Genomic DNA, 72,089 nt, shown 5'->3' on the forward strand with positions numbered 1-72,089 from the left:
TATACTTGGCTGCATCAACAGAAGTATAGTATCCAGAATGCAAGAAGTAATGATAACTCTGTTCTGCTTTCTGCAAGAAGTAACAATAACTCTATATTGCATTGGCAGACATTGGACTAGATGACTTTTGAGATACCTTCCAACTCTAGAAGTAGAAATCCAGAGTCATAACTAGCAGTAGAGAATGCCTGTGGTTGAACTTCTCTCACAGTCTCTTAAGGTACTTACCTGAGAAAAAGCAATTCATATCATCATCATCATCGATTACTTCTCAAACTAAACTTTCTATAGTCTTCTACTGTCAGTGCCATCCTCGTCAGTATGTCTTCTCCTAGAACTAAGTATTTATTTACAAAATTTATATACTGCTTCATTGTAGAAAACCTCCAAGCAGTTTACAAAAAAAATTATCAATAAAAAACAAGTAATTAAAACATTTTAACACAATTAAAACAAATACTGTAAAAAGATTAAAACACATCAATATCTGTGTGTCTGGATAGGCTTGCCTAAACAAAAACATTTTTCCCTTTGTTCAGTGCGGCTTACTCATTCATGAATATGTTTAGGCCTGCAGCTTGTATTATTTTCATTTCTTGCCTCAGTCTTACAATACTTGAAAGCTACTCACAGAAGAATTACAAATTTTCCACTTAACCATGTGCGTGCGCACTCACATACACACACCAGCAGATGGCATCCCTTTTTTTAAAAAAGTAATTGCTCAATATATATTGAAAGGACAAGGGAACCATAATATCTGAATAAATAATATTTTGTTATATTTATTCTCCTTAATTGTTTTCATAAGATCATTTCTTTGTGGAAGTGGAAGAAACAAAAATACTCTCAACTAGCCCCAGGCCATTATATTTTCAGATACAAACTGTATTGTTTTGTAAGCCACTGCAAAATTCTTAAGAGGTATTAAGCAAGCTGGAATTTAATACCTTTCTGCTCTTGCTTTATCCATTTTTTGTTGCTGTTTTTATGTGAGCTAAGTTTGAAGGAGCTTAAACTTGTATTTTCCACTTACATTCAACTGTGATCCTGTTCTCCAAATGTCTTCTATAATTTAGGCACAATTTTTTTCATTTCATTTGCATTACAGCCTTACATAGATGGGCATTCTCAATGTTTAAACAAACATTTAAACACACAAAAGTATACCCAGTGAAGACAACTGGAAGGAATGCAAGGAAAGATATGTTCATACGTGGAGAAAGTAGTATAGTGGTTAAGAATATGAGTCTTGGAAAACCCATCCTGTCATGACCTCATGATGGAACGGGAAGAGCACTTGTCATCATCCCTCAGCCTCCTATCTCTAATTTTGAAATAACTTTGGCCTGCTTTCCAATTTCAGGAATAGTGTGAAGTGCTTTCAGCACGTGAGAAAAGCACTTTAGAAATCCTGTTAGTATCTTTCACACTTCATAACACTGAACAGACCAAAATGAGAACCAAGGTTGCAATCATAACTGCACTTACCTGTTGGCCGTACTTCTGGATAAACAAGGTTAGTATTGCAGCCCAAGGATAACTAATGATCAGTTAACTAATACAGCTACAATAAATGTGATGAAAGCATTTTCTGGGGCATTAGAGCATGATGTGGGATGAAATGGTTCTATACTCCAAAATAATCTCGAGAAATAATAGCCCATATTCTCATTTTCACAAAAACGATTTCAGGCATTTCCACAAGGAACTGCCTTCTTTCTACTCTTAAACCCCTCCCCCCCGCAAAAAAAAACCTGTCAGAGAGATGGCAATTGCTATGGTTCTCTGCTATCACAACTGAAAAGAATTGATAATTACCATCTTACCCTCCATCTCCCAAGAGATAACTAATACATACAGTACCTTTTTCCCTTTGTTGGGTCAAAGATAAAATGGAAATTATCAGTGGAGAACTGTTTTGTGTCATAATTCTTTTATTATAAGTATCTATGATAAAATAATATACAATTTCCCCTTGAAAACAGCGGCACGTTAATAAAGTTTCATCAGTTGACAGTACAATCTATGGCAACTTTTAAAAATGCCTTTAAATTGCATTTCATAGGGCAATCTATGACCCAGTTAAGGAAAAACAGTTGAATTGACATTCCATTGGCTTAACTCCGAAAACATTGTTGAACTGGGCTATAGGATATTTAAGTCATTGAAAGCAGCTAAATACTGAATCCATAGGGGGTGTCAAGGGAACATTTACAAATAAAGCAATAGTAAATGTCTCACACTCTGTAATATTTGAAGTGAACACATACACATTTGTGGTTTTTTTAAAAAAAAACAAACCACAATAAATAATGATTAAGGTCAAGCTCTTTCAAACTATTCCTTCAGAAATACTTAAGGTCTTACAATATAAAATAAATCAAGACCATAGATAAGGTTTTATAGTATTTTCATTCTGAGGTTGTACTTTACCAACCAAAGCCAAAGTGTAACTTACTTCCAAGTCAGCACAGGCTAGCCTGTGGCACTCCAGATGATGATGGACTCCAGCTGCCATCAGCCCTCCCGCCCCAGTTTGGCCAACAACCAAGGATGATGGGAGCTGTAGTTCAATAACATATGGAGGACCAAGGGTTAGCCACTCCTGTTCTAAATCAATGTTTTGACTAAGGCTGCAACACACCAAAAGTAAAGACTCAGTGAACTGAGCGGAACTTGTTTATGAGCATACACATGCTTGGGAAAGGAGTTTCACAGCCCGATTCCTATCTGACTACATTTTGCAAGAAATGTGTAAGACTTCAGCAGATAATCTGGCTTTGTGAGCACTAATTCAGACTGAAATAGAACAGAAATTTCCAGTTGAAGATCAGTAGGTTACATCTTCTGTTAGCAGCTACTCTTCCCTCAGGAAGCCAACAGAACCATTCCAACAGCAGAAACTCCAATCAGTTCTTCAGTGTATTCTAAACTTTGACAATGACAGTATTCCTTTTTTCTTTTCCACAATGAGAAGTCTATTATGTGTCACTGATGGTAAGGCTTTTGGAAAATAACTTAAGAAATTGTCAGGGTATGTAGAAGAGGAAGAAAGAGAAGTCTGAAACAGGCAGTTTGCTTTACCTCTGGACAAAATCATTAGTGCCACAAAATCATTGTTAGCGCCTCAGCAGTATTCTAGAACAATTACTTTGTAAAGTGCAATTCAAAAAATTCACATCTCTGCAAAACAAGAAACAAGGCACTAGTGATTCACAAGGGCCATTCCCAAACTGGTTGCAAATCTTGGTTAAGTAGGAATTAGGTTAACCTTATCTGTGCTTAAATATTGTTGTTGGCACAATGCTTAACTATGGTTAACACAGGTAGAGAGAATTCACTTGAGAAGGAAACGAGTAGGGAGCGCATTCCTAATAGTTTGACCCCAGTCAAGAGAGCTTCTCCGTTATGTCTGCACCAGCTGTTAACACAACGAAAGATATATTTGCTAACTGTTATATCTGTAAAATAACAGTTCATTTTCAAGTTTACAGTGTTGGGTGCCTTTCCCCCCTAGCATTAAAAGGTACCAAATTAGTGGCTTTGGTTATTAAAAATAATACTTCCAAAGCTGCCAAAGTGAAGCAATCTGCAGCATTAGTTTGGTGCAAGCTTCAAACAAGAACAGAGCTAAAATTGCTAACTTCATCTCTAAGTGACTATTCACTGGCAAGTCTGTTAATTGTTGTGCTTCAGTCTACAACAGGAAATAGGCACTGTTAACATTTAAAGAACTGAATACATCCACCTATCCACCCTTGAGGGCTAAAGTGCTGATTACACTGGGATCAGACTCTGTATGTGCAGTACTCTTTGATGTATGGGAAATACAATGTAATCAGGTCACAAAAGGATAAAAAATGAAATCTGTGTGATGGCCATAATCTGAGGCTGTTCACTCAAGACAAGAGCCATTGTTAATATTCTTCTATTACATCCCAATCTATCAATTTCATTTGAACTTCACAGTTAACAAGACACAAAACCCGTCTTCACTCAAGAAATTGATAATTACGCCAGAGGGTTGCACAGCATTTTTATATTTGAAAAGAACAAGCAACTGACAAGGCTTTTTGTCAAGTTGCTTTAAAGTAAATATTATGTAAAATTGAGAAAGAATCAAAAGAGGAAGAATAGCATTTGGAGGTTACAAAGCTACTATCTGAAGTCCTGCTCACACCTGTATAATGTGAAAAGAACCACAGCCAGGGCATCTGACACGAAAAGCTGTAGCTTTTTGCCAGCCACCTCCCACAAAAGGTTAATTGGCTCTCTCCTGAGATCAAGTTTATCCCCAACAATCCAGAAAACAATTTGCAACACAGAAGAAATCAAGGATGATCATGGTTGTGTGTATTATATATAAAACCATCACACTGATTTTCTAACAGTTACACTCTCACATCTACACCATTAGTCACATTTAAAGAGCAAGCAATGTACTTGAAATATTAACTTACATTTCATTTTATAAACAATAGCCAAATGCAAAACACTTAATTCAAGAAGAAGAACATATGATGTAGTGGTTTATATTAACATTTGATAATAATTTCAAGTTACAATTATCCCGTACAATAAAAATTAAATTATTGGGTACTTTATCTTAGTGCATGTAATGAGACAGTGGAATGTTGTAACACCTGCCCCCCCAATACTGTTCATAATACAATTCAACCATTTAAAATATACTTTCAACACAAATACCTAACTCAGGATGTCATAAAAAAGTTTGACACGAGTGCAAAACATTTCATTTAGTATACCACTTGTTTCAAAATACAGAACAATGTATTTAGAACATCTGTCAAACAGCACTCAACATATGTGCAAACCTGCCTTGAAAAATAGACGAAAAAATGAGTAGCTTTGGCACAGCTACTAGCTTATATTGTTATTTTTAAAAAATAGAAATGAAGTAGATAAAAATAGGAATCTTTATGGCTTATCAGCCAGCTTTTCCTTTAAATAAACTTACATATGCCATTGGGTTTTACAATACTATATTATTAAACAAGTTATGCTATGAAGTTGTTCTAGAATTTGTGGCCCGAAGTGCTAGACTTGCAATTGATCTGACTGCACAGGTAGAAACTTTGTGACACACCCCAGCATTAGAAATATAGTTGGAGGCCAAACGATACAGCTGTTCAGCTCCAAATGTGTTAAAATGCCCTGGAAGGACTTTCTCCACAAGACCTCTGTTCACTAACTCTATCAGTCGCTGGCAGGACGCAACGTAGTCATTTATCCTGCTGTAGGGTAGCCAGTCAATCATTGAGCCGTCATATACAACATCCCCACTGAACAATATCTTCCGTTCTCTGTCATGTAAACAAATGCTTCCTCTTGAATGGCCAGGCATATGCATGACAGTGAGCTGTCTATCACCAAGGTTGATCACATCCCCTACAAACAAAGAACATATTAATGTGGAGAAAAATGGATTTTGAAGCATGATCTCCAGAAACATAGCACCAAATTTGCCTCATTACATAGGTTGAACCCTCCAACAAAGCTCAGCATTAGAAGTGTAGGGAAGCCAAACAGTGCATGCAGGAACGCCTCTTCTATTGGTCAAGCGCCTTTCCCTATATTAGTCAGGCCATACACAAAAACATTAAGTTTTTACTGACCCCTCCTGCATCCCCCAAGGTTTTTTTCTAAGGTTGGTTGGGGCACCCTTGGAATGATATGGGATCTAGCACAGAGGGATGCATATGTGGGGGATGGGACTAGCAAAAACCAGATGCCCTGCCCTGCACAAGCATAAGCATTTTCTGTTAGTGCAATGCCAACATTAATTACATTAATTACATTTATTTCCATTAAACTTTAATTAATTACATATGTCAAATACAGGTGACAAGAGATGAAGCTTTAAAAGCAACTGATAGATTTAGCAGAAACACATTGACAAGCCAAATGGTACCATTGCTAGGGACGGGTGAGAATTTCAATTCAGTTTGCCTTTCAAGCAGAATTTATCAACAATATGAGAACCAAAATGCAGCCATCCTTTGAAATTTGCATTTATTAGAATTTTGGGATGCAGTTCGCCAATTAAACAACATTTACAAAAATGCATATATTAGGGGAAAATGTGCATAAAAATGAATACATGAGTGAAAATAGCATGCAAAAAGGCAAGAAATGATGAGAAATGGCTTGCTAAAATGTGTACCTCTGTCAAAACTTCCTACAACAATGTGTTTATCTGGAGAAATTCGCACAAAAATGGTGGAGAATTTTCATGAGGATTTTTTTTACAAAAATTCGCAGATCGTTGTAGAAATGTAGAGAACTGAATTTAACATTGGAAAAATGAGAAACTGACAGGACTGAAACAGACAGATCTTTCCATCCCTAATTATTACTCTGGGAGTTCATAAAGAATTGCTATGTGAAACTGCAGGCCTGTTGAGCATGCATATTTATTTATTTCATTTATACCCCACTTTCTTTCATCACAGAACCCAAGGCAGCATTATGTGGTTCCCAGGCAATCGCCAACCAGACCTACATCTGCTTAGCTTCAGCAAGGTGGTGGCCTCATGTGCCTTCAGAACATACCCTGGGACTTGGGACTTAAAGCAGTCTCCTCAGCAGAAGACTTAACTGATATAACCCTTTTCTAAAAAACGGACAACTAATTGGCCAGAAGTCAGGAAGTAGAGGGTGAGATTACAGTGACAATTTTGAAAGTGGAGGTATATAAACTGCAAGGTATCCAAGTAACTGCATTAAAATTAATGTCTGAAATAATAAACTATCTGAAGTGAGGGGCAAATAGTACGCTAGGTTTGCAGAGGACACAAAATTATTCAGTTTGACAAAGTTGACTGAAGCACTCCAAATGAACCTCTCCAAACTGGGTGATTAGGCAGTATAATGTGTTTGTTAACTGGGACTCCAGAGCTGAAAAGAGACCCACTCTAACCCCTGACCAGACCATGGAGAAGTTGCATCCCTTGTTGCTCAGGAAATACATCATGGCAAGGGGGAAATCAATGTAGCCCATTCATTGTTCATTGAAAGAGCAGCTATTCCAATGCTGGCTTTCCTCTTTCCTCTCCATTCCTTTTTCCTTTTGTATCATGTCTACTGGATTGTGAGGATTCAGACAGAGACTGTTTTGTCTTTTAATTTATATACAATGCTTAAAAAATATTAGGTGCTTTACAAATGTTAAATAAACAACTGATGAAATTCAATGCAAGTAAGTTCAAAGTGATGTGCAAAGAGATTTTTTTAAAAAAAACTAACCTTATTTATGTGGATAGAGCCTGAATCGGCTGCAATTACCCAAAAAAGTGATCTTGGGTTCATGGAAGAAATGTCACTGAAAATGTCAGCTCAGTGTACTGCAGCAGTACAAAAGGCAAATTCAACTTTAGGAAAGAGACTGAAAAAATAAAACAACTAGTAGCATAATGTCATAACAGGATTGCCCATATCTAAAAAAAACAGCATAAAGATCTGGATGTTGCATCTTGGAAAGGTTATTGCAGAGCTAGAAGTACAAAAAACTCATCTAAAATGATTGCAGGGTGGGTGGTAAAGGCCTTCTTTTTACAGAAAGAAGGTGGGAAGATGACAAAGAGGGAGGATAGAGATTTATAAAAGTGTGAAAAGAGTGGTTAGAGATGCTAATTTTGTCAAAATACTATAATCTGTGATTATTTACCTAAATTTATTGGAAGTCGTAACACTACTTCAGACAGTGTGCAATCATCTTAAAAACTTCACCCAACATGCCATGATGGCCAGGAGTGAAGATGGCATTAAAGCAGGTCTATCAGTGGCTTTTAGCCATTATAGCAGAGGGTCAAACTCCCATCTCCAGGTGTTACATTTACTTAAAAGCCTCTGCAGGAGCCCCATTTTTTATGAGAATACTGACACTGGGGGAGGACAAACCTGCCCTCCCAATCCTGCCCCTCCCGCAGCTGTTATTAGCCCAGGAAAGGGGGGGAGTTGTATGTATGACCAAGAAGAAGAAAAATACAAGGGAGAGAGCATTCCTGTTTCCTTTACATGTCAATGACTACTGCAGCTTGCTTCATTGACTAGAACAGCAGAAGGCAAAGGAAGAATAGTGCCTGAATATTTGGCTATCAACAGATCTATTGTGGGGAGCGGGAGAGAGAGAGTACACTGGGAATCTGGGCCAACTAATGGCCCAGACATTGGGTAGCATGCCCAGAATCTGGGCAAATCCCAAATAACCAGGCCATATGGCAACCCTGTTTTTACCAGTGATTAAATTAACCAATTTATTTAGATTATTCTGAAATGCTTACCACTATAGCTAATCTTTACCGAGCGGTATCTCAGGCTAGATTTTCACAGGATAACAAATACATTAGAATTCCTTCTCTCTCTTTTCACAGTATCAGCGATAATTGATATGGGATGAACCAAAGGACAGGGAGTTAAAGGATAAAGAACATAAAGCAGGATAATGTGCCATATTTCACAAACCCCATTAGATTTCAGAACTACTTAATTTTGCAAATCTAGGCAATCAAGAAAATTGCTAACAGGAAATCTCACAGTAACCATGTACTTGTTTTTATAAACAAATGCTTTGACTTTCAATGAAGTAACATCATTAGCTGCTTGAAATTAATATTTCTGGCAGCTATTGGTTCTTAAATCTTCTCAGAAAGCATCTTATCTTACTGAAGGCTGCAAACCCGTAAGTCTTCTCTAGGGGTTTGGCTGATATGAAGTTAAATAAAAATGTATTCTGTGCAACTCATACTATGAACTTCACTGTCTTCATTTTAAATTCTTCAGTAATTTACTTTATGATTTAAAGCAGGGATAGGGAACCTTTTTGGCCTGACAAGTCAAAGCCTTATCTGTTCCCACACCCATATGCCAACTTTGACATATGCTTTGTCCCATTTACCTGTCAAAGTCCCTTGTGCAGTGCTTCCCAAGCACATGACAGCTTTTCGTGTAATCTCCGGGCCCACTAAAATAAAACCATCTTCGCTGCTTCGCTAAAAGGATACTATTCTAGATTTTGATCAGCACAACCAAAAAGGACCTCTCTCTACTGCCCACTCAGTATACATCTAATGGCAGGGGGCCTTGGAGAAGGACAGCAGAGATGGAGCACAGTTCTTAGATGGGCTCTTATCGGTGGAGGTGATTCATGAGATCTTAGCTTCTGCCATTATTATTGTTTTCTATGCAGTGCTATCAGTGTGCATGACACTTTCCCAAGTAGTACAAAAAGGGAAAAAGAATACAGAGAATTCAGAGTTCTTGACTGGTCTCCAATTCTAATCATTATGTTAGAAATTAAGCTTTCAGTACAGGCTATTTCTCAAAGTTCATAAGAAAAAGCAGAAGTATTTGTTTAGAAATTATTGCAGGCCTGGTGCTACTGGGGGTGGGAGACGGAATCCCAGGACCAATATTTGTCTGAGTACTAGACAGAGATACAAGATTGTGCCATGTTGCATTAACAATTTCTTTCTCAACAAGCAACATCACAATTGGAAGTTCTTGCTGTTAAAATATGAGGACCTATTAAACAGGCTTCCAACTTCAGCGAGGAGACAAGCAAAACTCCTTCTTCTCACACTGTCTGAACCCAGGGCTTGAATTACAGGAGAGGGGAGGGGCGGGACAGAGGGACCCCAACACTCCTGCTGGGACGAAGGGCGGGATATAGATTAAATAATAAATAAATAAATAAAATAAACGCATACCTTTCATATCTTTATTCAAGCCAAAGCACTGCCCCTTGGCTTCTGATTTGGTTTTAAGTATAGTTTATTAGGTTTTTCACATTATTACAATAAAACTGTACAATCCCTTATTCCCTTCCCACCCACCCCTCTCAGCACCCCTACTTCCCTCTGCCCTCCTGCTCTCCCCCTTTTCTGATGTTCAGTTGCTTGGCATGTTATTCAGTGTTCACATTCATATGCTCAGATAAGGTAAACGATTGTCAGTGTTCTGCTGGAGTCCCAGATTAACTGCTGTTGGATTGGAGAAGCGTCCTTCAAAAAAAGGAAACGGACACTCTGGATGGGGAACCTTTTTCAACAGTGTGAGGGCTGCATTCCCTCATGGGCAACCTTGGGGAAGGGGGGGTGGCATATGGCAATGGTAGTTGGGGCAAAAGGCGATGGGACTGGAGGCAAAAGTAGGCAGAGCAACAGAGGCGGCGTTTACTTTTGTACAGAAGCCTGCATCCCTGCCACGCAAAAACCAGAGGTTTCCACACCCGCTCAAAAATCTCTAGATCCTCCATCCATCCAAGAAAAAAAGCATTAGCACAGATCAAGGATGCATTCCAGCCAGGCAAAAGTACTCGAGGTAGCCTAGGGAGAGGCCTGGAGAGCTGCATTTGGCCCTTGGGCCTGAGGTTGCCCACCCTAAAAGCTAGGCCAGTCTATAATAATGGGAATGGGGTTTGAAAATAAAAACCACCTGATCACCCAATTTGTCTCGTGTCACACAGGTTATCCATCCCCATTACATAGCTTAGATGCTACTGGAAATTTGAAAGAACAACCTAATGAAGAGACCATTTGGAAACAATCATGTAATTAGAACTGTGAAATGGAAATGGACTGCCTTCAAGTCGATCCCGACTTATGGCGACCCTATGAATAGGGTTTTCCTGGTAAGCGGTATTCAGAGGGGGTTTACCATTGTCTTCCTCTGAGGCTGAGAGGCAATGACTAGCCCAAAGTCACCCAGTGAGCTTCATGGCTATGTGGGGATTTGCACCCCAGTCTCCCAGGTCATAGTCCCAACACCCTCACCACTACGCCACACTGGCTATCAATTAGAACTGTAACTAGATATAATATTGTGTATTGAAATGACTTGGGTTGCAATCCTAAACACGCTTAGTGAGTAGGCCCTAGAGAGCACAGCAGGCTTTACAACTGAGAATCAGCCTGCCATAAAGCTAAGGTTGTGGTTTGCTCTCCAACATCATTGCTACACATCTCCCCACCGTAATATCTTCCAGTACAGACAACTATTACTACGTATGATATTTGGTGGCTAAAGTTGCATTTGCTGTCAGGGGTTTGGTTTTCAAAAGTCATTATGCATAGCAAAAATATTTATGCGTGCCTAACACTTCATTCCTACTACCTATTCTTCAAGAGCTGCTAGAGATGCCTCCACCCATGCTTGCTCATTCACAGACACTCACAGTGCATATTCCTGTTGAGATAGCAGCATACGTAGATTTCGCAAGATGCCCCCTCCCCAGCCCCTGCACATACCGATGCTTAAACCTTAAAGGAAAAGATACCACACCCCATGTTTTACACACACGCAAAATGCAGAGCAGGACTGCAAGAACCTTGATTTCTCTCTCTCTCTCTCCCTCCCTCTCTCTCTCAACAATGGGGCATGTACTTTTGCTGCTATTGTCACTTTTATATCAAGCTTTTAAAAAAAGAGTATACAGCTACAGGATCTATGTAAAACCAAACACTCCCATTCCACTTCCATGGCACACACCCTCATTTCCTAAGACATCTCAAAGCCTATATGAAAAGCTATTTACTTTCATAGTTTGCTTCACCCCGGTAATCTCAATTCTCAAATCTAGGAGAACTACCCTACCTCTTTACATATGCAGAAATCTGAAGCCATAGAAGGAACAGTACTAATTCTATTATCTCCATTTACACAGCAACAAGGGCATGAAAACTTCCTTCCCATTATTCATTCTCTTGTATGCTGGAGCCTCCCATACTATCATACTCAGCAACAGTTTATAATTTTGTAGCCTAGTACATAAGGAATACCAGAGCCTGAAGCACCACCACCATCACTGAGTATTTATAAAGCACCTATATTATTATCAGCAATATTATTTGTAGCACATTCTAATAGATTATATTTAATACTTTATAAGAATGCATTATAAGTAACACTACAAGTATTAACCATTTGTGAAATATACAAGTAAATTTACTAATTATAAGATATGTTGGTATTTGGGGAAGTTAACACTACATAAACATTTAACTACCATACACAGCACTTTCATTGCAAATAACGGGAAACTTTTTAGTAAGTTGTGGGCTCTAGCAATTCACTCCTTCCGTGTCATTATACTGGCACACTCCAGGCCAGGTCTGATTCAAGGAAGTGCTGCTGGAACTCAAACCTTCTCGTAAACCCCATCTTCTGGCCTGTGAGTCCCAGTACTCTTTAAGGTCTTACGAGCATGTCACTCTGCGCATGGCCAGAGACGATCTATTTCTCATTCCTACGTCGTAGAGTCGAGTCCTATCATTCAAAGGTGCCCCGAGAGTCGAGCCCGGGGTATGCCTGGGCGGGCCCCTCTCGTTCCACAGCGCGGCGCCGCCCCCGCCGCCCGTTGTACTCACCCTCCTGCAAGATGAGCGTCGGCTGGACGGGCCGCACTCGGAACTGCCGGGCGCTCCAGCCAGGGCTGGGCTGCCGCACTACCTCGCTGTCCGAGAGCCAAGTGACCGTCTCGTAGTTGTCACCCCGGCGAAGGGCTCTGGCCTCGGCACTGTGTACGGCCACGTCCTCGAACTGGTGCAGCCCACCGGCGTGGTCGAAGTGCACATGGGTGGCAACCGCTAGCAACGGCCGCCGCCGCCCGCAGCCTACCGGCACTTTCTCTTCTTCGCCACGACGCTCCCTCGCGTCGTCGCCCGGGACTGACTCGGTGTCCAAAAGCCCAGCCAAGTGAAGGTACTCGGGGAGGCTGCGCAACCCCAGCCCGGTGTCGATCACCACGTCCCGTTGCGAGCCGCGTACCAGCCAGATGTTGGCCCGGTTGCCCGACTCATAGAAGCGCTCCTGAATCCAGTAGATGCCTCCGCCCAGGGACTTGTGCGCGAACCACTCCAGCGCCGACATCGCCTCCGGCCGCAGACCCGAAACGCGCGCGGCTGGACTACCTGTCTGCAGCCCCCGGACGGCGGGACAGCAGCTGTTGCGCGGGCACCCGAGTGGCTATCCTAGCATAGGCTTCAGCAGGAGGAGCTATGAAGAGAAAGAGGCGGGGCCTGAGCTGCTGTTGCTGGACGTGTTCGAGCGAACGACCGAGAGGTCTCCGCCCCGTCCCTGCCCACTGCGGTAGCGCGTCACAGGGACTGAAAAGTGCTGGCTGGGGATGGCGAGCTTGACTAGGCTAGGCCAGGCCAGGCATGCGGCTGCATGGGAGGAGTTCTGGCCGGGGCTTGAGCTGATAGGGGTGAGGCTGGGAGAGGGCTATTTTAATTTTTTTTTTTTTGAAGACGCGATATTTATGTTTGATATGCAATTCAATAATGTGCAGGGCTCTCTTCATGTTTTTCTGTAGGTATTTAGTGAGAGTGGGGAAAAAAGGCTGGTTTACTCGAGACAGCTGCTGTTAGGGCGATTTCTTTGGGCTGCAGTTCTGTGCACGCATCGAGATGCTCCAACTGTCCTTATTTTTATTTTTGCGTTGTTCCTGGTAAAGCACTAACTCTCTTTTTGCCTTATGATAAATTATTTGGGTTTCTAAAAGTTAAGGAAGGGAAGGGGCAGCTGTAACTTGACTGGCTAGGACTGATGGGAGTTGTAGTCCGAAACATCTGGAGAGCACCAGTTTAGGAAGGCTGCTGTACTATAGAGTTCTGTAAATACTGCTCTAGTATGGCCAGGGGTGTAGTTGTCCAGGGGCTTAGGGAGGCTTAGACCTCTTGCTTTTTTGGGAGCGGGATCCCAGCGGGGTCCTTATGTCTCCAGCATCCTATGAAAAAAATCAGCATGAAAGGGGAGTGTGTTAGCCACTGAGAAGAGTCTTCTAAGAAGTCTGCTTCCTTGTCCTTTGTTGCTGACTAGAGCCAATCGGAGTGAAAGGAGGTGAGTCGCCACTAAGAAGACTCTTCTCAGTAGCTAACACACAGCCTCCCCTTTCATGCTGATTGGTTCCTAGGGATGTCTGTTGTTGTGGGAGAAGGCATTAATAAGAACCTAATTCTCAACCCAGCAGCAACAAAAGGGGGGAGGGGTGTGGCTGTGGCTATCACGAAGGGACTCTGAACTTCTGAATTTGCCACTATACTGACTATAGAGTCCTGTAAATGCACACACATAATACCTGGGTATGGTTCCTCTACCCCTCCCCCCATACAAGATAACAAATGCTGCTGAATTGAATTTCAGATATTCTGTAACTAGATACATTGTGAAATGAAGTGTTCTTAATTTTTTTAAGAAAAGAAAAGGATGTTATGATCAATTTAATATACAAAAGGCAGATAAAAGGTTTTAGCAACATATAAAGGGTCAGGGTCTCACAAGGATCCTCTCAGAGAGAACGGGGAGATGCACACAGTGTCTCTTTTTTCATTTCTGTTAAGTTGGAGGTATAAAGCCCTGTTGGACAGTGGGGTTCACTTTTGCATAAGTGTGCATAGATACCTTGATTCTGTGCATACTTATTTAAAGTAAAATCCATGTGGTTCAGTGGAACTTAGGGTGCTTCCCCATTAGGTGTGTGTCACGTTTCATTCATTTGCTTTTTACTGGGCATCCACATGATACTATCACCCAATCATTGTATATTTTTCCTGCAGTTGTCCTGTCTCTTCTCAAGCAGCAGAAAGGCCAGCTGCACCCCTGAAATAACGTGACACTCCCCAGAAGGGCTGGTGAGGGGCAAAATTCTCCCCCATTTCCTAACAAAGGCCCTCTTGCCCCTAGGATCTCTTGCAGGTAAGGGCTTTTATCCCCTACTCACCATTTTTTGGGATGCATCCCCACCATGTGCATCAATGCTAGCAGGAGGCACTGGTTTGCATGGGAGGTGGTGAACTACATTCCTGGAAATGGCTGGCAGGATAAATTCCACCCCTGCCAAGAATCATTGGTGTACCGAGCATCCTTGCTGGTGGCTGGACCTTTGTCTCTCCCCCCCCAGCCCATTTCCAGAAGCTGCAACCTTTTGCCCCATGCAACCCAATGAAGACATTTTAGCAACATGTGCCTTTTTAAATGTATCACTTTCTGTCTACGCTTTTGATCCAAAACAAATGCACTGCATTCTTTTAGGTGAGCAGTTTAGTGAATCAGGTAATTTAATGATAAGTGGTGCTCATTAAATTACTGTTTTTTAAGGATTCCTCAGTTTGTTTTTTAATGGCTTCTGAGGTAAATTGGACCTTTCCCACTTCCATAAGCCTATGTCACACTCACTGGTGTGGATGGAGCATAGCCAGGTATGAAAAAAATGAAATGGACTGCCTTCAAATTGATTCCGACTTATGGCAACCCTATGAATAGGGTTTTCATGGTAAGCAGTATTCAGAGGGGGTTTACCATAGGTATACAGACAGCAAAAATGAAATATCTCCAAGTTGCTTTTAATTCTTCTTGTAGCTTACAGTGGAAGAGCAATTAACAGTAGCACTAGGAGCAGCCAGTCTGGAAACAGCCTTAGTCTCAAGATAGGATTACAGACTGAATGAATATTTTATAACTGCAGTTTTATGCAAATTTGGAAATATGCCCAGTTGAATCCGGTGAGGCTTACTTTTGAGTAAGCATGCATAAGATCAGACTGCACACCTATTTTAAATTGTATTAAACATTCACACCATGATTTTCCAGTGCTGGAAGATCACAAAGTTTTTGAGTATTGGTCAATCACATGATGTCAGGTGACCCTTTTTGTCCACATGGGTCCTGTAGAGTGCTTTGCAAGGGCCTTCGCAAGACCCAACAAGCAGCTGATGATCGGGTCTTGTGAAGCCTCTTGCAAAATGTTCTGCCAGGCTAGACAATCAGCTGATAGCTGGGTCTGGTTGAGCTCTTTGCACAGGGCTTTGCAGGTTCAGGTGTTTAGGGGTGTCTGCAAACCTTTGGCTGAGCCACATCACTACCTGCCCCATACCTGAAGTCATCTTATGGCAGGTGGGTGTGGCTTGGCCAAAATGTCCTTGCCAGCTGAAGGGGAAGGGACCAGGAGCAGATTCAAAAGGACTTGTGAGGTTGGTTCTGGTAGTGATGGCAAATTCCTGGGCACCTTGCTCATTAATTCTTAGCTTGTGTCTGCCTTGCTGAGCCACTGTTTGGCAACTGGTTCTGGTTGGTGGACCTCAGGGTTCTAATAAACAAAGTAAAGGTCTTTAATCTGTTAAATGTATGCAGGGATATATCTAGGTACCACAAACAATGTTGTAGTTTAAGAGACAGGAAGGATTGTAATTATCATTGATGGGGAAGCTCAGTAATCCCAGATTTACAGCCCATCCTTCAATGTATTCATTTGGAGCGAATCTCAATAAAACCTGACTTAAGGTCAATCAGCTTAGAATCATTTACTTGATCTTGGGTATGTAGTGTGGAAGAGAGTTCTTTTGATGACCTTGGTTGACTTAACCCTACCCACTCCACCAAATGTGGAAAAAGTTTGTCCCCTTGAGACAATGTGGCAGCCTAGTGTGGTGGTTTGCTTTAAATGTAAAGGGTGTTGTATGCTGTTAGAATCAAAGAGATAATAACAATAATAAATGGAAACTGGCATACAAATTCTTGGTCTTATTGTTAGCAGAGTTAGCTGGCATTCAGCAGCACAGTGGATTGAGAGTGCATGTGTGACTTTGCCTGTAAGAAGCAGACTTTTACTCTGCTACAATCGCTGAGACTTCAGACTTGGTAAAATAAGAAAAGCTTCCTTTATTGAAGGAAATTCATGGTTGATAGTAAAGGGATTCTTGTTCTACTGAACAAGTGACGTCAGAAGTGTGAAAGACCAGGCATGGTCTTTGTCTTCATGCTACAGGTGGAAGAGAGACAAAGCAAAGATGTCTTCTCTTCTCAAGGGATAGAGAAAAAACAGGGAGGAGGAGTTGGAAGGTGTTGTCAGCATCCCTAAGAGTATTAGTTTACAGGAAGGAAGATGAGCAAAGGATAGGTACAGCCTAACAACCTGAAGGTCTCATCTCTAGCTTCCTTCAGTTATGCAAACTAACCCAGTTAGAGTTGCACTCCCACAATTCCAACACTTGTTTGGCGCTTTTTGGTTAATCTGGCTGGATGATCATTAGTGGTAAAGTGTGCGTGTCTGTTTCTTCAGGCAAATTGTTATGGTGACTATGTGTTTAACCCTCTTCTCTGAATATATATTCTCTGTATATTATGTTAAATTTAAGATATTCTTTGCAGGAATTCCATATGGCCAGGTCAGGCTGAGGCAGAGGGAGTGCTACCTTGACCTTTGACACTGAAGCTATTGGCTTTGTTGAAGGTGAAGCACTACTTGAAGCACTATTTGGGCCTTCTCCACCGTATCCTGTAAGTATATGGCAAGCGGCCAGAATTCCAAACCATAAGCTGCCATTTGGGTGAAGCATTGCCCTTGTATGCCATGTTATAGAAAGTGGGAAGTGCATAGTTAATCCTATCAGTGGTAGACTAGTATAGGAAAATAATAGGTGGAGGTCATTGCATTAAACTTTGAGAAGGTGGTGATAGATGGGAATGACATGGGAAGCTGCCTTACACTGAGTCAGGCCTTTAGCCCATCTAACTATACTGACTGGCACCAGAAAGGAAGTCTGAAATCAAAAACATTGAAGGACCAGCTACCATAATTCAGTGGAAAATGTAAAGACCTAACTTAGGAAACAATTTTAATATAATGAAAAAGTGCCATGCCCTTGTAAGATATCTAAGTGCCTTTGAAGGATTTATTTTGTAATGAGAATTGGGTGGAAAGTGGGCTGTGCACTTTCCCCTTTGTATTTCTCTGTGACTAAAAGGGCTAAAGATTTACCTACACAATAAAAGCTGAGAATTCAGGGAAGCTGAAATATCATGCGCCGGGGAGTAAGCAGTAGAATGTGAATCTTTCCTTCTTTTCAGAAATGTTGTCCCTAGAAAGGAAGGAATAATTCTCTCTGTATTGTGTTCAATACAAAGATGTGACACACCCACTTCTCTTTCCAGTGTGCAGGGAAATGCTACTCACTGTTAGACTGATCCTCCTTCATCTGCATAGATAAGATTCTCAGTATTCCAGGCTAATATGAAGCAGAAGTGAGGTCCTTTATTATACAAGTTGGCTAAGAGAGAGAGAGAGAAACTCTTTGCCTATCTGAAGTTCCATGCAGTGCAAGTGTGGGGAACTTTGGCCCTTCAGTTGTTGCTGAACTGCAACTCCCAGCATCCCTGGCCACTGGCCATGCGTGCTAGGCTGGTGGGAGTTGGAGTTCAGCAACATCGGGCGAGCCAGAGGTTCCCCACTCCTGATGTAGTGCATAGAAATGTATTGGTCTATGCACTCTTTGCTTCTGTTGAAGATATGTTCTCCCTTCTTCCAATTTAGGTTGATCGGATCCCTCTAAAAAAGGCACCTCCCTCCGCATCAGCCATAATCATGGTAGTATCTATAATTACTGCTTGTCAGTGCAGTTACATTGACATACCATCCAGGAAAAGCACACAACCACATTATGGCAATGAACAAGGGTTATAATCTCTGGCATTCTAACGGTGCTGTCATTTGGGTCAAAAGAGAGGGTGCTTTTATACCTTCGCATGGGTTCATGATAGACTAGGAATTTCTGTTACTGATAGTGTCTCTTACGGGTTTGAGTCAGAAACTTTCCCCAGCTGTGCTGCTTGAAATAATGTGAGTAGATGCTGAAGGCTTGGACATTCAGCCTTTCCCAATCTTTGGGTCCCCAGATGTTGCTGGACTACAGTTCCCATAATTCCTTGCCCCTGACCATGCTGGCTGGGGCTGATGGAAGTTGTAGTCCAGCAGCATCTAGGGACACAAAGATTGGGAAAGGCTGTTTTACATGTAAAGCATGCACTCTGTCACTGTGGTGTAGAGTAGACCCTGCCTACTTATGTATTAACCCTTCCTGCAATTTTCCTGAATAGTAACTTCTATAATATACACCAAAGATGTACATTTTTCATATGTATCCATTTTTTAAAAACAGTCATCATTTATTAGGTATATGTCTCATCTTTCCTCCAAGGAGCTCAAGGTGGTATACATAGTTTTCTTCTCCCCATTTTATCCTCACAACAACCTTGTGAGGTAGGTTAAGCTCAGAGACAGTGACTGGCCCAAGGTCACCCAGTGAGCTTCATGACTGAGTGGGGATTTGAACCCTGATCTCCCAGGTCATAGTCCAACACCTTAACCATTAAACTACACAGGCTCTTGCACTCTAACCGTTATACCACACTATTACTAGAATGGCACAAACCCCTGCAGAGTTGCTAAGTTAGTCTGTAACACTACTGTGACAGTTCTCAGGCATGTTTTGGGGCACAAGGCTTGTTATGACATGCCTGCTGTACCATATACATGGGAGGTCAATGTTGAGCCCACAACTAAAGCTTTTGCTTAGGGCACAGTCTTATGCATCATTACTTTGAAGTAAGTTACTCTGTTCAATAGGGCTTACTCCTAGGTAATTGTGTAATAGCCTTCCCACCCTGGTACCTTTCAGGTAGTTTGAACTACAACTCCCATCAGCCCTAGGAAGGGGACCTGGTTGGGGAAGGTTGATGTATAAGGATTGCAGCGTTAGGCTTGTATCCAATTGGTGTCCTCTGCTGGTGGGAGGCTGTTTGATCCAGTGAAGCCTTTCATTAGTGGAATAGGGATCAAGGCAGTCTTTGATTATTTCCCCTGAATTCTGCTCCTGAGGGTTGAAGTACCCTTCAGAACAGCATGGGAGGTGGCAAAGAGGTTTGCAAGAGGGAAGGGGCAGAGCTTGGAAAAGTTACTTTTTTGAACTACAGCTCCCATCAGCCTAATCCAGTGGCCATGTTGCCTAGGGCTGATGGGAGTTGTAGTTCAAAAAAGTAACTTTTCCAAGCTCTGGGAAGGGGGGATCACTGGAGATTCCTGTTCCACTCATGCAAGGCTTCACTGGATTAAGGAGCCTTCTGTCAATAAAAGGACATCTGTTGGACACAACCCATAGTTTATATGGTGCTGGAGCATTCGTGATGCCTGAATTGTTTCTCTCCAATCGCCAAACCAGCTTGTTCTTGGACTTCAGTATAAACAGGGCCCAAGATTCTTAGATGTTCTTCTTTGTCAATAATTACACATGCCATAGTGCTTCGTGTGCTTTAATTTCTGGGGAAGCATTCTGTGAAGGTCCACTACGAAATAAAACATGTTATAAAGAGTTTTAAAAGAAAGAGAGAGAGAGAGCTACAGTATTATACAGCCACAACAGTGGCTGTGTATTATGTCAGCATGGATTTTTTGCATTCTGCAATGTTAAATAACCTCACATGCCATTCTGATGCTTCCCATAAGCTCATTTCAAAACAAAACCTTACAAAACTTATAGTCCTGAACTCAGAAACGCTTGCTTAACAACCCTCTAAATTTTCATGGTGATACACAAAACAGTCAAGAGAGAACTGAGAGTTCAAAGTATAAAAAGAGAGAGAGAGAGAAACCAGAGCCCTTTGGGACTTTTGTCTGTCAGACTTCTCATAATCTGTTGAAATTAATTAAAAATCAGCCATGTTCACAGAGTACCTGCAATCCTATTACTGCCCTTGCCCCCTACTCTGACCTTTATCTTCTGCAGTTTAAAAGTTTTAAAAAAATGCCTGGCTGATTTTTAATTAATGTAAGAAATTTTGGCTTGAACTGAATGATAATGTTGGGCATGCTCAGTAAGAACTAACTGTCAGTGTTCTAAAAGCCAGACTCCCAGATGCTGCAACTTTCAGCACCCTTCACTGACTACACTTCCCAAGATTCTTTGGGAGAAGCCATGACTGTCTAAAGTGAAATAACAGTCTGGTGTGGATGTGGCCAGGGACCGCTTTGGTTTAAATTTGGATGAGAGGCTACATGTGCCTGCTGTAGAATAAAAAGGTGGGGAAAACCCTGAAAAGGAATGATACTGTTCACAATGTTTTCCTTTTGGAAAGGAAAGGGGCATCCCCTCTGCCCAGTTCCCACCCACCCAATCTCCTCCCCCCTCCCCTCCCCCAGGTCAGTCTCACCTATCCTAAGCCTGATTGCACAGGAGTAAATCCCACTGAACTCAAAAAGTAGGCAAATAATCAAACCTGCCCTCCCCTGCTCCTCCCTCCCATCCTCTCCCTCTTGCCCCTTCCCTCTCCCTTCCTTCACCCCTCCCTTCCCCTCCCCCATCCCCTTCCAATCCTCTCCTTCCCTTCCTCCTCCTCCTTGTTACCAAATTCTTCCAAACTACACAGAAAGTGGATTGGACTGTGAAAAACCAACCCAAATTGTGTTTGCATTTTGACAAATTTGTAGGGCAGTACAATATCTCAGAGAGGAGGTCAGGTCTCCTGCTCCCTGGTGCATTCACTATAGCTGCCCAATCTCCCTGCTTTTTGACATTTGATAGAAATATCTGTTGGCTATAGGTCCATTCTTCAACCGCAAGGTTTTATGAGTAATAGAGAATAAAACTCTATTTTGCAATTTAGGGAATAAGGTTGGTTTAATAAAGTGGCTCCAGTCCTATTCATATTTATGTGGAAGTAAGTCAGTGAGTCTTACTTCCATGTAAATGTGCATTGGACTGAGCTGCATCCCTTCCTTAGACGCAAGATCTGTTGAAAGCAATGGCTCTTACTTTCCAAATAAGCGGGCAGCAGATCAACTTGTGATGGGAATAGGATTGCTGTTTCTTCCCATCTTTGGGAACCATCTATATGGTTAACATCAATTTATGCACCTGAAAGTTTTCTGAGTGTAGTTTGGGTAGATAGGAGATACATCCTGTCTTAAACTGGTTCTAAAATTGGTTTCTCCAAGGATCGGAACTACCTGCAGTCTGTAGTTGCTATACATTCTGTGCAGAAATATCTAGGCCTTTTGCAGAACTAGTTTCTAGACTTTGGTGTCAAGTGGGGTACTTATTAGCCAAATGGGTTCAGTCCTGCATTGTGAATGTGTCACTGACAGCCAGAGCTTTAGAATTCCTATCCTCATGTTTCCTTACCCTCCCTGTCTTAAAATAAAAAAATTCTTTGTGATTACAACAATTCATACTGTAGAGCAGAGGTGGGGAACCTTTGTCCTGAGGGCCTAATTAAGCCTGGCAGCAGTCCTAATTTGCCCTGCAAGACCATTTTTCTCAAGCCACAACCACTTCCCCACATCTGCTTTTCAAATGTGAGCATCAGTGCACTCCTGATTGTTCCTTGGCATGCAGGGCTTGTATTTGACACCTTTTAAATTTGGCACCAGGTGCAAATCCTGCTGGGATTGGTTCTACTCGGGAGCTTCCAAACGAAAGCATCTAGAATTTGCATAAGAGACACACCTAATGGGAGGGAGGGTCTTCTGTTCCCCCCCTTAGAACTGGCAGGCAGTGGAGTGGGGGCACATAAGTGGTGAAAATTCCAAGTGGTTGGCCATCCCGCTTGCTCTACAGTTGGGCTTGCCCAGCTTCTTACGTGAAACGCGGGGTGAGACTTTTCTCTTTTGCTGCATGTATGTGTTTGCCCATGCAGCAAGTTAATGTTGTTTAACAAGGGTTGCATCCAGTTGTGGCTTTGTACTAGTGGAAACACTTTCACTTGCACAAGGTGGAACAGCTGATTTTTGCTAATCTCTCCTAATCTCCCACATACCCTCCAAAAAGCTGCTTTTAACAATTGGGGGGACCCTCCAGAACAGTAGAGGGCATGGTCCAATGGCTGCAGTATGTAGGTGGATTGGAGGAAAATACGTACCTACCTTTACACAAGCAGAAGTACTTTCCACTGGTGTAAAGCTACCATTGGATATACAGTACAACCCAGTATGTGTGATTTTTCACAGGCAACAGATCACAAACCAATACCACTGAAAGCAGGAGAGGATGAAGATTACCTTTTGGCTTTAAAACAAGATCTTAGAGGAGCAATGAAAAAAACCCTTATTTTATGGCGGAAAAGAATGAAGATGAAGGTTGGTTTGCTATCTCATTTTATTCTACAAAGTACTGCACATGCAAATATTGCCATAATAGAATTATTTAACTTTAGTACTGTGTAACCAAGGATGCAGTCAAAGTCAAATTCTTTATTTGCATTTAGCCATAAGCCATCGCACAGCTAGAGAATACACGTTTTAAATCATAAAACATGCAGTCACGTTGGACTTGTAGTCATTTGGGCTTTTATGTAATTTGCTCTCAGTTTTTTTGCGGCCAAGGCAAAGTTAGTCACTGCGATTGTAACCTGGATGTATTTGTCAGCCAAGAGCTCCACCACCAAATCGCCAGAGAAAATCTCCCCTCTAGAATTAATAAGAGGGGCCAGGAGTTTCATTCTAGGGTTCTTATACAAGGGGCAGAAAAGCAAGTAATGGACTATATCCTCGGGTTCCTTACAACTGAAAACGCAATGACACTCTTCGGATGGGATTCAAAGGTAGGCTGTGGGCATCGTATGGAATCTGAGTTCTGTAAAAGCTCTTCGTAAGGAGGCACGTGTCAAAATATCGAAGTAGCTTGATTTTGCGTGGTTGAGTTTAAATAAAGGAAACCAAGGTGGAAAAGGGGCTGCAACAATTGATGCCCTATCTTGGGTCGCATCGTAATCAAAAACCCAGTTACGGAGCTCAGAGGGGTTAAGGCTTAAAAACTTCCTTTGAGTAAGATTATAAATTTTAAGTATTTCCTGATACCCTTGGGCCCATCCCCCTGACCGCTGCTGGTCGTGCCAGCAGAGCTTTGTAAGGGAGCTATCGTCCATGATGAAAATCCTTCTCCAGTATCTTAAATATGCCAGATCTATATTAGCTGCCAGAGAGGGGAGGCCAAGTTCTGCTCTTACATGGGCTGACGGAGCTCCACGTGGGAGCCCCAAGATCTGCTTCAGAAATGTATTTTGTAGGACCTCGAGTCTAGATTTAACTAGGTGGCCCCATAACTCGGACCCATAAAGGATTTTTCGCAGGACTTTAGTCACAAAGAGTTTTAGCATTGGGTTGATTAATTGTCCACCACGTGTATAAAAGAACCTTCTTAATTGTCCTCTGGCTCTAGCACCCGATAATTTGGTGGCCTCCAGATGGTGACTCCACGAGAGCTTGTCATTAAAATATAAGCCTAGATATTTAAAGGTCTGTACCTGTTCAAGTGATTGTCCATTTAGGGTCCAGTTCAATTTGGACTTCTTATGCTTCCCACAGATCATTATTTTAGTTTTAGAATAGTTGACGAGCAAGCATTGGTCTTTACAGTATTCTTCCAGGCGGGTCAACATTCTTTTTAGCCCTATTTTATTTAAAGAAAATAGGGCCAAGTCATCTGCATATAGCAATGAGGAAATCTTCCTATTCCCAACTGATGGAGGAAAAAAGGTGGGAGAAGCCATTGCGGGAATGATGTCGTTTAAATAAAAATTGAACAGGAAGGTGGCCAGTATGCACCCTTGTTTGACTCCTCTCTCGACTGGAATGGCTTGGGAGAGAGTTCCATTCAAACCAAGGCGAACCTGCAAAAAGTTGGCCTGGTGCAGGGACTGAATTAACCACAATAGCCTTTTATCGATGCTGGACTGCCCCAATTTATGCCACAACAAACTTCTGTCAATTAAGTCAAAGGCAGAGGTAAAATCGACAAATGCCACGTATAAGGACCTACTTTGCCCCGTGATAGTCTTATTTGTTAAGTGATGGAGTACGAAAGAGTGGTCTACTGTACGCCTGCCTTTCCTGAATCCGGCCTGTTCTTCGTAAATGATAGAGTTCTTGGAGTCCCACTCTATTAAATTTATTTAAGAGAAAGCGCCCGTACAGCTTAGATGTCACATCTAGTAGGCTGATAGGTCTATAATTACGGGGGTCCGAGGGGGTCGCCTTTCTTGAGGATGGGCACTACAATACTAGTACGCCAACCTATGGGAATAGTGCTGGTGGAGTTGATATGTGAGAAGAGTATGGCTAAAAGGGGCCCCCACCAAGTAATTTCTGAAAGGAATCGCTCTGGGGGCAGCATATCCTCACCGGGAGCCTTGCCTGGATGGAAGGTCGAAATTAATTCACCGATGTCTGCACTGGTGACTGCGGGCCAAGATGGAAGGGGGGGGGGCAAGACATCAAGAGGAGATAAAATCGACGTAGCTGTGTTCCCAAAAATGGCACGAAAATGCGAGACCCAGGTTTCTGGGAGGATAGGGGGGATCAGTACAAAATAATTCTGGGCAAGACCCCCCTGAACTAACCGCCAGAATTCAGTGTCATTGCCCTGAAGTGAAGCCAACCCCAGGGCCTGCCAGTTATTAGTATAGAAGGCCTGTTTTTTCTTTTGGAGTAGTGTCTTGTATGTCCTTTTTAATAGGAGCAAACAGGAAATGGCTTCTTCAGAATTATCACGTCTTGTGGTTCTAATTTGGGCACACAGTTCCCTTTTCTTGGATTTACAGTCCTTGTCAAACCAAGATTTAGGACCGTTTGGGATTCTGTTTGTGGCTAGTGAGGACACCAATGGTTTGAGGGTGTTAGTGATGTCCACAAGGATGCAGTCAGTAATTCCTTAAAGCAGTGGCTCCCAAACCTTTCCCCCCATAGATCACTTGAAAATTGCTGAGGGTCTTGATGGAACACTTAATGATTTTTCTGCCTGTTGTAGCAATTGTAATGCACTGTGTTAGATGCTTTATGTTTTTTAATTGTATTTTATTGCTTCTTTTATTTCTAATATATTGTATACATAGAATTCAAATTGTATTACAAGAAAATACAGTGTTCAAGAAGCAATTAAAATACAATTAAAAATCAATGTGGTGTGTGGGTCACAGTTGGGGAACCCCTGCCTTAATGAGCAGTGCTAAGCCTTGGCCAAATCTAAAAGTTATATCCTCTGACCTGGACACATTTTTAACCTCTCTTCTAGTTAGTTTCTCACATGGTCCTAATCCTCCAAATGTTTGGTTTCCCCCTTAAAAACAACATTTTGTTTGAGAGCTTTGTATGAAATAAATACACAAATATTTTTTCATCAGTAAAATAGATGAGGGTCTTTCTGAAAAGAATTCTTTGTGTATCTTAATTAAATAAATTGGTTCTGCCCGCATTTATAGTCTGTGTTTTCAACAGCTTTAGATTTTTTTGTGTCTAGGTTTTGTACCTATTGAAAGATACAGCAAAAAATACTTGCAGATAAATAAAAAGGACGTAGAATGGACCCCAGGTAAGAAAATGTAAATGTTAATTAAATTATTTTTCATGGAGTTCTGAATTATTTGCCAGCTGCTGCAGGGATGACACTGTGCTGGGACCATCAAGGGGCAAGCATTTCTATCTGTCTTGCCCCACCCCTCTGCCTGGGCCATATCAGGAGGAGCTGCAGACTGAGAGGTACTGCTGCTGGGGTGAGACTGCTGGGACCATCAAGGGGCAAACAATTCCATCTGCCTTGCCCCACCCCTCTGCGTGGGCCTTATCAGGAAGAGCTGCAGACTGAGATGTGCTGCTGCAGGGATGAGATTGTGCAGGGACCATCAAGGGGCAAGCAATTCCATCTGCCTTGCCCCACCCCTCTGCCTGGGCCTTATCAGGAAGAGCTGCAGACTGAGACATGCTGCTGCAGGGATGGGACTGTGCTGGGACCATCAAGGGGCATGCTTTTCCACTTGCTTTGCCCCCCACCCCTGCTCTTAGTGACATTTTTCTGGGGACTGCCCTTTACCAGGAAGATTAATGCTCCTGTTTTTTTAGAGATGTTGGGACTTTGTTAGTTTGATTTTTTTTATTGTAAATTGTATTGTTTTTATTTGCATTTTATATTTGTATTTTTATTTGTGTGTAAACCGCCTTGGGAGCCTATTTGGCCAAAAGGCGGCCTAGAAATAAAACGTAACATAACATAACATTTAGATTCAGAATGCATTTCATGGTTACTTGTATAGGGCTCTCTGTGCCATTCAGCACTACGTAAAAATGTATTTATTTAGGTTTATAGCTCACGTAGTTGGTGACTTTTAAAAAAAGCATATTTACACCTAAGATTCCCTTCCACTTCAGCCAACCATTAATAATCATTTAAAGCTGCTAAATTCATTCCCAGTTTCACATATTTCCAAAAAAGAGCTGCTTCCTGGAGGTCCCTCAGGAGTACTTCTGTATATTCCATTGTCACTCTTATTTGAAAGAAGGAGGGACTGTGATTGCAGTGGGACACAGATTTGTCTAGAATGGGATGGGAAACCTGTGGCCCTCTAGATGTTGTTGAACTCCATCAGCCTCAGCCAGCATGAACAATGGTCAGGGATAATGGGAGGGGCATAAGTACCTCATCACTGTTCTAGAATGTGTTGACTTTCCCCCATTCCTCAGTCATTTAGGGACTTCTCAACCAAAATCTGCACATTGAGTTGTGTGTAAAAGGTTGTAAGGCTACCTATGCACAGCTCCCAGAGTATGGTCTAAAGTCAACAGCCTTCCTTGAAGCCTAAGATCTTCAAGGGCAGCCCCACACAGAGTGGGTTGTTGCTGCCAACCATGAATGCGAGAGATGTTACCAATATGGCCAGAAAATGGCCATTTTAGTGGTAGCCTCCTGGTTTTTCAACTTTTCCCAGAGAAGGTTGCCTGGCACTGAGCGTGTTGTGTTCTCAGTGCTACCTTATTTTCCTGGCCTTTTAGAACTATGTTTTTGACTTGGATTTTATTTTGTTAGGCTGTTGCTGTTTTTAAATAATCAACATCCATTTATGACTACTGTTATTCTTAGCTTTTTAAAATTGGAAACTTCTTGCTGAAGAGTGGGATATTAAATAAAAATGTTACAGCATCTTATCATGAAATTGGGAACAGAATCATTTAAGGCAGATGTGGGGTAACCCTTCCAGGAGCTTAAGCTGTTTTCCAGTTCCTTGGTAGTGATTTGGTTGCCTGCTGTATCTGCTCCAATTTTTACACAGAGTCACATTATGCGGTCTGACAGCATAGGAAGGGCCAGTGTCTTCCAGCCTTCAGTGAACTCATTCCCTGGGCTTTATGTAGTTAAATCCTAAAATGCTGTGTGAGTCACAGAACAGTGGGGATGTGGTTGTAATTCTTTCTTTTTTGGACACTGCTCTTTTTTCCCCTTATCTCCCCCCCCCCGCCTCTGCAACATTACTAAATCTGTTGGTGGTTAACAGCTCAGTCCCACATGTCTCGCTTAGAAGTCAGTTCCATTGAGTTTCACGGGATTTCTGCCCAGGTAAATGGGTATAGGATTGTAATCTAACTATAATTAAGGTAATGGTGGAATCTTTTTCAAATTGTATGTGTTCATTTAGGCACAAGTATAGTTCCCTTGACTTCTGCTGGACCGTCTTTGTCAAACAGTCAGCTGTTTCCCAATCTGGTGCCCTCCAGACATGTTAAACTACAACACCCATGATCCTGGACAATCATCCATGCTGGAGAGTACCAGGTTGGGATAATCTTGCTACTGTAATGAATAAAATGTATTTAGACATAGAAATACTTTTAATGTACAGGAACAGAAACTATTAAAATAACTAAAACTTGTATATATCTTTTGTGAAGATTGGAGAATACTCCCAGGAGAGCTGGAACCAAAGAAGAAGACTGAAAAAGGTAACATGTATATTTAGTATCCAATGTTTGTCTCTTGGGATTCAGAATATTTTTCTTCTTGGACCATTGACCATTTCAGTATTCTTTTTTTCATTCTATAATTTTCATGGGCATGGAGTGACAGGTTGTTGAGTAGCAAAAAAAAAAAATAGTGTGTGGAGTTTAACACCTTAAAATATTAGCATTTTAAGTTTAGGAATTGGCTTTGTAAATGTTTGAATTATAATCCTGAAATTATTTTGTCTTTTGCCTTACCAAGGTCCCCACCATCAAATAAGCTATGCTCTAAGCTTTCCTAGCTTTTTGAAAACATTAAAAGAAATTTATATCCTTAACATTCCCTCTCCATTTCTAAAATATGCCTTTATACAAAGGAACCTGCTGGAATAAACACTTTCTCACAAATGTAGTTACTCCTGGGATTTCCACATAACAATTTGGCTCTTACTATACTAGTCTTCCTGCCTCCCTGATTTCCAGATGGAGAGCTTTGTCACTTTCATAATGAGTAAAGTATGGTATTTTTTTTTAATTCTAGAGAGTACAGAGGGAACAGTTTTTCTTCAGCAGGTGGAAAACTGAAAAAGGCAAAAACTGCAATGCTGAATGTACTGAAAAAGTTAGAGGTGCAATCTGCTCTAGTTCCCCTTCTTAGATTTTATTATTCAGCAGTAGTCCTTGTTGCTAGCACTACTCCATTGTGACTAGTGAATTAAAAATAGATTAGATTCTATAAGATCTTTGGAGCAGGAGGGAAAGACAGGAGGACTTGTGCAGTGATGTAGGGGAAGGGTCCTAGTTCCATGTTAGAGCATCTGCTTTGCATGTAGAAGGTCCTGGGATCAATTCCCCACATCTTTTATTATTATTTATTTATATTATTTATTGTATTTATATACCGCCCCATAGCCGAAGCTCTCTAGGCGGTTTACAACAATTAAAAATAAGTATACAAATTTAAACCATTAAAACCCAGAAAAACCGATAAGTACATTATTCAAAATGCCTGGGAGAAGAGGAAAGTGCCGAAAAGATAAGAGGGTTGGTGCCAGCTGCACCTCATCAGGAAGATCATTCCATAATTTGGGGGCCACTACTGAGAAGGCCCTCTCCCTTGTTGCCAGCCTCCCAGCTTCCCTCGGAGTAGGCACCCAGAGGAGCTCTGACGTTGAGCGTAGTGTACGGGTAGGATTGTGTTGGGAGAGGCGTTCCATCAGGTACTGTGGTCCCAAGCTGTGTAAGGCTTTATAGGGTTAAAACCAGCACCTTGAATTGGGCTCGGAAACATATAGACAGCCAATGCAAGTGGGCCAGCTTTGCAGGTAGGGGTGGGAGAGATCCAGCCTGAAACCCTGGAGAGCCACTGCCAGTCAGTGTTGACAATTCTGAGCTAGATGGGCCAATAGTATAACTAAGTATAGGCAGCTTTTTATGTTCACATGACAGCAAGGAGTTATTTGGGATAACTGATGATTACCTTGGACCAATTGTATGCTATGATACGTGACAGGATAGCGATAAAAAGAAAGCAACTGGCATGTACAAATATTATACATGAGATTTCTTTACACAAAAAAACCTGACCGCAAAACATTGGGTTGAATCCAACCAATTGAGATCATGGCTACTTATGGGAATTATTCAATGAATTTACCCTAAGTTTGACATAGGCTGCAATTCTAACCTCGCTAACCTGGGACTAAGGCCCACTGAATTTAATGGGACTTACTTCAGAGTAGGGAAGGTTATAATTGCAGCATAAGTATAGTTAAACTGAGGAGACATAGGTGTGTTAAAGAGAAGTTAGTTTTCAACAGGATCCCTTTTGCTTACCTAAATGGTAAGATTTCTGGTTTTCTCACTCTATGTGTTACTACATAGTTCATATTTTTCTGATCCTTGATTAAGGAGCTTTAGAAATCAATACCACAAATCTGTGTTAAGGATTATTCATTCCCCATTTGGAAAATAAATAATATATAGTGAGATCAAATTAAATTTCAGTGATGTCCAAGGATTATGTCACTCAGTATGCTTTCCCAAAAAATTATTTAAAACTCCTTCTTTGCTTAGTTCTCTTATCAGTTGTAGAGCAACGACAAAAACCTCATCTGGAAGTTTAGATGATGTGCCAGTTCGTCAGGAGTTAGAAGACAATGAAGTAAAGTCAGATGAGGAGGGAAAGGACAAAGATGAGGAAGAAGAGCCAGAGGAATATGATGAAGTGCACCAAACAGAATTTTGTGGAGACCAAGGTGGTGGCAACAGTGATAATTTCTCCTGACATAGCACATGGTTGGAGCAAGTACAATAAACCTGGCATGCTTCATGACCCAGATGGGGAACCTGTGGCCCTTTGGATGCCTAATAACTGTTTTCCCACTCTGATCGTCATGGCTTCAATTAAAATAAGTGCTCAGAACATCACAAAAAAAGATCCTGGAGTTTATTTTATAATCAACTGAATCCCCATTATGAAGATGAGTGGGGCACGTGAAGAGTTGTAGTTTGCAAGGACCCCTAGCCACACACAATTTGCAATGACCCCCAACCATTAAAAACAGCCTGCTCCTGTATAGCACCATCCTGGGTTCTGTCATTGGTAACTGAATGTTATAGAATGTTGGACATTGGCTTTATATGCAAGATAAGCTACTTTCTCAGTTGAAAGTAACTTTGGTAAATATTAACAAAAGCTTTCTGAGTTTATAGTTACAGTGACATATTTTGACAACCTCTAGAGGGGCTTCAAAGAACCACAATTAGTTCTATACACTCAACCATCCACCTTCCAGTGATGCCCTCTCCCTCTTCCAACTGTCATTCTACAGGTATCTGAAGGACAATCTTGCTTTGACAGGAGTGAAGAAAAAGCAGTTACAACTTTTTCTAAATAAACAGTTGTCTTTTTCAATTAACTTTTATCAACCCTTATTGTCGTAATAATCTTATGTAAATTGTTTGAAGTCTGCCTTGAAAAGCAGTTTTTATAAATCCCTTAAATAAACGAACTTGGACTGGGACAGCTGCTACATAAGAAACATGTTACAGAGTAATCCACTCTTGAGACTTAGAATAATTTTAAAAGCCATTTGATGTCTTTTGGTCCCTGTTGTTCATGGTGGAACATGATATATATTATTTGTACTTTTCTGAAATTAATTCAAAAAAGACGCTATAAGCATCTTATAAATTCTACAGTTTTTATAAAAGACTTAATTTTGCAAAAGAACATTTGTGGCAGTGTTCCTTGGAATAAAGAATTCAAGAAAAAACACATTTCATATAGTTTCATAGTGCAATGCATGGATTAAGGGTTGACTGCCTGTTCAAACATAACATATTTAGAAATCTGATAACATTATTCTCAATATCTTCCTATTTGTTTCAACGTAAATTTTAATACTTAAAATTACAATCTGATGTAAACAGAAGTCCCATTAAAATATATGAGGCTTACTTAAAGACAGATGGATTTAAAATTCGATTTAGATGTGCCAATTGAGGTGTCAGTAGTATCCACTAGAACGCATAATAAAAACCCCACAATTCATTTTCTGTACCTTTATGCTGTCTTTTTCTACCCTTTCCAAACCACAGATTCACCACACGATTCAAGTCCGCCACACTACTTTTGAAAAGAGTAATACATACACCACCACCATAGGTGAAATGTTCATACATAATTTTCTTAAAGCCACTGCAAGTTCCATTTGCACACAGAAAATACTTCAATGACATTAACAAATGGGTGCTGATAGGAGTAATTCAGAAGACCTTCCATTTTATGACACTATTCCGTTTTTCACAAAATAAATGGGTTTAACATGGCTAAATTACAAAAATAAGGCACAGATCCTTGAACTAGAACAAAGCCCAAGGCAGTATTTTTGGTATGTAATACTATGCCGATGATTATTTTGCATTCTTTGACATGAAATTTACAGATGCCTTTTCACCAGATACATGAGTTAGCTGCGGTACACAAACTATACCAGCCCTGGTAATGCGAGGACAACTCAAGTGTAGAAATTCAGAAATGTTAAAACTTACAGGGCAGCATGCTTTATCTGAAGGGCAACAGAAATTTTCTAAATAAATCTAGCTAGGTCTACAGCTTCCCCTTTATGCTTTAGAACTCTTATACAAATTGGCTGTGCTTTGCGTTCCACTGTACCCAACAGTAAATCCATGCATGCACGCACGCACGCACGCACGCACACACACAAATCAGGAATGTATGTAGCTTGCTTTTTCCTGCAGGTTTTCATTGCTTCTATTTTGTTTGGCTTCACATCCATAAGTGATTGCTTAGAGAATTAATCTTCAAGTGTGGGTTGGGAACCACTACCAGGTTACAGCCTGCTCTAACATGGGCTGTTAAAAAAATTAAGAAATGGGTCCCCAAATGCATGTTTGGGTTAAAGGTGGGTCCTGGTCAGAAAAAAATGAAGTTTTATTTAGAGTGTCTTTCCCCATACCCCTTTAGCATGCGATGGCAAGTGCATTTGGGTCTTTTATTTAAAAATAACATTCGTTGATAGAGGGAGCTGAAGTGGGCAGGAAGGCAAATGAAAGTTTTTGAAATGTCAGGGTTTTTAAAAGGGTAGTATAATAGTCATCTAGGCCAACTAGAGTATAGTTCGCTACTAGCTGAACCAGCCATCCAGTAGTATAGATGCTACTATTGTACTCTTGTCTCTTTTTGCTTCCCACATTAGCCACACATTAAATGTTATTTGTGTAACTAGTTACACCAGAATGGGAATGGGAATAAGTATTGGAATGTGTAGATGTGCATCATAGTGTGGATGTCTATTCCAATGCTTGCCTATTCCAATCCAGTGCCCCTTCACCCATCTTTTTGTTTGAGCAAGATGATAACCTCAGCAGATGCTATACCCCACCACAATAGTCCAAAACCAGCCACCCATGGAAGGGAAAAATGTTTCCCTTCATCCCCCCACTTTTCTCTCAAAACAGCATGTATCTACAGCAACTCAGCTACACTGTGATTTTTTTTTTTAAAGACAACAGTGAAATTGACAGCTTTCCTCTGGAGACCTGAGGGATTTCATGAAGTGCTTCTCAGACAGTTTTGGGAAGGATTAAGGATGATAAAGAAACTTTCAAACACACACAAACAGATGGCTATGCATATCACCCGTTCTTATAAATTCCAGAAACAAACTGGAATAACACATCCAGGTAACACCTGCATTGGTACTATTCCATGAGCAAGCCACAATAAAAATAACTACCACATGCAGGGAGATATGTACGTATACCTGTAATTTAGGGTAACACTTCAGGCATCTGATAACTTACATGGTGTAGTCCACAAAAGCTTATGCCATAATAAATTTGTTAGCCTTAAGGTGCTACACAACTTTAGCCACATTTGTGCATAATGGTAAACCAGTTAATGGTTTACTGTGAACGCACCAATCTGAGCTGCTTTGTTCCTCCCCGTTAGCACACAGGAAAAACAAACCATGATGCTTAGCCTTAACATGTCCAGATAAGGGGGAAAAAACACAATTTGTAGTCAAAATTTGTTTTTGGCTTACCAACTGTGGTTTGTCTGGTGTGAAACAAACTATAATCCCCAATTCAGGCATAATGCTAAGATATAGTTTACTATCACATCTAATCTGGGCTGGTGTTTTTTCCTGCAGAAACTAACATGCCAACCCCTTGGGGCTTTTGTCTATTTGTTTTGTTTAAAGGAATGATACCACTGTTCAAATTTTGATCCTAATATCTCCTCTACAGACAATATATTCTATTCTGGGTGACTCCATAGTACAGAAAAAAAAAAGTAGTAACTGCTATTTACCACTTTACAACCAAACTTTAGCTTGTTTCTATGGCTTTTTACTGAATACTGTTACTATATAAAATAGACTTGTATCTTTCATTTCACTCATCTGGATATTTTACATGATGTACATTTCAGCATTACATGTCCTGTAAACACACTAACAGCACGATCCTCACCACGTCTACCCAGAAGTACATCCAGATGGATTAAATGGGATTTGCAGCCTAAATCATGATCTAGAAGGTGCAGACCTAAAATCATGCAGAAACAAGCTTATGTATTGCACAGGGTGAGAACATCCTACTTACTGCTCAGGAAAAAGGGAAACAGGTCTATGTATACACAAGTGACATACTCAATTGGATTATGGTAATGCATGTTTCACAGCTTTTCATTTTTATTTTTGCACTTGACAACCTATAGGTCATCTACGGAACTTTTAAACTAGCAGAAGACATAAGTATTGCCACAAAATAACCAAGAATTGATGCAGAAAAACTTGGTTTCTATTTTCCTCAACAACCTGTGTTAGCTTATGGTTAAATTACTAGCAAAACTCTCACCTTGCAAGTTTACATGAGATAAGGCATTATTCCATAGGTTAGTAAGCTTTTGCATAGGAACATCAATATTTCCTTGCGCTAACCAAATCAATATAGGGGACAGTTAGCTGACTGCTACCAGATAGTCAAATGCATCAAGTAACCATGGGTTGTATCTGCTAAGCAGACCCAATGAAATTAACGTACTTAAATTAGTCATGTCCATCAGCTTCAGTGTGTCTACTCTAAATATGGCTAACACCATATATATAACCCTATGTGTACTATCATGATAATCAGAAGTTTGGCATGCAAGACAGATGTATCACTATTTACTTCCATCATCTTAAAACAAATAAGATTTTGTTTCACTGATCTTAAAAAAGGCATTTAATAAATTGTGATATAATTCTTAAAAATAATTTTGCTTCTCTTCAGTAATTTGCCAGTGGCAGACTGGTAGTTTTAAATGCCATGGTTGCATTGTAGTAACCTAGCTATAGCCTATATGCATTTCCCCTCAATAACAAGGCGTACCTACAAAATAGTAGTACCTACCCAAGTTACAACTGGGATATAATGGCCTTGGTCAGCTCCTGAATACCTCTCTTTCACATCACCTTTTAAAAGTAGCAGTTATAAAAGCAGTTTTATAAATTAAATAAACCAGAGTTGAAAGACCAGAGACGTTTCCTGGAATGGGAAATACAAGTCTTCAAAAACTAAGATTTGAGTTTAGAAGATGGATTAGCTATAGAACTAACTATATGTTCCTCGCAAAGAGTGCATACCATAATTCCAATGCCTTTTTGTTAAAGAAACCCAAGGGGGTGGGGAGAAAGAGAGAGAAGAGACAGCCACTTGTCTGCACTAAATTGCATACACACTCTCACTGTTGGAATTCTACAATAGTAATGGCAGTATGTGTGGGGGGGGTACTTTTGGAACAGAAATATTACAAGGGAAAAATGGTTTAAGCATACTCTTCCTTGCTCAAAGCTTTTGCCCTCCCAAAGCTGTTATTAAAAGTAGCAACTGTGTCAGAATACTGTTCCATGTGCAAAGCGCAGTTAAGTCTCATGAGTCATTGGTCTCTTTTCATGACACTAAGTATCATTGTCAATGTAGTGTATATTAGATCAACAACATAGAGCATTGTACTTGTTCTGCACATCTGTTAAGCCAAACTGTTTTTAATCCCTGGATTCATGATTTCTATTGTATTCCATGTTAGAAGAGAATAGTTTGTCCTTTTATAATACAGGAACCTAGCGTACTTCCAGACTAGCATACTTTCATTGTGTGTGCTGACTCAAAGTTTATACTATCTGTAAGTCAAGGTACTTTCATTTAAACTGGATTCAGTCCCATTAACTTCAGTGGGAGTTTGCCAACTTAGATCCAAATATTTTGACTGTTTCAGAAAATCTGTATTCAAATTATCAACAATCTCACATTGAACTTGGCAACAACTCTTCTATTGAAAGGTAACTTCTTCCATACACCCTGCAAGCATGCTTTTATTAAATGCCGCCACAAAGATAGCTACTTTCCAACTCCACGCAGGGCCTGTCGTTCTTTTCTCTTTCCAGAATGTGTTGAATAGACACCTAAGACTTTAGCATGTACAGCAAAAACTGAAGTTTTCATGAAATGGGGTGATTCATTCCATTTTCTAATGGCTTTAATTGAGATGGCGCTGTAACTGAAGTATATTCCGCTGTAGAATGGTGGCTGACATCCACTTTAACTAAAACCTCATAGTATAAAAGATAAAACACAGGAGTTATTATGCCCACCACTACCATTATCACTACTGCTGTCCACCATCCAATCCCCCAGTCTGCTCCATAATAAGGATCTTTCCGTTTGATGGGTTTACTGTCCGGTTCAAAGATTAACTGTTGGGTTGATAAGGCAGAAACTACTTCATTAAGATTTTCTCTCTTTGTAGCGTTACATTTCACTATTTGTTCTATATCACGGTCTACTTCTTTCAAGAAATTACCAACAGTCTCAGTAGAGGAAAATGGCTCAGCAGCTAGTGATCCGTCAGGGGATTCTGTAGAGTACAGAGTTGAGGCAGCTCTTGAAACTTGTCTGCTTTTTGGAAAACAGTGTGTCTCAGTCAATACACTGAATTTCTTCACTGGAATTTTAATAGCTCGCAGTGCAAAGAAGTCCTGATCTGTGATAAGATTGTTCACCCTTTTGATATCTGCTACCTGAAATATAATAATTTCAAGGAAAAGAATTAGCTTTTTTTATAAAAAGTAGACTCTCCACTAACATGACTTTCCAAGTTCAAACTGGTTCATAAAAAAAAAAAAATCAATACTAGCACAAAAAGTTTGGCAAAATGCTACTGCTCCTGACACAACCAGCTCTGATTGTGAGGGGGAAACCCTTTGGGATTCTAAAAGATCTATCCCACCAAGCAAAAAAAGCTGGAAGCACTGGCTCACTCTTGTCTTTCCTGTTCATCCAGGATGATGAAAGAGTCCTTGTGAATGAAAGGAGTTAGAAATGACTCCTTCCCTCAAACAAGGGACTATACTTAGTTTTGTTTATTATGGTCCTTCTGGTTACACTGTTTAATCAGAAGAGGAGCAGGGAAAAGTTATTTGGGAGACAGCCTCTTTTTTTTGAAAAAAAAATGGAAGTCAAGTCAGCAGCAAGACTTGAGGTTACCTAGGGCCGCCATGACTCCTTCCTCCAGGCAAGGAGTAATTCTGGAGCTCTTCTTCCTTCCTGAAGGGCAGGGAAAGGCGAGGGGTGAGTCAGTGCTCCAAGACACTCCATAGCAGGGGGAGGGAAAACTTCAAAATCAAAGCTAGCCCTCCACATAAGCAGTCATAGCAAGTATTCCAACTCTTTAAGGGCTAAAACAGATATGGTATACTCCACAGGTGTTCTACACACACCCAGTCATATTTAAATGCATTTGCTACTACCCTGCTAACACCACACATAGAGTAAATACAATTAAATAGGATCTATGAAAGTGTCACATGTACATCCAGGAAGTTTACTCAAAGCCTGTGTTACAGCCATTTTGGCCCAAGACAACCTGAATTCATTCCTTCGGATTCTAAAAATCAGAATTTTTTTGTAAAAACCAGAAATGTTGTTCTATGAGGCAGATTAAATAACTAGGTGTAAAGCATTGTTACTGTAATTATATTGTTGTGCGCCTCCCGAATCTCTGAGCAGTGAGATTTCCTGGGGTTGCTGCGTTTGCCCTGGGTTTGGTTTCCTTGGGAAGAAGGTCAGCGGAGACTGTGGTGTCTTTATGAAATACGGTTTGTTTATTTATTTACACACATTCCAACCTGAGCTTAGGATGGAGGGGCTCAAGGCATCAGCAGTCCAATATCCACTTTCCCATCAGTATTACAGAGGCATCCTAAAGCCATGGTGCAGGGAGACAGCCTCTGTGCCTGCCTCCAGTCCCCAGCCATTCTCTAGACACACTCTCTACGCAAGCCTCTCCTAGGCGCCAGGAGGGGGGAGAGGCTCTCCTGAAGAGTTTCAATGACAAAAAGGTCTTCCTGGCCCATTCACCAGTTGGTGGGCACCTGAAAGACCCATTAGCAAACTGTCCACTCTTACTAGCTTAACAAAAGAAACTCATCTGGCCAGCAGAGCCAGCCCCTCACCCCAAGGCACAGGATTCCAAATCAGAGGCTGGAAGGGGACCCACAGGAATCATCTGTTCCAACCCCCAAACTCACAACACTATGTATCTAAACTGATTGCCATTCATAGAAAGACTCCCAACTGGCAAGGGTGGAAATCTGAAGAACTACGTTAACTGTACAAGTTCATTTTTTTGTAAACAACATACACTCCCCATCTCCCATGCTATATTACAAATCATCATATTTAACATCCTTCTCAATTAAAAAAATAAAGAGCTTTCCATATGATATAAGGGGCTGTTGTTCAGAATCACAAGTCCAACAACTTCTTAGGCACATGAAAGTAGAAGCTGGGTTATCAAGACGCTAAAATCTAGTCACTAGCATTGGTTAGAGATATGATACCATATGACTCCAAAGCAGACAACTGTATTGCCTTTCTAGCAATTTTATTCCATTTTGAGGGGAATGACTTCCACAAATATGCCCATGTCATTTAAAAAACAAATATGGGAAGCAAATCTTTTAGAGACTTGCTCACATGAGTAACAGGACCAGTGTTCTGCCCTCAAAAAAAGTATTTGAATATTGGTTTGTGAAGTATTTTAACCACTAAATCCCAAACTATCTATTACATGCTAATAGCTATAACAGTAGTCCATTATCCTTTAAGGGTGCAATCCTACATCCATTTAGTGGTTAGCAAGACTCAGCAAGCTCAAAGGGAATTACTTCCAAGCAAACGTGTATAGTATTGCACTGTTTAACTTTGGGAAAGCCCTTTCTGGGGATAACTGAAAGTGGAGAGATAGCAAGAAGCGGTGCTCAACCCTTTCCCTGCTCTTAGATCACTTCCATCAGCTTTTCTTAACACTTGATTTCATATGCACTTTGCATTTAAAACTCAGTTGTGGGGGTGGGGGCTATTTAGAGGTACATTTAAAGCATGGAATAATAGGACTTGCTGTGTTCTTTCCATAATAACCCCTACCGGAAGAGATGTTTTTATACTTAGAAGCGCCATAAGATTACAGTTACATGCATTTTTAAATCATGTCATTTGGATCTAGTGGACAAGAATTCCTGAAAACTAAAAATTATTCACAAGTCATTTTGGCAATTTAATTATTGTGTGCTGCCTACACATTTATTGGTTTATTTAGCTCTGTAACAATTTGGTTCGTGTAGTTCCTAGTGATGACACATTAGGGCACGCATGCATGCCCACATATAGGTATACTTGCACCAAGTTATCACTACATTTCACATACAGTGCCTTGAAGAAGTACTCAGACCCCTGACCAATGCTCTCATATTACTGAATTACAAATGGTGCATTGTAATTTCGTTCTGTATATTTTATTTTGAAACACAAACTCAAAATCAATTATTGTAAGGTGACATTGGTTTTATGTTGGGAAACGTTTGTAAGAAACATAAAAACTGAAACATGTTGCTTGCATAAGTATTCAACCCCCACACATTAATATTTGGTAGAGCCACCTTTTGCTGCAATGACAGCTTTAAGTCTTTTGGGGTAGGCATGTACCAGCTTTGCACACAGTGTCGGAGGGATTTTGGCCCATTCTTCTTGGCAGATTTGCTCCAGGTCGTTCAGGAAGTCACTTGTGGATCACAATTTTCAAAGAGCGCCACAGATGGGATTGAGATCAGGACTTTGACTGGGCCACTGTAGAACATTCACCTTTTTGTTCTTGAGCCAATGTTGCTTTGGCCTTGTGCTTGGGATCATTGTCCTGCTGAAAAATGAATTTTCTCCCAAGCTTCAGTTTTTTAGTGGACTGAAGAAGGTTCTCTTGCAGTATTTCCCTGTACTTTGCTCCATCCATTCCTTCAGTTCTAACAAGATGCCCAGTCCCTGCTCGTGAGAAGCATCCCCACAGCAAGACCAGCATACTTCACTGTAGGGATAGTGCGTCTTGAGGCATGGGCAGTGTTAGGTTTGTGCCACACATAGCACTTTGAGTTGTGGCCAAAAAGCTCTATCCTGGTCTCATCTGACCACAAAACCTTTTCCTACATGGCAGCTTTCTGGAGAACTCCAGACATGCTTTCAGATGATACTTTTTGAGTAATGGCTTCTTTCTTGCCATCCTCCCATACAGGCCAGTGTTATGCAGAGCTCTTGATATGGTATACTGGTGCACCATTACTCCACTCCCAGCCACTGAACTCTGTAGCTCCTTCAAAGTGATCATTGGCCTCTCTGTGGCTTCTCTCACAAGTCTCCTTGTTCGAGTGCTGAGTTTTGAGGGACAGTCTTTTCTTGGCAGTGCCTGGGTGGCGTGATGCAGCTTCTACTTCCTGATTATTGATCCAACTATGCTCACTGGAATATCCAAACACTTGGATATTAGTTTGTACCCCTTTCCTAATCTATGTATTTGTATTACATTACCTCTCACTTCTGTAGAATGCTCTTTGGTCTCCATTTTCCCTCAGATCCACAGCCTGATCCTTCAGCAGTGGGTTTTTTATCCTGATAAAGTGACAGCAACTTTAATGGTTCACAGGTGGAGACCAATGGTAAGGTAACTGTCCTCAATAGGGCAATTTCTTTCATCTGTGTAAACTGGGAGCTTCCACAGCACAAGGGCTGAATACTTATGCAAGCAACGTGTTTCAGTTTTTTATGTTTCTTACAAACATTTCCCAACATGAGACCAATGTCACCTTATAATAATTGATTTTGAGTTTCAGTGTTTCAAAATAAAATATCATACAGAACAAAATTAGAGTGTACCATTTGTAATTCAGTAATATAAGAGCACTGGTCAGGGCTGAGTACTTCTGCAAGGCATTGTAAGAGCAGAGACTTTTAATCGCCTAAAACCAACAAAGTTCTGGGCCTTTCTGTGGCAGCGCCATAATATACTCCTATATAGTAGGGAGAAAACCATTAAAACCTGTACAAAACTTTGGTAGGTGCTTTACTACACACTCCAATTTGGCACAGATATATCAAATAAATAAGTACAATGTATCCTGGGTTGTGTCAAGCAATCCTTCAAGTTGTTTCTACTGTATATAATTTAACCTTTTTACATAAACATTTTAAAACATTCCACATTTACATGTTCTTGAATGCCACTGGACAAAGCTGCATACAGACTTACTGAACAACAATACTGAAGAGCTATTGCATTTAGTGTGTCTCCTTCCTGTATGTCCTTGGTTATAAATACAATATCATCCATCCTCTCCCTTGATGTACTTCTTCGGATTTTCTCCCTTCCCCTAGGTCGTAGTTCATACACCTCTGCTTCATCTTCCAACACATCACTGTCAGAACTGATACCATTCCCAAATGGATACACATGATTATCCACTGAAGGCTGGACTACAGTAGGGGGCTGGAAAATGAAATTCTGGCTTTTTGCTGTCATTCTGTCAAAAGAACTCTAACAAAAGAAAAAGAAAAATAGGACTAGTCAAGCACATCATCTCTACTTTAGTACTAATATATATACAATATGTATGACCAATATGACTGCAGTTTAAGCACCCCTTCAGCTCCCCAGTGCTAACCCACACATATTCTTGTAATACACCGATTCTCCAGATTACTATTTAAAACAAAATAAACAGAACTGGACACTTTAGTCTGTTCTGCACAAAGTTGGAAGGTGGGGGGAGGAAGAACAGGATGAAAGCAACCACTGAACCTGTCACGTTTGGAAATAAAGAGAGCCATCTAGCAATCCAAATTAAAAACAAAGGTTTTGGATTTTCTGGTGCAGTTGGAGGCTTCAACAAGAAGCCAACAGACTTCTGATGTAAGGACTAGAGAAGCATCATACACACATACACACACACCCCTACCTTTTTAGCTCTTAACCAGCCCCCATCAACATGATCTGGGCATAGTCAAGGATACCCTACAGTGCCAAAAAGGTTTCCCACCCCTTACCTACACCATGTTTGCCTACTGGGGCTAAGCAACCCTCACTGGCCCCATGACTCATATAGCTGCCCAGTACCAAAATGAGCCAGTAGAGAGTAGGGCTTGAACCTGAAAGATCTGAATTCAAGGCCCATCTCTGCCACAAACATTTCTCACCAATAAAGTAAAAGGGCAGTGAACACACCTTAGTCAAGTTTCTCTTTGGCAAGGTTCAGCTGCCTTTTAAGAGTAAATATAGTAGTGAAGCCCTTCCCCATCAATGCAACCTGGAGAAAAGGTGGTACCTGCTAAATGCCTGAAAACTACACATCGAAACCCAGGAAGCCACGTTAGAAAGAAAACTGACAAGCATATAATCCCCCCCAAACAGTGGGGCTATCTAGGCAGGGCTTTGGGGCAGACGTCCAGGACCACATTCGGCAGAATAAGCAAAAGGGCCCCTAAACACAGAAGGGCTGGCTTACCCCATGTTAAAGTAAGCGAAATACACATTACCATCAAAAGAAGGTAGATCCCGCCTGAAGTGAGTGAAACAATAAATATTACAATCTGAAGAGTTCACGCTCACCTACAGCGGTAAAGGCTAGAGTCTAAAATCACCTAACTGCACCACCGACCCCCACCGGTTGTTGCGAAGGGGGAAGCCCTTCTGAGGCTATTTATTGGCCGAGTAAAGCCTTCCAACTCTCCCTCCATCAGATCCAGTTTCCTTCCTCTCCCGAGAGGCAAACGCTCATAACCCTAATAGGGGTAGCAGAAGACAAACGGCAAGCGGAGCCGCAGACTCCCCGCAGACAAAACTTTCCCCCACTAACCCACCCCCTTCACTGGGGCGGGCATTAAGAGCCCCGCAGCGGCCCAGCTTTTATGCTACCTGTCTCCCTCATCAAGGGGCTCTTCTTTGTATAGCAGCCAGCCGTGCTTCCCCCGCAGAAAAGCGGCAGGCGGCGGGTAGAAGCCAGCTTGCCTGTCTCCCACCCCAACGAGACTTCCGCCCTTTATTATTATTTTTGTCTCGGTAGCCAGTCCTGACTCCAGCAGGGACGGCGAAGGAACAGCACGGCTGGAAGTACCTGTCCCTCCCCCAGGCAAGCGTCATGGCAATGGCCGCCTCCGAGCAACTCATTCACCAAGGTCTGCCGTGACAGGACAGGCCCCTACCGGAGCAACGATGCGGCGCCGGCGCCACGTCTACAAATTAGCACTACCAGAGTGCCCTCAACGGGAAGCTGCGATACTCTGCGCAGGCGCCACGCTATTCGCTGAAGTGACGGAAGGAAAATTGTTACGAGGGCTTTGTGCCTCGGCTCTGGCTTCTCGTACAGTGGGGTTGTGATTTGAATGGTGCCAGGTGCTTGCGTGCTGCTGTGTTTCTTCAGTTCGCTTCGCCTCTCCTCCCGTTTCGAACTTTCAGGGCTCAAGACGCTTTTTTTTTTTGTCTGTGCGTGACAGAATCCTGAGTAAAAGCTGGATCTCTAATCAACTCGAATCTTTTCTTAACAAAAGCCACATAAAAATAATTTCCCAAACCAGTGAGTTTAAAGAGAGGGGAGGATTTGCAATATATCATAGGTTAAAAAATATAACCCTCAGTTCTCTGTGTGCATGTGTATGTTATGTATGCACAGGCACTGTGATAGAGAATTGTAAACTGAGATCTGGGAAATAAAATGTAGAAAGGTTATAATTATGTACAGTAATTAACAGTGGCCATTCACAAAACAGTGAATGCTTTGTGAACACAGGCATTAGTGAGATAATTAACACATGTAGTGTGATTTTTTTAAAAAAATACAGCAATGACTCAGTTAAAGCCACAGGTGATAGCACTGAACTTCTTGAAGAATTGTAATACAGCAGTTTCATATTGCAGTTACCCTTTGATGTTTGTTTACTCCAGGATGGCTCCTAGAAGGTCATTTGCAAAGTGCCCTGAAAGGTTGACATGTTCACCCGCTCACTTTTGAATCTTGACATTCAGCAACGGCATCAGAAAAATATTTGGGGGGATAGCACAGACACCAGAAAAAAAGCTTCTGAGGGGGCACAGATGGGGTAAAGTATATTTCTAAGTGGGTGAAATATACTAGGTGGAGAGATGAGCTTGTGGGGGGGTACTTGCCTCCCTACTAGCACAGATTTGTATCCATTTATTCTTTTGTGCAAAGTCTTTATCCTATGTTGAATTCCAAAGGCATTGTGGGAGATGATGGCATATATTACATGGGAAGATGAGCAGGTGACTGAAACCCTGGTGTTGTAAAAGCCATTAGTAGGTCCTATAATGGTGTTATTAGAGGATATGTCATGGCCCCGTCAGAGGACTCATCAGACGAGGATGACTCGGGACTAACAGCAGCAGACCCAGAAGGAGAAACGGAGAAAACTCCTGAGAACCCAGCTCCTTCTCCCCCTCAGCTGCAGAGCACCCCAGACACAGCTGAAGCCCTTCAGCCAGACGCAGACAGTGAACAGGATACTCCTCCCTCACCTGCAGAACGTAGACAGCAGAAGGTCAGGCAGAAGAGGGACAGGCCTGTCCACTTAAGGCCAAAATGCTGATGGCTCACACCTGCTGACAAACCTGCTCCTTAAAAGTCAAACCTTGGCTTCAGCTTGTTGCTCACTACAACATCAGGCATGGCTTCATGTGTTTCTAGTTTCTCTGAACCTTATCTTGGACTGACCCCTTGGCAATTGAACCCGGACCTCTACTGACCTCGCTTCTGGACTTCTGGCTTGTTGCGTGTGTGCGTGTGTAGATCATACAAGGATGGAATCCAAGAGCTGCATAGAACAGGAATAAGCTAGGCCAGGCAAGTTTCTTGTAAGAGTCTTTACTAGGCAAAGACATTAGACACAGTTCTCTCCACAGACAGTTTCCCCCACTCTGAGTTTTTGCAAGTCTCCCACCTTATCACGCTTCCCAGCCAGCTGCTGACCTTGGCAGTCTGGCACTCTGTTCTTCCAGTTTAACCCTTCTGCTTCAGGTTTCACTCTCTCTGCTAAAAACCCTGTCTGTGAGTCTCACAGCATGCTTCACTGACCAACAGCCCCCACCTGAGACTCACAGATTACAAAACTTCATTGTTCATTATTACATTTCTACAATATCTTTTCATTACAATACATATCAGTACATGGTTTGTTTTCTTACAGTTTCTATTTACATTTTCAGTTCTGTTCTTGTTTCTTTATTTCTTTATTCACACAAGTTTCACAGATTCATTTTGTTCACTTTCATTTGATGATACATTTATATTTCATTCCTCAACACAAAACTTCCACATTAGATCCATTGTTTCTTTATCTATTGGTCCTTCTTTTTCCCATTCTACTGGATATGTATCTGTTTCATTATTCTGTTGTGTAACATTAAATGTGAATCTCTGAGGTGGTTGACCTTTCGTTTTTCTTTCTGATCTCCTAACATTATTTCCATTTCTTCCTCACTTTCTATTTTACTTGGACCTGCACTTGTTCCTGCACTTGTACTTGGCATTTCTGTATCTTGCATTGCCATGTCTTCACTTCTCAGCCTTTTTACAGTACGTTTGCCACCGTGTATTAGATCAGTCAATGCAGTTCTTAATGGAATTTGCTGCCCAAAAGGAACATCTGCTGCTTCCTGCTTGCTTGCACTATCTAGGATAACTGTTTGACTGTCTCTCCAAGGTTTATCTATCACCTTTATGCTTCTGCTTAACACTACTTGTTGTTTCTCAGGCAACCAAACTCTATAATATGAATTCTGAAATCCCAAAATGCGTCCTGCCTGAGCTCTTGAGCCTAATTTACCATGCCTTTTCTGTTTTGCAATATGTACCCAGCATTTAGCCCCAAAACGCTCTATGTGTTTCACCCTGGGTTTTCTTCCAGTCAGTTTCTCATAGGGAGACATGCCTATTGTTCTGTGCATAAGGCGGTTCTGAATATAAACAGTGTACAGAATACATTTACCCCAATAAGTGTTATTCATATCTGCATCTGCTAGCATGGCTCTCATTGAATCCTGCAATGACCGGTTCCTCCTCTCTGCAGTTCCGTTGGAGGATGGGCTGAAGGGAGCAGTGAGACTCTGTATTATTCCCTTCTTTTCCAAATATGTTTTAAATGAATTACTGGTAAATTCACCACCTTGATCTGATTTGATATTCTTGATAACAACCCCATATTGTGTCTCTGTCCTCTGTATAAATGCCTTCAATTTCTCTTCTGCTTCACTTTTCTTTTTCAATAAGAATACATGTGTAAATCTGGAGAAGTCACCCACAATCACTAAATAAAACCTTGCTCCACCTTTTGAGCACTGGAAAGGTCCAGCCAAATCCACATGTATGAGCTGATAGGGTTCAGTGGTTGTGCTTTCACATCTCTTATTTACTGGAGTCACAGTCATTTTTGTTTTATAGCATACCTCACACTCATCCACATGCTCACAATGTGTTAATTTCAAATCTTGACTATGCTTTGGGGTGTTTTGTACCTTTTCGAAATGTGCGTGTGCCAATTTTCTGTGCCATTCATGGAAACAATTATCATGTTTATCTTTATTAACTCCTATCCAAGCACACGTGTGTTTATCAAGATCGCACTCAACCATAAACATTTGGTTCTGTAATTTCCCTTGCATGCATATTTCACCATCTTTCCTCACAAAACATCTATCCCCTTCAAATGTAACTTTACAACCTATTTGAGCCAATTTTCTTACTGATAGAATGTTATATTTTAAACCAGACACTAATAATACATCTGTCAATATAGTTCCCAAATTACATAACCTGAGAGTGCCTTTTGCAATCGCGTCCTGAGTCGATCCGTCAGCCAGATAAAGCTTCTCCTGCATCGACTTTGAAGTGTAAAATAAACTAGAGTCTGTGATTAGGCAATTAGACGCTCCACTGTCGAGAAGCCACTTAGAGTTAATGAGTTTATTGTCCTCCTTAGTAACAAAGTTCACGCTTGTTCTCTGACTTTCAAAGCCCCTGTTATTCCTCTTCTTTAAACAATGTCTCTGTATATGTCCACGGGACCCACAAAAGTAACATATTTTATTCTCTTGCCTGCTTCTTTGGTTTTGTTGTTGTTGTACAGCCACAGTCTCTTTTAACTCTGGTTTCTTATTCTCTTGTCTTCTATTCCACTCTTGAAGTTTCTGTTCTACAAAGTCCAAATTCAGATGTCCGTCAGGTAAAGTTTCCAGACTAGATACCAGGACGTCCCATTTTTGATCAAATGAAGATAACAGGATATAGACCATCTGAATGTCACTATGATGCACTCCTCTATCTTGCAGCTCAGCATTTAATCTACGAAATTCAGCCAGATGTTCTGTCATAGTCACTTCATCTGTAAAACGCATCTGATAAAGTTTCCGCGCTAAACACAGCCTGCTCCCAGCAGTTTGCTGCACATGAGCGGCTCTTAGCTTCTCCCACATCTGATTAGCTATCGGCTCATTACTCACCAGCAACAGTTGAGAATCAGACAGCCCCAGAGTAATAAAAGCCTTCGCTTTCTCATCTTTCTTCAACCACGCTGCTGGAGGAGCTGCTGGAGGGGGGTTTTCTACGACATCATTCAAATCTTCTTTAATCAGAACTGCTCTCATTCTCCATTTCCAGCTGGAGTAGTTTACAGCATTCAGTCTCTCCATCGGCATCCCGGATGACAGGTTTACAGCCATGTTGCCCACTCTTACTTGCCTCTCACTTGCACTTTGTTTCTCTCTGCAACAACGTCACGTCAACACTCTCGAACCCGCTACCATGTATGATAAGCTGGGCCCATAACCCCTGTTGCGTGTGTGCGTGTGTAGATCATACAAGGATGGAATCCAAGAGCCGCATAGAACAGGAATAAGCTAGGCCAGGCAAGTTTCTTGTAAGAGTCTTTACTAGGCAAAGACATTAGACACAGTTCTCTCCACAGACAGTTTCCCCCACTCTGAGTTTTTGCAAGTCTCCCACCTTATCACGCTTCCCAGCCAGCTGCTGACCTTGGCAGTCTGGCACTCTGTTCTTCCAGTTTAACCCTTCTGCTTCAGGTTTCACTCTCTCTGCTAAAAACCCTGTCTGTGAGTCTCACAGCATGCTTCACTGACCAACATGGCTTGGCACGTAAGCTTGGAAAGTGCGGCTTGGTGGCGGCGGCGGCGGATAGACGAGGTGGAGAACAGCAGTGGAGGAGCGCGAGAGAGAGCAGCCAGGTGTGGAGGGCTGTGAAGAGCATTGGTCCGGCAGCAGTGAGAGAACACCGCAGTGGAATAGCTGGAGTGTGGGTGCGGTTCGAAACGACTGGGGAGCATCATAGAAGGCGGCCAGAGACTGGATATGATCTCCCCCCTCGCCTCGGCGAGTAACTTGGACACAGCTTGGATGGTTGGGGGGGTTGGGGAGTACTGGCCTGGTGGGTGCTCAGACCCACGCCTCCGGTGGCTGCTGGCATTCTCCATTGCTGGTTCTCACAGTGGCTGGGTGGGGGGATAACGGGATATTTTGGCACTTTAGGTGGTCCTGTCTGGAAGTGGGGGGACTTTACTTGAGTCCCGGCGGAAGGGAGGCATGTGCTTGGCAGGGAAGGTTCTTGTGGGGAGGGCGGAAGGCCACGTTATCGAGAGGCTAGGCGGCAGATGCTGGAGGGGTACGAGGCGCAGGCCATGCCAGCTTAGGGGAACAAGGGATAGATGCATAATATCCATCCCCTGTTCCGGGCCTCCGCACCACCAGAAGACAACTAGGAGATGTACGACTCCACCCAATCTTCGACTGCTGTTGTGTAACGCCAGGTCTGTGGTGCAAAAAACATCGCTCATCCATGACATGATCATGGATGAGCATGCAGACCTGGTGTGCATTACGGAGACCTGGCTGGATGAAACGGCAGCGCCTGTGCTTGAGGCCATGTGTCCAGCGGGTTTCCGATATGCACAGCAGTCAAGGATTGGTAGGCGGGGAGGGGGAGTGGCAGTCATTTATCGGGAGTCCTTGAGTTTTGCCAGACTCCCTCTCCACGAGACCAAGTTTGTTGACTGCATGTACTGGAGGTTGGGCCCTAAGGGCAGTTTAGGGATTCTTCTTGTATACCGCCCACCCCGCTACACAAATGACTCCCTGACCGAGGTGCTCGAGGTCGTCTCGAGCGTGCGGGTTCTCTCCCCTGACCTCTTAGTCTTGGGGGATTTTAACCTGCATGCCGAGGCTGCTCTCATAGGAGCTCCTCGGGATTTCATGGAAACCATGACTTCCTGGGAACTGCACCTTTGTAATTTTGGACCCATCCATGTAGCCGGTCATGCTCTCGACCTTGTGTTTGTCTTGGAAGGGGAAGGAAGTGCTCTGAAAATGGGGGCTGTTTCTTTGAACCCCGTGTCATGGTCAGATCACTATCTGGTGAACATGGACTTCTCACAGCCACATATCCTCCGCAGGCTGTGACCCTACCTCCCTGTCCATCTGCTCCCACGGGTGGTACATGCCCTGGTCTCCTCTCGCTTAGACTATTGTAATGTGCTCTACATGGGGCTACCCTTGAAGATGGTCCGGAAATTACAGCTGGTACAGAATGCGGCGGCACGTCTGATCAAGAACAGCCGCTGCCGAGACCATATCACTCCAGTACTTAAAGATCTGCACTGGCTACCAGTTGTTTACCGGGCCCAATTCAAGGTGTTGGTTTTAACCTTTAAAGCCCTACATGGTTTTGGTCCAGTTTATCTAAAGGAACGCCTTCAGCATCACCAGATAGGCCGCCAAACGAGATCAGCCTCCCAAGACCTTCTCTTGGTCCCACCAGTCAAAACAGTTAAGCTGGTGCGGACCAGAGAGAGGGCATTTTCAATTGTGGCCCCCGCCCTCTGGAACTCTCTGCCTTATGATCTCCGCCATGCCCCCTCCCTGACAGGCTTCCGCCGAGAACTGAAAACATGGTTTTTTAGGCAGGCATTCGAGACCTCTGTCTAATTTAGTTTAAATTTTTGTATGATGGGGGTAGGTTTGGATTGAGTATACTTATTGTTGCTTTGTATTATAAGAACATAAGAACATAAGAAGAGCCTGCTGGATCAGGCCAGTGGCCCATCTAGTCCAGCATCCTGTTCTCACAGTGGCCAACCAGGTGCCTGGGGGAAGCCCGCAAGTAGGACCCGAGTGCAAGAACACTCTCCCCTCCTGAGGCTTCTGGCAACTGGTTTTCAGAAGCATGCTGCCTCTGACTAGGGTGGCAGAGCACAGCCATCATGGCTAGTAGCCATTAATAGCCCTGTCCTCCATGAATTTGTCTAATCTTCTTTTAAAGCCATCCAAGCTGGTGGCCATTACTGCATCTTGTGGGAGCAAATTCCGTAGTTCAACTATGCGCTGAGTAAAGAAGTACTTCCTTTTGTCTGTCCTGAATCTTCCAACATTCAGCTTCTTTGAATGTCCACGAGTTCTAGTATTATGAGAGAGGGAGAAGAACTTTTCTCTATCCACTTTCTCAATGCCATGCATAATTTTATACACTTCTATCATGTCTCCTCTGACCCGCCTTTTCTCTAAACTAAAAAGCCCCAAATGCTGCAACCTTTCCTCGTAAGGGAGTCGCTCCATCCCCTTGATCATTCTGGTTGCCCTCTTCTGAACCTTTTCCAACTCTATAATCTCCTTTTTGAGATGAGGCGACCAGAACTGTACACAGTATTCCAAATGCGGCCGCACCATAGATTTATACAACGGCATGATGATATCGGCTGTTTTATTTTCAATACCTTTCCTAATTATCGCTAGCATGGAATTTGTCTTTTTCACAGCTGCCGCACACTGGGTCGACATTTTCATCGCGCTGTCCACTACAACCCCGAGGTCTCTCTCCTGGTCAGTCACCGCCAGTTCAGTCCCCATGAGCGTATATGTGAAATTCAGATTTTTTGCTCCAATATGCATAATTTTACACTTGTTTATATTGAATTGCATTTGCCATTTTTCCGCCCATTCATTCAGTTTGGAGAGGTCTTTTTGGAGCTCTTCGCAATCCCTTTTTGTTTTAACAACCCTGAACAATTTAGTGTCATCAGCAAACTTGGCCACTTCACTGCTCACTCCTAATTCTAGGTCATTAATGAACAAGTTGAAAAGTACAGGTCCCAATACCGATCCTTGAGGGACTCCACTTTCTACAGCCCTCCATTGGGAGAACTGTCCGTTTATTCCTACTCTCTGCTTTCTGCTTCTTAACCAATTCCTTATCCACAAGAGGACCTCTCCTCTTATTCCATGACTGCTAAGCTTCCTCAGAAGCCTTTGGTGAGGTACCTCGTCAAACGCTTTTTGAAAGTCTAAGTACACTATGTCCACTGGATCACCTCTATCTATATGCTTGTTGACACTCTCAAAGAATTCTAATAGGTTACTGAGACAGGACTTTCCCTTGCAGAAGCCATGCTGGCTCTGCTTCAGCAAGGCTTGTTCTTCTATGTGCTTAGTTAATCTAGCTTTAATCATACTTTCTACCAGTTTTCCAGGGACAGAAGTTAAGCTAACTGGCCTGTAATTTCCGGGATCCCCTCTGGATCCCTTTTTGAAGATTGGCGTTACATTTGCCACTTTCCAGTCCTCAGGCACGGAGGAGGACCCGAGTGACAAGTTACATATTTTAGTTAGCAGATCAGCAATTTCACCTTTGAGTTCTTTGAGAACTCTCGGGTGGATGCCATCCGGGCCCGGTGATTTGTCAGTTTTTATATTGTCCATTAAGCTTAGAACTTCCTCTCTCGTTACCACTATTTGTCTCAGTTCCTCAGAATCCCTTCCTGCAAATGTTAGTTCAGGTTCAGGGATCTGCCCTATATCTTCCACTGTGAAGACAGATGCAAAGAATTCATTTAGCTTCTCTGCAATCTCCTTATCGTTCTTTAGTACACCTTTGACTCCCTTATCATCCAAGGGTCCAATTGTCTCTCTAGATGGTTTCCTGCTTTGAATGTATTTATAGAACTTTTTGTTGTTGGTTTTTATGTTCTTAGCAATGTGCTCCTCAAATTCTTTTTTAGCATCCCTTATTATATGTTATATTTTACTCTATGTTATATTTTAGTCTATGTACGCCGCCCAGAGTGGCCATTAATTCGGCCAGATAGGCGGCCTAGAAATAAAATTTTATTATTATTATTATTATCCTCGTTAGCCTGGCAGATTTACCACCAGACTGCCAGCTAAGGACTTTCCCGCCCTGGTAAATACCCAGGAATTTCCAGCCCCCACCTGCACTGCTGTCTCAGTGCAGAGCTGACAGGATACATGGGGAGAGTGTTGGCATCTGGATCTGCCACAGGATCTGGTTGTTGTGTCTGTGTCTCATTTATAGGGCCTGTTGGTGGTGGTGAGTAGCTGTTACAGACCTACCACCCAAAGCTGTGAGAGAAAAGTGCCACAAGGGGGGCAATTGTTCCCTCCTAGATAATTCAGTAATAGGCAAAAAAACCCCTTGTGGTTTAAGAATGTACCTATAGCCAACAAATATTTCTATCAAACTTGAAAAAGCAGGGAAATTGGGCAGCTATAGTAAATGCACCAGGGAGCAGGAGACCTGACCTCCTCTCTGAGATATTGTACTGCCCTACAATTTTGTCAAAATGCAAACACAATTTGGGTTGGTCTTTCCCAGTCCAATCCACTTCTTGTGTAGCTTGGAAGAAGTTGGTAACATGCACCTCTGAGCATCTGAGGGGAAAATTGAGCATTTCAGCAGTGAGTGAAAAGATGTCATCTGGATGTCAGGTCTGCCCTAGACAGGCAGCTGTTACCCATTTAGAGGGGTACCCATTTAGATCTACAGAGGGGTAGATCTGGGGTGTGTACATGCCATACATTTAAAGCACATTACTTCCCCAAAGAATTTTGGGAACTGTAGTTTTTTCAGGGTGCAGGGAGTTATAGCTGTATGAGGGATAAACTACTGTTCCTGGGATTCATTGGGGGAAGCCATGTACTTTAAACGTATGGTGTATACCCAGTCATGGAATACAACTTTCTCAGAAGTCACAGCTATCAGGCCTTACTGCTGCTTAGTCACCAGATTTATCTGAACTGGTACATCTGTTCTGTCATTTTAGTTATGTTGGTTTGTTCTGGGTTTTTAAAAAATTGTTCCCACCCCTGGAAACATTCCTGCAGACACCTGTGTCTGTATAAGCCTGTCTGGGTATTAAGAACTTCCAGAAAGGCTCTTCCCTCTTTCCCATAGACATCTCATATGTGTTTGGCAAGAATTTGAGAATCACTTTCTCAGTGATTGTGCTTCTAGGCTTTGACACTCCTTACTGAGTGAGTCATATCTATGCCTGTAGTTGACATCCTTCCGCCAACAGGCCATGCCCCTACTGGGCTGATTAGATTTTTTTTTTTACTCTAATGTGTATTTGTAAATTAATTGTGCTTTTAACTAGCTGCTATTTTTATCTGTTCTTGCCTGATTTTATTGTCACATTGCTTCCTTGTTTGTGATTTGTCTTTTTTTATTGTGGATTTGATTGTTAACCATCTTGGCCACTTCTTATGGAAAGTTAAGGTATAAATGTAACAAACAATAGTGGTACAGAAGGTGTTGTTGTCCTGGCTTGTTTGTTCTTGTCTGGTTGTATAGGCTTGTGGCCTTGCTGTTTTGTTTTAATATGTTTTTCATTGTGTTTTTGTAGTAATCCAAGGTAAAACACAAGTGAGCTAAGGGCAATGAAACAGGCTGGACGATGGCTAGAGCACAAGTGGCGAAAGACGTGCTATGAAGCTGATCAGGCATGAGTAAAACATCATAACCATGCCTACAGTGTGGCGGTGAAGGTTGCGAAGAAAGTCCACTTCTCTGCCTCCACCAGGTCCTCAAGTAGCCTTCTGGTGGAGCTTTTCCCTATTGTTAGGGGCCTGTTGACATCAACTCCAGGAAATGGAGTTTTAGACCATTCGGAGGCCCACTGTGAATTGTTTGCAAGGCACTTTGAGGGTAAAGTTGCTTGCCTCCGTAGCAGTCTTGATGCCCCATCCACATCTACTGTAGTTCCCAATGAGGTGTCCAGTGCAACAGCTGCTGCAGCTTCTTGGGAACAGTTTCAGTTGATGCAGCCTGATGATGTAGACAAGGTGCTTGCGATGATGCAGCTAGCAATGTGTCCTCTCGACCCTTGCCCTTCTTGGCTTATTAAAGCTTACTGAGGGGGTTTGACCAAGTGGATCCAGGGTGTGGTCAACGCCAGAGCTTGGAAAAGTTACTTTTTTGAACTACAGCTTCCATCAGCCTAATCCAGTGGCCATGTTGCCTAGGGCTGATGGGAGTTGTAGTTCAAAAAAGTAACTTTTCCAAGCTCTGGTCAACGCATCATTACGGGAGGGAGTGGTTCCAGCCACCTTGAAAGAGGTAGTGATCCAACCACTCCTGAAAAAGCCCACCCTGGACCCATTGGTTTATGACAACTACCTACTGGTTGCAAATACCCCCTTTTTAGGGAAGGTGATTGAGAGGGTTGTGGTGCAGCAATTGCAAGTACTCTTGGATGAAACAGATTATCTTGACCCATCCTAGTCTGGGTTCAGGCCTGGTTATGGGACTGAATCGGCCTTGGTTGCCCTGATGGATGACCTTTATTGGGAGAAGGATGGGGAGTGTAATGCTGTTATTCTTACTTGATCTCTCAGCGGCTTTTGATACCATTGACCATGGTGTTCTTCTGGGCCGACTTGGTGAGCTGGGTATTGGAGGCACTGTTTTACAGTGGTTCCAATCCTATCTCCAAGGTTGCTCTCAGAGAATAGCATTTGGTGACTGTCTTTTGGCCCCCTGGCAGTTGTGCTGTGGGGTACTATCTTGTCCCCCATGCTGTTTAACATCTATATGAAGCCCTTGGGAGCAGTCATCAGGAAATTTGGGGTGAGGTATTGATACCCAGCTCTATTTCTCTGTAACATCTGAATCGGGAGAGGCCGTGCAAGCCCTTGGCTGCTGCCTGGACTCGGTGGCAGGCTGGATGAGGGCCAGTAAACTGAGTCTGAATCCTAGCAAGACGGAGGCACTGTGGGTTGGTGGTTCCTGAGTTCAAATAATTGGTCAGTTGCCTACTTTGGATGGGGTTGTACTCCCTCTGAAACAGCAGGTTCATCGTCTAGGGTTGCTCCTAGATCTATATTTGTCGCTAGAGGCCCAGGTGACCTCAGAGGCTAGGAGTGCCTTTTACCAGCTTCAGCTGGTAAGACATCTTTGGCCATTTCTGGACCGGGATAGCTTGACTACTGTTGTCCATGCACTGGTAACCTCCAGGCTGGATCACTGTAATGCGCTCTATGTGATGCTGCCCTTGAGGTTGGTCCGGAAGCTGCAGCTGGTGCAAAATGCAGTGGCGAGACTGCTCACTGGGGCAGGGTATCACCAATATGTCACCCTGCTGCTGAAAGAATTACACTGGCTGCCCATTTGCTACTGGGCCAAGTTGAAGATTCTAGTTTTGGTGTACAAAGCCCTATACAGCTTGGGAACAGGATACCTGAAAGACCGTCTTATCCGTTACATACCCAGTCGATCACTGCGCTCTACAGGTGAGGGCCTCCTGCAGATACCATCTTATCAGGAGGTCCGTTCTGCAGAATATAGGAAACAGACCTTTAGTGTGGTGGCACCTTACCCTTTGGAATTCCCTCCCCTTATATATTAGGCAGGTGCCATCTCTGTTATATTTTCAGCACCTATTGAAGACTTTCCTCTTTCAACAAGCCTTTTAAGTCTGCGTCTGTGTTGGAATTGCTTTTTAATATTTTTTTAAACCTTTTTTTAAACTGTTTTTTAAACCTTTTTTAAAAGATGTCTTTAAAGCTTTAAAAATGTTTTAAAAGTTGTTTTGTTTTAATGTCTTTTAAGGTCTGTTTTTATGATGTCTTAAAGTGTTTTTAGTGCTTTTGTTTGCCGCCCTGGGCTCCTGCTGGGAGGAAGGGTGGGATATAAATCAAAGAATAAATAAATAAATAAAAGAACTAAGATGGATTGATTTGGTGGGAAAGAAATTTTAATATATATCAGTACATTTGGTTGCCACTGAATAACCACAGCCTTAAATATCTAGACTTAAGAACAGAGGGCCAGATCACACACTTACCCAGACAGTGATCTTCACATAGTGCATGAAATGACTTGTGCCTCCCCCCCATGGAGATCCATATGCAGGTGTAAAGTTGATTTGTGTGATTTCTCCACCATCACTACACTTGTATTTAATGGGGAGAGAATTACACATACCAGACCTCCACATGAATCCTCTTCAAGGCATTGTAAAGTGCCAAGCAAGCACGTGAGGGGGGGGCAGTGGAGATATGCATGCTAAATCTACCACTACTCACCCACTCGTCATTCCCCTCCAACTTTTTAATACATAGTCTATTAGGGTTTTTACATTATTACAACAAAACAGTACAGTCTCTTATTCCCTCCCTGCTCCCGCTCCCAGCTACTCCACCAGGCCTACTGGACACCAACATGCCTTAAGCACAGGGGCATTACACCCATCGACAAGAGCTGGAGATTAGAGATGAGAAATTTGATTCAGTTCACATTTCAAACCAAATCTATCAAATTTGCACTTTTCGAAATAATAGGAGAACCGAAACACAGCAATCCTTGAAATTTGTACTTACTCGAATTTTGCAGTGCCGTTCTCCATCCAAACAATGTTTACAGAAAATCATGTTAGGAGAAAGTGGGCATAAAAATGAATATATGAGCAAATATAACATTCACAAATACATTATATGAGAAATTGCTTGTAAAAATGTGGCCATTATTCAAGACTGCCTATCAAAATGTGTTTCATAGGAGAAATTCACACTAAAATGTTGCAGAATTTTCATGAGGATTTTTAAAATAAACATTTGCAAATTGCTGCAGAAATGTGAATTTAAGAATGGAGAAACAAGAACCCAAGAGAACCGAAATTTCCATCCCTACTGGATATGCAAACAGCCACAAGCAGAGCTAACTCCCTACTATGGAATTGCAGTGCCCAGTAATCAAATCCTTCCGAAAGGAAATTCAAGCTGGAATTAACTTGGTTCTGGACAAATCCGTTGATAGGAGACACCAGTTTAGTAATAGGCTACATTCAGGAACTATGCTTTACTTGTAGATGTTCATAATCTACCTGGCTTTCTGAAGAAAAAGCACGTGGAGAAAAAGTGGCTCATTTGCATGTAATGAACTAACCCATGGAGGAAGTGAAATGATCTTTGTAATGGGACAGCTTGCTTTCCTTGTGGTGGCAGTAGATGGCAGAAAAGTGTCGTGACTAAAGGGAAATACCATCTTGTATTGTTACTGACCCTTTCGCAAGGCAAATCTGAAATAATTTTTATCTATGTCATTTATTTATATATTTGTATTTATTTTTAACCTTATACGCTGCCTTTTTTTTTTAACCAAGTGAGGTCAAGGTGGCTTTCAAAATGCAACCTCAGAATAACACAGAAATCATTGAATTTCAAACAGCATATTGTAGAAATAATCACATTTCAACCAACATAGAAAAAAACACAACCAGAATAAATAACAGCCAGAGAAAGCTTCAGCCAAATGTTTGAACACAGCAAAGAAAAAAAGTGGAATTGTCAGCAGCTAGAAAATGGACAACTGGCTCCTTGTTCATTGTTTCTGAACATTTTTTTTTATAACACTGGTCACAGTTATGGGTGGAAATTTGCGCAAGTGTGTAGAGTGTCTTCAGCAACTCCTGCAACAAAGCTGGATGTTTATCATGCCACATATCACTGTTGATGTCTCTTTAGCAGAGCATTTCTTTTAAAATATTGGGTGGTACAGCAAGAGAGAAGGTCAGGTTGAGGGAATCCCAGCATTTCTTTTCTCTAGACATACGCTACACACACTATTGGGTCAAATAAGCAATGCAAGAGCAGGGCACTTCCTCAGAGAAAATAAAATAAGGGATTTGCTATGACCCTGGTACACTCTTTTCTTTAGCTGTTTGTACCTAGTGACATTTTCCCATCAACATACAAAAGGATATATTTTCAGCTTGATGAACAGGACAGTAGCTGCACAGCCTATGAATACTAATGTGAATACAGCCTTTCTGCTTCCTGATGTAAATTACTTCACTTATCCTAATAGTGCATATTAAGTGAGTTAACAGGGTCAGTATTAATCATTGTGTGATACCTGCATATGCAACCAAAGGAACTCGGTTTGCTTGCCCTTTGTCGTAATCTGCCTGCCTGGGTTTGAAATCAGAATTTACAAATGAGAAACATATTGGACAATGCTAGTAGTATCTTTGGGGAAGAAAGGAGTTAAGTGAATGGGAATAGCAGGAAACTTGCTTTGCGAGAGTAATTTTAAGGGGAAAAATACATTTCAGTCATATGAGCAGCAAATCCAGAGTTCATTCAGTTGACCAAACTATCCCAGGGTACCTTGGTAATCTTTATTATTTTACCAAGGAGAATTTTATCATCTTGCAGTTGCCAGTATGCAGTAGAGTGTGTGCTTGTGTGTGGTGACACAGAACTTTGTATGCACTTTTAGATTGTAAAAATTGGTAGAAAAATCACTTTTACAGTTAAAGTTCAAGGCTGAAATATTCCAGCTTAGTGTTTAGCTTTAGGCATCAAGCTACAGTATGATTGGGGGGGGGGCAAGGGAACAGAATATAGGACTTGAATGTGTGAGAGTTGGTTTATACCTCAGGCTTAAGTTGTGTTTTGAGCCACTTGGGAATAAATGTCATTGCAATCAGTAAGCTTTAATTTTCAGTTTGGTGGCTGCAATTCAGTGAATAGTTATATGTATTGAGGAGGTCCCACTGAAATCAGTGGTGCGTAAGCACACTTGTCTGTCCTGGATAGTGGCCAATGTGTTCAGGATTCGGATGCCAGAGCTCCTAGCAAATCTTGGCTAAGTTACTCTCTGGAAGTCTGTTTCTCACTTGTAAATGCAACATGTAACAAAACAGATGCTTGAGTGAGGACTGCAAGAACTGAAATTTGTAACTAGTGTAGGTGATGACGATGTTGTTAATCATTTTATATATCACTATTGGCATGCATGGTGTTTTACAAAGTTTAGGAGGAAAGGTTATTTCCAAACAGATGCCAAAAACAGTATTTATATGAGATGTGTTTTGATTGATAATACTGTCTGATATGTTCTTAGTATTTTGTGGTGTTCATGTATTGGCTTCCTAGAGTTGGAGTTGAAAATATACCCTGCCAAAAAGTCACATACTGACATCCTATTACTTCAGTACATAGGCCTCATCCTAGCAAAGCTTGATCCCTAGTTTGGACATAAATACTAAGTTCAGGATTGTGGTTTGTTGCTCACTAGTGGGGGTAGGAGCAAAGCAGGAACGGTGTGTTAACAGTAAACCATTAACCATGGTTTACCATGACGTGCAAATAAACACATTATATGTAGCCCTAGAAATCAATTGATCCATTTAAAATGTTTTCAAAGCACTTGTCAAAAAAGCTCAGCAGTGAGAGCATACCTAAATGGTATGTGCAGGGGGTTTCCAACATAAGCAATACGTTTTGAAAAACGTTTGTCATGCATTTTAAAACAGATTTGCTCCCCCTCCATTCTTCTGCCCCTTTTGTCCTTGCATTGGATTCCTCCTTTACACAAGGCAGACTGCTTCAGAAATCCTTAGGTTCCCTTTCAGGAATGTTAATGCCAATATCTTACGACTAGACTCTTTGTAAGGGAAAAGCAATAATGTAGCTCATCCCACACCACTGAAGAATTTTCCAGATATGAAAATGCTTTACATAACAAAATGGGTTTAATGGGAAGAAAAAGAAAAAAAAGGCATTTGTTTCATTAGTTTTGTCCTGGCTCCCAAATAATCAATCTTTAAAAGCTTCAATATTGATTCAATGAAATGAATGGCTGAATCATTTTGGAGGGGCCCTAACAAGTGGACAAATGCTTCCATGGTTACCCTGGGCTATGCAATGTGGTTGCCGAGCATTGTTAGTTCCTCCTTCTGCTATTGAAGAAAAATAACAAACCACAGGGAAGTGCCACACATGGTGTGTCTAAACAGGGAGCAGCTTAAAAGATCAAGATCTAGGCAGCCTTACACAGATTTTGGAGAGCATGGTTTCTCCTAATTTTACTTAGTGTACGCAAAGAGAGAACACTGAGACATATGTTGCTCTTGGCCAAATTGAAGATTTTTTATCATTTGCCTACTCTACACCCTTGAGTTGGTCATTTTTAAAAACAAAGTTTTACTAATCACCACTTCATACTTTATGCTCCCCCCCCCCAAGCATTTCTAGTTCTTTGGAAAGTTTGTCTTTGATTAATACTTTTGCATCTTTAATAGCTAATATAGATTAGTTTACAGTTTTAAAATGATTAGGTCATTTTGGGGGGGGGAGAATCACGATTGAACTGAGTTTCAGTCCATGTGCTCATAATATGCATTGGTCTCAATAAAAAGGCCATAGGATGTTGTCATGTTGATTGGTGGAATAAAGTGTATTGATCTGGTAGTAGAAGACATTTAACAAAGCCACATGGAGAAAACATAGGGTAAAATCTAGTGTATGTGTAGGACCACTGAAGTAAGCCAAAACATAAAGAAAACACAAGCTATGTTATCCCCTAGGGCAGGTGTGCGGAGTATGCACCCATTCAGATGTTGTTGGATTCCACCTCTAATGAGCCCAGCCAGCATGGCCAATGGTCAAGGGGTGCTAGGAAATGTAGTCCAACAGCATGTGGATAGCTACCGGTTCCACATCCCTGCCCTAAGATCAACCCAAAACTTTTTGGTGTCTTCAGCAAGTGACTCTCTCCCCACAATTAAAAAAAAAGATACAGTCAAGCAAGTAAGTCAGACTGCTGCCCGTTTTTAGTGCAATGAGTTGAACACTGGCAACAGTTGACTCTTTTTCTCCTCCATTTACCACGAGGCTTGCAGCATTCTGCATTGGCTGCACTTGTTTTAGAGCAGCTGGCTCGAAGTTGTGCTATGTACAGTAGGGCCCCGCTTTGTGGTGCTCTGCTTTGCAGCGTTCCACCGATACAGCGGTTGTCAATTGCAGAAAGGCCCCGCTCCTGCGGTGCTTGTTCCACTTTAAAGGCGTGCGTTGGGCGTCGGGCGCTATTTTAGACATTAGTGAATGCGTTCCACTTTATGGCGGATTTCACTTTACGGCCGTGGTCCGTAATGGAACCTGCCATATGAGCAGGTCCCTACTGTATTTCAGAGATGCCCTAGAGGAAGGCCCTTGGGACTCAGGGGAGGCAGGTGGCCTCTGGTTACATTTTTTTAATGTATGTCACAGAGTAAAAACTGAAGGCTGGAAATCTAATTTACATATAGTCTGATTCAATTCTATGTACTTATCTTAAGATCAAATTCACTAATAAGCAAAAAACCTTGTGGTTTAAGAATGTACCTATAGCCAACTGATATTTCTATCAAACTTTAAAAAGCAGGGAAATTGGGCAGCTATAGTGAATGCATCAGGGGAGCAGGAGACCTGACCTCCTCTCAGAGATATTGTACTGCCCCACAAATTTGTCAAAATGCAAACACAGTTTGGGTTGGTCTTTCACAGTCCAATCCACTTCCTGTGTAGCTTGGAAGAATTTGGTAACATGTGCCTCTGAGCATATGGTGAATGGTGGCAATACCTGCCATCTCCAAAGATGGAGAATTACATTTTTGTATGTTTGTTGCTGTTCTTCTTACTTTGCTTCATTCCTGTGTTACTATTGTTTCTACAGAGAATCTAATCTAGAAAATTTTATTTCCCTCATTATTCATCCTAGAAACCTGTGTCAAATTTATTTTTTATTAATTTCAAAGCCTTTTTATTGGTCAGTGTCATATGATGGTGAAGACAGCCTTTTGTGTATCAAATTGGAGGTTATGTTCTATTTCTATTTTGGGTGCATTAACAGTTGAATCTGAAACTGCAGTTTAATGTAAAATAAGACTGATTACAATATGTTGATACTTAAGCAATGACTCTAGCTGTCGGAAAAAAGAAACTTAGCCTGCCCAAGATGCATATTTTCAGCTTGCTATGTTTAAACCACTTCATTTAAGGCAAGGTGGGCATGGTCAATTAAAAACATAGAGCACACCTAGAATTTTGCTAGAATATATTTCTATATTTCCACTGTTTTATCTTGTGCAAATTGAGACACTCCTGATATCCACTGGAGACTATTCTACAGAACAGTCAGTGCCATTATTCCACAATTATTTTTGGAGTTTTTTTAGTGTAAATTTTGCAAAGTGTTGCTGTACTTCACATATTCACAGAAATAGAAGCAAAACAAAATGATTTACTACAGGAAACTTCACTAAAATTGCAAAGTAAATCATACATATTTGAAGAGACTCTCTGAACTATGTCAACTGTCTTAATAATGTTGCCTCCTCCCTGCTAAAAGAAGATGAGCACAGCACATATCTTGTTTCTATTATTTGGGCTGATTGTAGGTATTGCAACCACTCACCATATGCTCAGAGGCACATGTTACCAAATTCTTCCAAGCTACACAGGAAGTGGATTGGACTATGAAAGACCAACCCAAACTGTGTTTGCATTTTGACAAATTTGTAGGGTAGTCCAATATCTCAGAGAGGAGGTCAGGTCTCCTGCTCCCCTGATGCATTCACTATAGCTGCCCAATTTCCCTGCTTTTTTTTCAATAATTTTTATTCAAATTTTCATAAAACATACAAGACGAAATCATAAAACATTCAAAGACAAAAAACAAAATCAAAAATAGTTAAACAAAAAAATAAAAAAATAAAAAATAAAAATAAAAACAAAAAATAAAAAATAAAGAGTAAAATATTGACTTCCCATTTGTCAAAGATCAGATCAGTTATAAGTCTATAATATATAACAATCCTGTCTCTTAAGTCATATTATAAAATCACTTTCCTCCAATAGTTATCTTACTTAATCATCAAATCTCATAAACATTACTTTATTCTTTCCACAAAAAGTCAAAGAGAGGTTTCAATTCTTTAAAAAATATATCTATCAATTTTTTTTTCCAGATAAGCATATCGATTAATCCATCTCATTACTAATTATGATAATCTTATTGTCATAACCATAGTAAAAATAAACATTTCAATTAATCCATCACATCAGAATCTGTTAGGTTCAGTAATTTCAGTAGCCATTATTCTATTATCCCTATTAGTTCCATTTTCCATCTTCCATCTTCAGTAGTCTTGTTAAGTCCAGTAATTTCGGTATCCAATCTTCCATTATCAGTATTCCATAATAATCTTGCTGTCAAAGCCATAGTCATATAGTAAGAGTCTGATGGGAATTACCTCTATCCCAAATATTTTCTTGCCATCCATTCTGAATAGGTTGCTGAAATACTGCTGTAAAATCATATCTCTGTTCTTTTTTTCAAAATACACTGGGTCATCTCTTGAAAGTTTTTCCATTGTCACATGGCTGCAGTTAATTCCATAGATTTTCTCTATATTGGGCTCCATCACATCATTCCAGTCCAGAAGATTATCCATGCCATTGATAACTTTATCTCTAGAATCTTCATTAATTTCTTCAGAGATAACATTGAGTTCCAAACAATAGATTTTATTTCTAAAGTCCATAGACTCCAAATCTTTTTCCTGTTCCACGTTTGTTCCAATCTCCGGGGTCTCCTCTCTCACAGGGACCCCTGTTCCAGTCTCCAGGGTCTCCTCTCTCACAGGGACCCCTGTTCCAGTCTCCAGGGTCTCCTCTCTCACAAGGACCCCTATGTCTTTAATCTCCTGTGTCTCCAAACAATAGATTTTATTTCTAAAGTCCATAGACTCCAAATCTTTTTCCTGTTCCACGTTTGTTCCAATCTCCGGGGTCTCCTCTCTCACAGGGACCCCTTCCAGGGTCACCTCTCTCACAGGGACCCCTATATCTTTAATCTCCTGCGTCATTTTACTCAATTCAATTTTCAGCTCCTTACAACCCTGTCGCAGGTTTTGTTTCGTTATCTCAATCTCATCCATTATTTTCTGAAACATAGTTATTTCCAGATTCTCAGCCACTTTCTTAATTGCCATTTTAAAAGAAAAATATAGGAAAACCACTTCTTATTTCAGCAACAATTGGGTTAATACTCCAAACTTGGTGACATCACAGTATAAACAGAGCAGACAGCCTTATCTCTCCATAGTTAAGTAAACAAAATGCAGTTCCCAGGATCGAAACAATTAATGGCAGTCGTCAGGAAACAGATTCGTCAAAAAAAAATAGACCAAAAAGAGAGTAGTCTCAGACAATATAATATTCTTCAAAATAAAAATCTGGAATAGAAATCCCTCTTCTGTGTATATCTTTAGAATGCAAATCCAGGACAGCTTTTTGCAACAAAAACAGAGATAAGCTATTAATTAGTGCGTAGCAGAGAGAAGTTATGGCTCCCCAGTGAGATGTCAAAAACCGATCAATCTGGCAAATCTCTTTTAAACAGCAACAATTTAAGTCAAATAAAAGAAAAATATAGAAAGAAGGGTGCTTGCCTGTTAGTGCGTTCTCTCTTAGAAGATAAGGTGAACGTTCGCTTTATCAGATAGAGCTTGCTGTTGAAAATCCGTCCCACCTTCGTCGGCTGGACCTCGTCCCATAAATTAATGAGATCTGGTCGTCCCAACAAAAATAGGCTTTGAGGTTAATCTCTTCGTTTCTCCCTACCCGGGAGAAGTTTAATCAGTCAAAAAAAAAGAAAAAACTGACTGATATATCTGAATAAGCTTCTTTTGAGGCAGGAGCCCGTCTCAAAAGCAGGCACAGGCTAAGTCACCCTTCCCGGAAGTCCCAATTTCCCTGCTTTTTAAAGTTTGATAGAAATATCAGTTGGCTATAGGTACATTCTTAAACCACAAGGTTTTTTGCTTATTAGTGAATTTCTCTGCTTTTTAATCTGGGAGGTAAGAAATGGGATCCTGTGCAAGCTTGCTGAGAATGGATTGATCATTTGCATGCTTATTGAGTTCAGTGGGATTTACTCCCTTGCAATCATGCTTAGGATAGGTGAAACTGACCACAGGGGATGGGAAGGGGAGGAAGAGGATGGAGGGGAGGAAGAGGAGGGAGGGGAGGAAGAGGAGGAAGAGGAGGGAGGGGAGGGAGGGGAGGAAGAGGAGGGAGGGGAGGGAGGGGAGGAGAAGGACAGGTTTGATCATTTGCATGTTTATTGAGTTCAGTGGGATTTACTCCCATGCAATCATGCTTAGAATAGGTAAAACTGACCAGGGAGGAGGGGGAGAGGGTTGGACTCAGCAGGGAAAGAGGAAGGGGAGGGGAGGAGTAAGGAAGCGGAGAGGGGAAGGAGGGGAAAGGCAGGTCTGATCGTTTGCATGCTTATTGAGTTCGATGGGATTTACTCCTATGCAATCATGGTTAGGATAGGTGAACTGACCATGGGGAGGAGGAAGGGGAGGGGAGGTGAAGGAAGTGGAAGGAGGGAATTGCAAGGGGATGGGGATGGGGAGTGAGGGACAAATGAAGGGGGAGGGAAGGGGCAAGAGGGAGAGGATAGGAGGGAGGAGAAGGGAGGGTAGCTTTGATCATTTGCATATTTTTGAGTTCAGTGAGATTTATTTCTGTGCAATCATGTTTGAAAATGGAAATGGACTGCCTTGAAGTTGATCCTGACTTCAGTTGACCCTATGAATAGGGTTTTCCTGGTAAACAGTATTCAGAGGTGGTTTACCATTGCCTTCCTCTGAGGCTGAGAGGCAGTGACTGGCCCAAGGTCACCCAGGGAGCTTCATGGCTGTGTGGGGATTCAAACCCTGGTCTCCCAGGCCATAGTCCAACACTGACCTGGGGGAGGGGCAGGGAGGATAAGAGGAGGGATGGGAGGAGATTGGATGGGTGGGCACTGGGTAGAGGGGAAGCCCCTTTCCTTTCTAAAAGGAAAACATTGTGAACTGTATCATTGCTTTTTGGCATTTCCCCCACCTTCTTATTCTACAGGAGGCACATACAGCCCAGTCAAATTTAAACCAAAGCTGTCCCTGGCCACATCCACACCAGGTCTTTATTTCACTTTGGACAGTCATGGATAAAGAATCCTGGGAAGTGTAGTTAGTGAAGGGTGCTGAGAGTTGCTAGGAGATGCCCTGTTCCCCTCATAGACCTTCAGTCAGAGTGGCTGACTGTTAAACCACTCTGGCTACTGGAGCTCTGTCAGCGGAATAGCAGTCTCCTCTCAGCACCCTTCACAAACTTCACTTCCCAGGATTCTTTGGGGGAAGCCATGACTGTCTAAAGTGGACCTAAGGTCTGGTGTGGGTGTGGCCCCCTGATTAGGCAAGCCAAGCAGCTGTGAGTGTGGCTTTTAGAACACTGACAGTTGGTTCTTACTGAGCATGCCCGACACTATCATTCATTTCAATGCAACATTTCTTAAATTAATTAAAAATCAGCCAGGGATTTTTTTAACTTTTAAACTGCAGAAGATGAAGGTCAGAGTATGAGGCAAGGTCAGTAACAGGATTACAGGTACTCTGTGGCTGATTTTCAATGAATTTCAACAGATTATGAGAACTCTGACAGAAAAAAGTCCAAAAGCAGTCTGGGATTTTTTTCTGACTCTTTAGACTTTGAACTCTCAATTCTTTCTGACTGTTTTGTTTATCACCATGAAAATTGAGAGGGTTGTTAAGCAAGCGTTCCTGAGTTCAGGAGTACAAGTTTTGTGAGGTTTTGTTTTGAAATGAGCTTATAGGAAGCATCAGAATGGCATGGGGGTATTTTCAATTTAACATTGCAGAATGTGAAAAATCCACGCTGGCTATAGTATACAGCCACTCTTGTGGCTGTATAATAAAGCCTAATATTTATTTTGTTTGGAAACACCCAAGCCTAGAACTGTTGGGTTTCTCTTTGTTGACTGATTTCTTCATTCTATTAATTCTTGTTTAAGACCATTTAAATCTCTCTCTCTCTCTCTCTACACACACACACACACACACACACACACACACACACACACAATGAGTTTCAACAACTTCATAAGTTGAATTATGAGTTATTGATAGGAAGAATGATATAGATTTGTGGTAGCATTTACAAAGTATCTTGATTTTGTAGAACTGTTTCTTCTGAAGGTCTTGTTTTTATTTTAAACCCTTAAGGACAAAAGAAGAACCTTGCTGGGTCAGGCCAAAGGCCCATCTAGTCCAACATTCCATTCTCACAATGGTCAACTAGATGCCTACAGGAAACCCAAATGCAGGACCTGACACTCTCATTACTTGTGATACCCAGCAATTGGTATTCATAGGCATTCTGCTTGCAATAGTGCAGGCATCTTCCACTCGGATAATGATTGTGGAAAAGAGTACAAGAGTGGCATAGGTTAATAAATAACTTCATATGGGCCAAACAACAATGCTGAGAATTAATTTTAAAACACTGCAGAAGTTTAGTATGTATGGTCTCTGAGTGTGAGAATGTATGGGCGTACTCTGCTCATGGAAGGTTCTTCTGTCCAATTTCAGAAGATTCCCTCCTCATACTATAACCCCATACTTCACAGACCAGTGTTTAGTAGGTCCTCCTAAACCTCTGGAGAGGCTTTTCAGAGGAGGGGAAGGGAAACATTGGTTATGCAATCTACCTTTTGCTTACATCACCACTGGATACAACCCAAAATATTTAAACCATGCCAGGGGTGTAGTGGTCTGGAGTTTTGAAGGATCTTAGACCTCCTCCTTTTTAGGAGAAGGGTCCCAGCAGGGTCCCTATGTCTTCAGCATACTACAAGCCAATCAGCATGACAGGGAGAGTGTTAGCTGACAAGCTTCCTTGTCATTTCCTAATGATTGGAGTCAATCAGAGTGAAAGGAGGTATGTCAGCCACTGAGAAGACTCTTTCCAGTAGCTAACACACACCTCCTCTTTCATGTTTATTTGCTCCTAGGGATGCCTGTTGCTGTGGGAGAAGGCATTAACAAGGATCTCATTCTCAATGCAGCAGCAAAAAGGGGGGAAGATGTGACTGTGACTATCGTGAAGGGACCCTGCACTGAAATTACCATTATACTCCTGAACCACACACACAAAAACCTGACACCTTGCCCCCAGACAGCCAAAATTGCCACATGTGGTAGCTGGCTTGCTCTACTGCAAGATAGTGCTGACTTAATTAGCTGTTTGTAGATGTAGAACCTTTGGTGGTTAAAAGAAGTAGTAGTACCCATGGTCTGAGCACAGTATGCTTCCTTTGATAAAATAATATGCATAAATCATAGACTCACTTCTGGATTTGCTGCTGCACTGCATTGACATTTATCCCCTTTGGGAATAGCACAGAGATGTAAGAGGTAGACAAGTAGCATTTACTGCTCAGTGCTCTCAGTTGTCTGATAAGTAACCATTGCTTTGATGTTTTGTCCATTACAGGCTCAGTGTGAAAATGTGTTTGTGGTTAGCAGTGCTATGAATTCCTTTTATCATTCTTTATAGGTAGCTGTGGAATGCACCTTCTGAAGAGCTTGGGGACAACATGCCCTTTCCTCACCATGACATGGGCTATTGTGACTAGTGACTCAGCCACTTAACACAAAACTATGCCTTTTATTTCTACAATATCCTATTTCTAAAGTGTCCAGTGTGCACATATTTTGTCTCATATCTCCTACAGGTAAACGTAAAAAGAGACTTGATGGGAGAATTGTTCTTTTATACATTCACTTGTTTTTATTGGGAAAATTGCTTTGATATTTAGCACATAACGTTCCTGCCAATTCCTTTACAACCAAGACAAATTACTTCAATAACCTGCAATAATAGTGTAAATTCAAGAAACTGGTTGCTCTAGAACAGTCAAATGACCCAAATACCCTTGATAGAGTCTCTTGCTTCCCATCAGCAGAACTCCCTACAAAATAACTTTTTTGTTATAATTTGTTACTTGATTACCACCAGTGCTTTTTTTGTGATGGAACTCACCAGTATGGTGCCCATAGCAACCATTTTGTGCTGGCACTCACAGCACTTTTATCAAGGTGTTGAGCCCCAGCTACCCCAAGCACATCAGGGAGAGTGGGCAGAGGAGGATGAGACTTCTGAGAGCTTTGAGGGAAGGGGAAGCATTTGCAGCCCTCCAGTCTCCCTAGACAATCCCCCTGGTGATCTAGATCCCACTCCACCTGAAGGCGCCTTGCCACCTGCAAGTGCTCTGCCAGAGCCGTTGGGGAGCGATCTCGTGCACACGCCAACTCCAACCCCCCAGGACTCCTGCCTGGACCTTCAAACATTTCCTCACCAGCTTGCTCCCTGCCTCCTGAAGTCAAGCTGGCATCTAGCGAGCCTGTACTGTCCAATGAGAAGCAGGACAATCAGAGGGTGGAACCATGAAGGAGTTGGAGATTATGAGCGAAGACCTTCTGTACTTAAGGCAGTGCCCCCCTGGTTGAAGTGCTGAGTCAACTTACTCCACATGCTGCAGAGAATGCTTAGTTAGCATAGTTAGCATCAGTAGTGAGCCAGCCTAGTTAGGTCTATGAAATGCACTGCTTTTGATGTAACCGTGACTCTAATAAGGCAAGAATTATTGCTAGTCTTGCCTCCATCTCCCATGTTGCGCTTTGGGCAGGACAGCTTGACTCAACCACCATACCTCTTCACTGATGCTCCCATGACTGACAGCATGGAGGCAAGCGGCAGCGCAGAAGGGGGACTTCCAGTAACCATCGAGACCTTGTATGCCAAGCTTCAGAACCTCCGAGTTATAGCCCAGAACCTGCAACTCGAGAACCAGAACCTCCGAGCTCTGATTGCCCAGAGAGGCGCCGCGCAGCCAGCTGCGGTGCCAGTTGCAGTCAAGTCCCCCGTGGGGCTACCTTCCAGGGCCGGCGCTGGCATGTTCGGCACCCCACTGCAAATTATAAATCGATGCCCTTACCTTTTATAAAAATTTTTGTTCATTTTTCAATTCAAATGTTATAAAAAATGTAACAAGGCAAATAAGGACAAATAAGAAAATAATTATGGAGTAGGAAAATCTCCGGTCCAAGCATTCCATCATGCATAGTAAATGGGGGGCGTTGCCCTTGGTGGGTTTGGAACTATTGCTTTGTTTCTACCACCTTTCAATGCTATCTTTGCTTTCTATATCCCTTTATTATTTTTAAAACAGTAATGTGAAAAGTGAGTATTTCAAAAGGACTGTTACTAGTTGTGGTATCTTCTAGATTTATTGATGTGATATATCAAGCTATATCTAGTACACTCTGTCAAACCTCCTGTTGTCTAGGCTGATATTACTATATATCATGTATTGCATTCCATTACTTTGCATAATTTGTACTTGTAAATGTACAAAGCAAGATGGAGCCTTTCAAATTTTTCAGTGTTTGTTTTTAAGCAGAATAGCAAGCCTCAGCATGGAATTAAAGTACTCGATTCGTTACCATTCTTGATTGTCCTGCTACACACAAACACACACACCCTTAAACAATCCCCACACACATCGCCGCAACAGGAGCGTGTTATTTGTTCCTGTACATTTGTTCTTCACCTCCACCTTTGTACTTCAGAATGTTTGAACTCCGAATCTCTTTTCAACTTCTCTACTTCCAGGACCCCTCAGCCAGCCCTTAAGTAGGTAAGTGTGCAAAGATCTTACGAGATGTTTACTCTCCTAAACCCCTTACACTAGGAAACTTTTATTTGAACAAAGCAGTAGATTTTCCTTATAGTTAAGTCTTAACTTCTTTACCATCAAGTGATAGCAATAGTGTCCAGATTAAAATGGCATTTTAGGCCATTTGGAGGGACTAAGCAGGCCTAATTCAACATATGCACACACACACACCCTAAGTTAAGGTCTTGTCATTCTTTCATAACCTTATACCTGAGTTACGGACTAGCTGAGCTTCAACCAATTTTAATTTTCTTAACTTGTGGAAGCTTCAACCAATTTTAATTTTCTTAACTTGTGGTAGCTGAGGTCTTAGGAGGATCTGCCTTGATCTTGCAGTTCAGATTTTGAAACTTTAATTTCTTCTTGAAAATAAAGCAGAACTCCTTGGGTGATTGCTTGAATGAAATCAACAGTAACACAGTGTTCAGGAAACTGGAATGAGCTGAAAGGATAGGCTTGGAAATGTCTGTGGGCAATGCCTGCAGGTACACTGAAAAGGATTTATACCATACAGTAAGCAAGGCTTCATGCTGATGCATATCTGATCCATTTGATCCTGTCTGTTCCTGGGGAATGGTGATTAGTTTTGCTTCCAGAATGAGCCCTAAACAGCTGTGAAGTGTAAAGGTCTCATTCACTCGCCCAGTTGTGTGATCTGGGCATCTTATTTGTGTACAAAAAGAAAGAGATTGGGGGCGAGGGGAGCTCAGCTCTACTTATTTCTTCTGCACTTAAGCAGGAGATAAAGCAGGGGTCATTCACCCTCATCTTGGACCCTGTAGGCCTTTGTCTATTTTGTCATGCCAAGATTCCTACCTTTGAATTAAGAGTTGGTTAAAAAAGAACAAGAGTGGTGTTCAGTCACAGCACTGGCATGCCTGTCTTGCCTTGATCAGATCCGATTTCATGATGCCCGCAA

At 41.7% G+C, this 72,089-nt stretch overlaps 2 protein-coding genes and 1 long non-coding RNA gene across 14 annotated transcripts; 1 reads left to right on the top strand and 2 right to left on the bottom strand.

Moving 5' to 3' along the window:
* Window positions 1-4,339: 4,339 nt before the first annotated feature.
* On the bottom strand, window positions 4,340-13,133 carry MBLAC2 (metallo-beta-lactamase domain containing 2). The gene is made up of 2 exons (XM_061622166.1): window positions 12,390-13,133; window positions 4,340-5,412 (listed from the first exon to the last, which is right to left on the bottom strand). Exons 1-2 carry the CDS (start codon window positions 12,889-12,891, stop codon window positions 5,027-5,029), a joined length of 888 nt encoding a protein of 295 aa, XP_061478150.1. The 5' UTR covers window positions 12,892-13,133; the 3' UTR covers window positions 4,340-5,026.
* On the top strand, window positions 12,392-31,787 carry LOC133382522 (uncharacterized). 6 transcript variants are annotated; one of them, XR_009761987.1, is made up of 9 exons: window positions 12,392-13,228; window positions 13,337-13,471; window positions 14,580-14,718; window positions 17,170-17,298; window positions 18,332-18,385; window positions 22,799-22,927; window positions 26,085-26,156; window positions 28,505-28,555; window positions 30,629-31,787. It is a non-coding gene; the product is annotated as an uncharacterized LOC133382522 (long non-coding RNA). The 6 variants fall into 6 exon arrangements; XR_009761982.1 differs by lacking the exon at window positions 18,332-18,385 and having other exon boundaries at window positions 12,400-13,228; window positions 13,313-13,471; XR_009761985.1 differs by lacking the exon at window positions 18,332-18,385 and having other exon boundaries at window positions 12,401-13,228; window positions 31,387-31,787.
* LYSMD3 (LysM domain containing 3) lies at window positions 30,846-44,100 on the bottom strand. Of its 7 annotated transcripts, none has more exons than XM_061622194.1 (3): window positions 42,672-42,876; window positions 41,700-41,984; window positions 30,846-37,146 (listed from the first exon to the last, which is right to left on the bottom strand). In XM_061622194.1, exons 2-3 carry the CDS (start codon window positions 41,967-41,969, stop codon window positions 36,568-36,570), a joined length of 849 nt encoding a protein of 282 aa, XP_061478178.1. In that variant the 5' UTR covers window positions 41,970-41,984; window positions 42,672-42,876; the 3' UTR covers window positions 30,846-36,567. The 7 variants fall into 7 exon arrangements, with proteins under 7 accessions (XP_061478178.1, XP_061478174.1, XP_061478166.1 ...); XM_061622190.1 differs by lacking the exon at window positions 42,672-42,876 and adding an exon at window positions 43,649-44,100 and having other exon boundaries at window positions 30,847-37,146; XM_061622182.1 differs by lacking the exon at window positions 42,672-42,876 and adding an exon at window positions 43,561-44,100 and having other exon boundaries at window positions 30,847-37,146.
* Window positions 44,101-72,089: the final 27,989 nt, after the last annotated feature.

Source organism: Rhineura floridana, chromosome 1 (assembly GCF_030035675.1).
Source record: "Rhineura floridana isolate rRhiFlo1 chromosome 1, rRhiFlo1.hap2, whole genome shotgun sequence".
NCBI lineage: Eukaryota > Metazoa > Chordata > Lepidosauria > Squamata > Rhineuridae > Rhineura > Rhineura floridana.

Excerpts from the sequence above, each read along its gene's own strand:
- LYSMD3 (XM_061622179.1), bottom strand. Across the intron at positions 37,147-41,699 it reads CTCTTCAGTATTGTTGTTCA|GTAGCAGATATCAAAAGGGT; the intron begins GTAAGTCTGTAT and ends ATTATATTTCAG.
- MBLAC2 (XM_061622166.1), bottom strand. The coding sequence starts at position 12,891 with ATGTCGGCGCTGGAGTGGTTCGCGCACAAGTCCCTGGGCGGAGGCATC. Across the intron at positions 5,413-12,389 it reads GACGCTCATCTTGCAGGAGG|GGGATGTGATCAACCTTGGT; the intron begins GTGAGTACAACG and ends CTTTGTTTGTAG.